Consider the following 72,089-nt stretch of genomic DNA (forward strand, 5'->3'; position numbering starts at 1 on the left):
TTGTATGTATATTCATACACCATGTACATTTTAAAAAACGAGTTCCGTATGTTTGTCCGAAAGTTTATTTGAGTAACAGGTGTATAGCCTATGTCTGTTGGAATACTTATTACTGTATCGTGTAGAAGTTTGAAGGAATTCGGGCAAGAATTTTTTGAGGTTTTTGGTGACAGCGTTAAACAATGTCTTATCTTTAGGTAGTAGTATGGATTGCCTGCAAGAGTATTTCTCTTACACGGTCCTTCTACACACACCTTCCGCCTTTCAGCATTCCCTTCTTTGCTTAATAACGGTTTTTGCCCTGTAAAGCTAGTTAAAAGACTGGTGTGATGCTGTATCTCTTAGTATGTGTGTTTTCTGCATGTCTCATAGTTTTGTTACAGTCGTCTCCTTAATCACCGGAGGTACTTACGAATAACCCTGTAGCACAGCGTACTTCCTTTTGGGGGGCAACTGTGCAGGCCTTGCCGCTGCCGTCAGTACAGAGTCGTCTCGACACGTTCATTCTTTGGTCTTTGGTCGTCCGTTACGAACAACAGTACAAGCCTCCCAGCACTGTGGTGTATGAAGGACGTGGACAAAGGATCACTTGGACTGGAACCTGTATCAATGGCGGCGATTTCTTTTCGCCGAGGAGTGCCATGTTTATCTGATGCCTGATGATCGTCAATGAGGAGTGTGGTGGCAGACATATGGAAATGCACGTCCCAAGCATGCTGTCCCGCAGGTTCAGCTGGAAGTTGAGTCAATCATTTTTCGCGAAAATTTCGACCACCCTCAACAACTAAAGACGATAGTTTGAGGGTGTGCATTATCAGGACTGGGTAATCCACACTATTGTTCAGTTCTGTCACCATAATCTCAAAAACAGGAACCCGTTGCAAGATGATAACGATCGCGCATGCTGTGCACATCTACTGGATATTTTCCTCCAGGTGGAAGGAATCAAACGAATGGAATTGCCTAGTGTGTCTACTGTGATTAACCCGACTGAGCATTTTTGGGAGCCATATGTCGACTAGCTTGAGGATCCAAAGATATTATATTGTGTGGAATAAAGCAACAATGAGCTGGATTTTAAACGTTGCAACAGAGTTTAAATTTACAGACGTGTAAACATGTGCACTTTCGATCAGTCTGCCGTTGCTTTGGCAACTGTTCTTGTTCTTATTTCACAGCAAAATTAATGTTTAGTTTCACAAAGCTCATTTTTTTCATTCCATGCTTATCTTCAAAACAAGCACAGACACGTTCGCAGATATGCAGGTGATGCTAATATTCGATTGAGATAAATCGTTGATTAAAATTTCGTGAAAATATTTCGCTGCAATGAGAAAGCCTTTGTTTCAATCATTGGCACCCCACATCCCTTATAATATCCCTGACACTCTCTAGTTCAAAATAATACAAAAATTTCAGGATCTCAAGTGTCAAGTATATACTGAGTTATTTTTTGAACCCCTCTATATCTTCTATAACATGCATTTTCTGTTGGAAATGTTAGATACATAATTTTAAATAATTACTATTAAAAACAGTCTTGATCACAATTTATTTTGCAAGGTGACCGGTTTCGACCACTGCTGTGGTCATCTTCAGACCTACAAGATGTATACAAAGCATTAATTAGAGGGCTACATGCATTAATGAAAATACATAGAGTTATACGGCTATAAAACGTTGAATTACCATTGAGTGGAAACCCCTTTCTGTTGGAGAATCACAACTGGAGAAACCAGTGCACGTCTTACTTTATATAATGGAGGCTCCACCCACTTCTGACTGCATGATGTCATTATTAACCAATGAGTTATAAGTCGAATTACAATTTAAAATTTCTAAGTTAAAAGAACATTGTCAAGAATTAGAAATAAATATACATTAAACTTTGCTTATTTAACAGCTATTGTCAATTAAAAAGCGTTAAAAATATTTAAAAATGTAGGAAAATGAACTTCAGTTTGGCAGTACATGGGTTGCCCTCTCGTGGCCTGTCAGTGAACCATTTGAAACCACTGGTTGCTATGGTGAAGTTAGACGCCGTTACAAAGATGAAGGAGCAAGCTTTTTCCACTGAAGTTGTTGTAGAGTCGATAGTTGAACTAGTGGTTGCCATGGTGAGGACAAACGCCAATGCAAAGATGTGGCAGCAGGCTTCTTTCCAATGAAGTTGTGGCGTCAGACGATGTATTATTGAGCAGCAACTTGTCTTTATTGAAACGAAAAGAGTAAGCTACAATAATCTGTAGCTGATATATATAACTCATGCTGCACAAATACGCTATGAAGTAGTTGACTGTATATATAAATATTATCTATGAAGTTAGTATGTAGATTACCAGTGCCATTTTTTTATAAGGCATTGCTATTTTTCAAGTTACATACCAGTCATATAAGCAAATAAAATTGAAAGAATTTAAAATTATAAAATTATTAAATTATGAGCCATTGTCAATAATAAAATAAAACGATGTGAATTAGCAGTCTGAAAGCATAAAAGCAATAATTCTAAAACAGGTAGTCAATCATAAAATAATGTTTGGTAAAATACAATTACAATGTAAAGATAAAAGTATTTGCTAAAAGTCTTAATAATTAGAAAAAAAAAAGGTCTTTCTAATTATGTTCTTTTAACTTAGAAATTTTAAATTGTAATTCGACTTATAACTCATTGGTTAATAATGACATCATGCAGTCAGAAGTGGGTGGAGCCTCCATTATATAAAGTAAGACGTGCACTGGTTTCTCCAGTTGTGATTCTCCAACAGAAAGGGGTTTCCACTCAATGGTAATTCAACGTTTTATAGCCGTATAACTCTATGTATTTTCATTAATGCATGTAGCCCTCTAATTAATGCTTTGTATACATCTTGTAGGTCTGAAGATGACCACAGCAGTGGTCGAAACCGGTCACCTTGCAAAATAAATTGTGATCAAGACTGTTTTTAATAGTAATTATTTACAATTTTATTGATCACTGCTGTTCCCATAATGCATTCAAAAGTAATACATAATTTTGTTGTAGCAGAAATGCTTTATAGTTTCAGCCCAATTTTCTTAACCACACTGATTTAATCTAGAATAACCATAGCCATACAGAATTATTTACGAGAGTCAAAGGACGAAAGTGTTGAGTACTGCAGTTCTGTATGTTAATTGATTACCTTCTTACAGTCTGACGTCAATAAAAAAGTCGTGGTAATAATGTCGCAGAAAGATTTTATTTACGGAAGATAACAGAGCTTGAAGGAAAATAAATAGACAGAAGAAGAGCTGAGGTTGAAGTGCTGCCTCAGTGGTTAGTGGTAGTACGCGGGGGCGGCGTAGGCCAGTGCGGGGGCGGCGACGTGTGCGATGGCGTCGTTGCTGACGCGGACGTCGGACTTGGTGACGCTGGAGTAGGGCGTGTCGACGGTCTTGGTGTAGGTGGACACCTGTCCCAGGTTGCCGAAGCTCCTCAGGATGTTGGAGCTCTGGGAGGTGATGGCCGCCGGGGCGACGGCCGCGGGGGCGGCGTAGGCGACGGCGGGGGCGGCGTAGGCGACGGCGGGGGCGGCGTAGGACACAGCGGGGGCGGACAGGTAGCCGGCGCGGGCCACGGCCAGCACGGCGGCGAAGGCAAAGATCTGTCGAAAGACGGCAGAAAATGCAATGACCCACACCTCACTTTAAGGCTTTTTGTTTCTTAGTAAGGTACGAATAAGCCACATGTTCTGTCTGTGATGAGAGATTCACATGTCAAAGCTCTACACACTGGACTCAGATTGAATTGGTGCTGCGTATTTTTCTGCCAAGGTTTTTCCATCATGCTATAACTTAAATATACATGCAGCTCATGTGAACAACTGAGGAGCAGAAATCGTATTCAGAAGAGTGGTAGTTCATATTAGGGATGTGAAATGCTGACAGATCATCCATACTGAAGTCGATTCAATTATTGACGTCTGATCATTCTTGGTTGATAGTAATCGACACTAAATTATTTATACTTCTAACATCGAAGTCAATTGATGAAATAGTAAAATGGCGTAAAACCCAATGTTATTAATCAATAAATATGTCCAGGATCTTCGTCTACAGATTGTTAACATAATATTCATGACCGAAGTTGTTCGTCGATCTACTGTGTGGTTGATAGAACGTATCTTGCTTTTGAGAACAGTCTTTGTAGGGCTCAAACATCTAAGTACGATTTTTTATATTGCAGTAGGAAGTACTGATGAAGTACTTTTAACACTCTTATCGAATCTTGTTTAATATCTAGAAGGCGCTCTTTCAGATAATAGCTGAGCTCTGTGGAAGGTCCATATCTGTTCCTGCCTGCAAATGATTCTTTGCTTGTGCTATTTTATATTTCCCACTCCATAAAGCACATTTAGTTTCTTTGTTTTGTGGCAATGTATCGAAATATTTCCCACACTACTCGACCACAGGAAAGCGAAACACAATAACCAATGTTTCTGCCTTAGTCCGTTTAAAAATATTGCTTCCTCTCCTCCGACACTTCCACGCCCCTTGGCCAAGTTTGAAAAGTCGTAGTTGTGTTGTACTTGTGTCGTTTTGAGAAATTTTTAGAAAGAGTTTCTTTTAAATGACGAAAAACTTATCGCCAGTGTTAACGAGCCCGTTTCTTTTTTTTTGTTCTTACATCGAATGTTAATATATTGTCTTTAACATCAATGTTACGATGTTTCAAAAGAGTTCATTATCATTAGCAGATGATCAATGCACAGAGTGGGTAAAATAAAAATGGGGCAGAAGATAAACGACATAACTTTAAAACAAATGTTCAAATGTGTGTGAAATCTTATGGGACTGAACTGCTAAGGTCATCAGTCCCTAAGGTTACACACTACTTAACGTAAATTATCCTAAGGACAGACACACACACCCATGCCCGAGGGAGGACTCGAACCTCCGCCGGGACCAGCCGCAAAGTCCATGACTGCAGCGCCCGAGACCGATCGGCTAATCCCGCGGGGCGACACAACTTACATGATCAGCACTTATGGCAGGCGATGTAATTTGGTTTGCTTGTCTTGATGTGAATGAAATATTTTCCATCCCACTTTCGTTTTACCAAACCTGTATAAACTCCTGAGGGATCATTGAAGATTCCTAGTACAGTTACCAGTACGGATTAAGACAAATGCCGAGTTAATTATTTTAGAAACGACATGGCTGATTTTCCTCACGGTCATTCCTACATTCAGAGCTTTCACTCTGGCCTTAATGACCTCATTGTGTACGGACTTAAAACCTCAGTTTCCATTCCCCCACTTTCGAGCATAGGTACTGACGGCCACGAATCCTGCATACCGATGTGTAAATACACCGAAGGAAGACGGCAACACAGTCGGTGACTTGCGACTCCCGACACTGATCACATATTTCTTATGTTTTATTTGAAGAACGGCGTCTTGGAACTACTAAAAACTGCTGTAAATAATACGTATCTACAGACAAGTAATTTGGACAAGCGACCATGTTGAAGTCATGGATTAACATTACATCACATTAAAGGAATCCATCACTTGAAGATGGTCACATTATCGAAACCAGTTTCGTCTCAGTAAGTGCTATTCACAACAGCTTTTGGTGGTTTCATGATGCTGCTGCTCAACTACACTTAAGTTGTGCGAAACTGTACACAAAAAATTTTCTTTAATAGGAACCTAATGAAAATATTGTGACACCTTGCTGAATTTGACACAGTGAGTTGAAGCCAGTATAAACTTTAAACAGTTTATGTGACGATCGACTAAAATAAACTTTAAAGTTAGCACACTGTACTATACTTAACTATTGATCCATGCAGACCTTCAAATAAGTAATTCAAAGTGCCTCATTTACCTAGATCTTCTTGTCGCTACGAACGTTATATCTTGATTGCAATGACGCTGAATAATTTCTGCGTCTCTTGCTCTGTTGGTATCACGTAGTGTACAGAATTAACTGATGAGTAGGACAACAATAAAATGAATTAATACTTTCCATTCTTTTGAAATATTTTATGTCTTATGAATTAGTGGAATTCTTTCACGAAACTGACATAGTTCATAACAATGGAGGGTGCTGTTGTAGCAGGAAGATGAAACCGGGGAGTTCTGTACTGTGCAGTGCACGAAGTGCACGTTTCTTTTCTCTTTCATTAATTACGGTATCAGTGTATTAGGAACACACTTACAGAAAAGGAATGCACAGTCCAAAACAGGTCGTCGTGTAAACAACATTGCAGTGCATGTTCGTAGGTTGCACGACCAGTGCCAGTCTGAATAAAATCAGTTTGGTTATTAGGCCGCTTCGCTATCAAACATTTAAACTGTTGCAACATCCTTGCACGCTGTGTGGTTCTTTAGTGGATACAGGAGCGAGGAACAGATGCTGTTCATATACAGAGAATTCAGATATTAGTTTAATATACGTATAATATCAAATAGTAAAAAATAATTCAGAACTTTGTTGCTGTAGTTGCAGCCTCAGTTGCTACCGGTAGCTTTGAATGGTGGATACACAGATACCGCAGATTTACAAATCAATCACTCTTCAGTACAATAACTATACAGTAGATCGCGAGCCCTAGCCACTATATACGTCGGTAAATGTTATTCAGCTAGCAAACACACAAAATAAGAGCAGTGCATGAGTTTTAGAACTTAAGTACACCCGTCGCTGGAGCTTCGGAGAGGGGATGCTTGCTTCTCATTGGCAGCAGCGTAATCGTTCGTGCTAGCGCCCTCGTGCCGCGGTGGCGGCTGTGGGAAACATCTACGTCTACTTCTACGTGGATAGTCCGCAAATCACACTTAAGTGCCAGGCAGAGGGCTCATGGAACCGGCGGTGGCCGAACTGGAGGCGCGCGTATTTGAAAGTACGGCCGTCGAGGCAGCGACCGATATTGGTAAAACAACTAAAATGACGACGTTTCGACCTTCTTTGCAGCGATCTTCTCAAGGCGACCATCTGCTCGATTGTGGTGAATGTCTTCCCCTATATACCGTCAGTTTGGGTTTAAGATGGCTACCGACGTCACACTCTGGGATGCCAATGGACAATTCGAAGTAAAGATTGCTATGGAGGAGTAGCTATACGGTAGGTTATTGTATTGGCTGTGCTCCCGTGATACGTGACTGATAGGCAATAGCGGATCGGTAGCTTGTGCGCAGGGGTATTTTCCTGCGGCAAGACGTCGATGCCGCATGGCAGATCTCTCGTGGCCGCTTGTTTATACTGAGCCTCTGGCTGGCGAACTCATGGGACCAGCTCCATTGGAATCGCTGGCAGTTAGGCACTCGGTAACTTGCAGCCGTTATCCCTGTTCTTGCTGTTAGGGCGTTTGATTATTTCGACAGCGTTTCTGATGACGTCCTAACAGCATGAACACATGCATGAATGGATATTGGCTACAAGTTGCTCTTTGGCTGCCAGCTACTCCAGTTCAGCAGGTCCGCGTGTGTTGTTCTCCGGCCAGCACTTACATATGACGTAGGTTCAAAAGTATAAAAAAAACGGCCACCAGAGGAATGCCGTGGGATATCTACATCTCGCTGCAGGAAAACACTCCCTCCGATGCAAGCTGCCGATTCGCCATTGTGTACCGGTATCCTGCCAGAAGAACGTAGACTATCCAATGGCGTTCAGACAACCAAAATTGTCAGTATATAGAGGAAGACATTCACTAAAGTCCAGTAGCTAACCGCCCTGAAGAGGACCGCTGGAAAGTTGGTCGAAACGTCGATAGTATAGTTGTTCCAATTTTTCGTAATTACCGGGCCTAATACCCAAATTGAGTTCATTCAAAATTTATAGCAACTGCGTAGCCTAAACCTATGTAGGAATATTGAGAATACATCTTTAACAGACTGAAACGGTCTCTGTGTCTTATTTATTAGTTAGGCTTCCGAAGACCTAGTTAAAATCAAGTACGGCTAGTAATACTACTCAGGGACTGTCGGTGCTGCGGCAAATTATGTTTGAATAAGCATTACGTAATGGTATTCCATCAACTGCCACGCTAAAGGTCTCAGCTTCAGATGGTCAGATGGTCAGAAACGAGAGTATTTACAGACGGCATTGCTTGTAGAGAATACTAGCTACTGTAGACCCATACCTTGAGGGCGACCATGTTGCTTGGTGTACAGGTGGTTGACTGTGGACCTGTGCCGGCCGCTGGCCGTTATATAGCTGCCCGACCGCGGCAGGGTTTCGCTGCCAGGACCTTGGTGCAAGGTGTCCGTGACGACGGCCAGTTTGGCGAGGAACTCGTTCAGAATGACACACTGCCCCAGTATTAGTCATGCAGGCACATTAAAAATGAGACTGCGAGCGTAACTGCATAGCTGATCTCAAATTTTGCTATTGCTATATGACCGCGTTATACCGGATTTCATTGTCATTAGCACTGTTCCCCTGATCAGTGTGACGGATGGTATCTGAAGGATCTCCACCTTAAAGTATCAGGAGGTTGTACAGTGGCTCATCGGACTGTCTCATTTTTCGGCCTACTAAATCCCACCGAACTTTGTCCACTTCTTTTGTATGTCGATCCTTTTATCGGGACGTCACTGGGACGACGGCCGTTTACTATCGTGACAAAAGTAAAAAACACCTACAATCGTCGTTACGATATCATTTTATTTTATTATATAAAATAAAATCGTAAGGACGGTGTTTTTTATTTTTTGTCACGTTTGTCCACTTCCTCCTGACGGCAGTGCTAGATAACAGACCGAAATGTATCTATGTGAATGGCCAACGCTTAATTCCCCATTATCCTGACGCTGAAGTACCTCAATTTGCGATTCTCTCTCTACAACTATGCAACCCGTACACAGCAAGTGGCTGTAACAGAGCGAGGTATGTTGTTAAAACCACTCCTGATGTCAATATTACTTTTTTTTCTTTTAGGATTTCTTTTCATTGACAGTTTATATACGATAGTTACATGAAATAACTAATTTTTAATTCAAACTGTATTACATCGACTTCTATTTTGCACAATACAAATTTTGTTTGAACCACTAAGAACATTTTATGCAAATGAAAACGATAAGAAGACCAAGAAATTCTTCGAAAAGGAATAAGGAAAGCTGTAAACGTAATGCATAAAGGCAAAGCAAGTGCGTTATGATGGTCTGATGATGGAAATACTTCAGCTTACCGGTAAAGAAATAGAACAGTATCTGGCTAAGATCTTTACTATTTGTGTACAAAAATGCAGCATCCCCGCCTTGTGGAACAAAGCAAATGTTATCTTTCTATACCAAGAAGGTAGTATTCAGGATTTGAAGAATTACTTCCTCTTATCTAGCAAGTTTTCACTAAAGTCTTGGGAAATTCTTTCAGTGGTGTTTCTCGCAACCCACAGAACAAACTGTATTGCACCCTGTGTGTATTACAACTGACCATACATACACCATGCGTGAAATAATTAGTCGATTCGACGAATGTGAAATGCCGCTATGCATAGCTTTTTACTTCAAAAAGGCTTTTGATTTTTTCGTCTACGCTGCAGTTATATTGACACGGACCACACAAGCTGTGGAAACAAAGTGCGTAAACATAATATGGCTTCTGTCACCATACGAAAACACACGATGGAATTTTCCATTGGACGAGTAGTAAAGCAGGATGACCCTATACCCCCAAAAGTATTTATATGTCATAGAGATGGTTACGTCCAACATAAGTGGCAAACAAAGGTTGATTAGAAAAAATAAAAACAAACTCAGATTTATAGATGATATAAGCTAACCGGACAAAAGATGTCGCTCCAGTGTGCATGCGCAAATAATCCTTAAGCCTTTACAGATGGCGCAGCGATCAAGTGACGTTCTCAACCGTGCGTGCATTACCTCTATGCAAGCATATGGCAGTGGTGACCGCTGTGACATTTACATTTCAAGCAGATATTGTACCTAAACATGGATAAATGTAAGGACGAGGCATAGAGGCAAATAAAGGGCAATCTTGTTTGGCTGAATTTCTTGGTGTTTTGCGGTGAACTATGCAACGTGTGTACAAGCTGTGACGTACACATGTGATCACGAAACACGACAACAGTATTTTGGTCGGAAAAAGACGCTGACCAAGGGGGACCATACGCGCGTTTCGTGGCTTACCAATCAAAATCACTTCCAAATTCGAGAAGAATTGCTGCAGGCAGTGAATGATGGTCATCCCATCCTGTTAGCGGTAGACTATTGCAACGGGAACTGCATATAATGAGCATTAGTAGTCGATCAACTCGCAAGTGGCCACTGCTCACACAAGCACGTAAGGGGGACAACGGCAAAGTTCACTGGGCTACAAGAATACATGAATGGTTTTCTGAACACTTCCTCTTCCCCCTTCCTTCCCTCCTATTACGTGTCTATTGGCCTGCAAACTCACTTGACTTGGACCCCACTGAAACGTGAAAAGCATGTTGGAACAGCAGGTAAAATGCCATCAGCGTCTCGGCAACTTGGTGGAATTGTGCGATCAAATCCTCTACGAGTGGCCTTATCTGGATGCGACGTAACTACAGACAATGTGGTCTCACTTCCCAACCAGATCATGTCTATGGGCGGAATAGCAAGGTATTAAAGGATGCTTGTAATTGACTTTTCTAGAGGTGACTATTTTTTTGTTCAATGAGCTTACTTGTCCTAGCCAACAATATGACACACCTGTAATCCCGTACAAAGGATCTATCAGAGAATTGCGAAAAAGTAAGCCTCAAACATAGATCTGTCCAAATCAAATGCTTTGCACAACATCTGTCTAACAAAAAGAAAACAATATCGAATTACCGCTCTCTAAAAAGTGTCAGTTAATTAACCAAGGAGCTTCAAAAACCTGAAATCTTTCGCGCCATCAAGCTAGACTGGAGGGCTTATTGAAGGAACGCAACTGTTTTTAAATCTATTATGCTAGCAAACTAAAAAAGTTTGAGTTCGAACAGTATGTCCTTTCCATACCAGCATATGGTTGTGAAATTCTGATTTACAACGGGTTTTTCAAAAGAAAGTTTCGAGCAGCTCAGAGTTATGGAAAGGTCACTCTTAGGGCTCATTAAGAAAGACCGGAAAACAAGTGAAGACGTAAGAGCAATAACAGCCGTTGTGAAAAGTGTAAAGAGTCTAAAACTGGAATGGGAAGCACATGAGATGAGGAATGACGGAAGATGGACAAAAGCAGTACTAGTGTGGACTCCTAGACCACAAAACAGATCACTCGAGTTCTGGAATAAAGAACTGAAGAAAGTCGCAGGCTTCAACTGGTAGAGGACGAAGGATACGCGGTGGCGAGGAAACAGCAATCGAAACTGTATTTCTTAGCTTAAAATTAAAGAGGCTACTTGAAAGGTTGAAGTAGCTGAACAATAAATAAACAGTGTTGATGACATAAATCAGTTTTTATATGGAAATATTTTATTAAAGAAATAAAATTTAAAATACCAGAGTGTACGTCATAATTCAATACTACTAAAACTTGTTTGTTTTAAAACTGACGTGGCTTGATTGAAAATCATCGTTCTCTTTTTTCTGACAATTTTTTAGCTTTTCGAGAACTCAGTATTCAAAAATTATTCATAGGAAAAAATTTCCGTTTTGCATCATGTTACAGTATTAAAGTGTAATTGTATTCAAAGTTCAATGCCATAATTTTGCATTTTTGTATTTCCGAAAACGTATACTTTTACTTTTTACTTTTTTTCGTTAATTAATGAAGTAAGAAAATTTCAATCACCTGAAAGTTCTTTTTCTAATAACATAGATTTTGTGTGAAGAAAAACTACTTCACCCTCTATTGTACCTTTGCATCTTTCAATTTTCCTTTCTTTATGCAAAATCATATGCAAGATATAATAACTCTCTATTTTACCGTTTTCGAATTATGTGATATAAACGTCAATATATAGGCATTGTGAACAAAGCGACAGTCGGTAAAAGGTAAGAATTCAAATATTTCAGACACTACGCTATTCGTTGTGTGCAATCTGTAATGAGCAGCCAAGGTATAAGCTTCTGTAGTCAGTCGGAGGCGAATAGGCATTACGTAAACATCTATGTTAGTGAGTAGGTATCGAGCCTCGGTTCACCAGCTATTGCTTAGGTCGGCAATAAGCATCCAACATGTAAAGTTATTTTCTTGATCATTACCACTTGTGGAATGTGGGAAACTTCTTGGATTTGGTGCAGCTTACTGCCAATGTGTTAAAAAGTTAACTCTCATATATTCTGAAAAAAACTGTCAATCGAAATAAACTGTGTGCTAATGGATATTGTGCTGCGAATACATAGGAAGAAAGACCCTTTCTCATTTAGCTACAAGATAGGTCAGCAAGTGGAAGCAGTTAATTCCATAAATTATCTGGGAATAGGTATTAGGAGTGATTTGAAATGGAATGACTATATAAAATTAATCGTCAGTAAAGCAGTTGCCAGACTGAGATTCATTGGAAGAATTCTAAGGAAATGCAGTCCGAAAATAAAGGAAGTAGACTTAGTACACTTGTTCGCCCACTGCTTGACTACTGCTACCGGTGTGGGATCCGTACCAGATTGGGTTGACAGAAGAGATAGAGAATATCCAACGGAGAGCAGCGCGCTTCGTTACAGGATCATTTAGTAATCGCGAAAGCGATACGGAGATGATAGATAAACTCCAGTGGAAGACTCTGCAAGAGAAACGCTCAGTAGCTGGGTACGGGCTTTTGTTGAAGTTTCGAGAACATACCTTCACCGAGGAGTCAAGCAGTATATTGCTCCCCCCAACGTATATCTCGCGAAGAGACCATGAGGATAAAATCAGAGAGATTAGAGCCCACACAGAGGCATACCGACAATCCTTCTTTCCACGAACAATACGAGCCTGGAATGGAAGGGAGAACCGATAGAGGTACTCAAGGTACCCTCCGCCACACACCGGCAGGTGGCTTGCGGAGTGTGGATGTAGATGTAGATATAGTGTGAAATAAAAAACAAATTCTGCAGTGCTCTATACATCATGTAATAACGGTTCAGAGTAATTAGTACCGACATGAAGTTTAAAGAAGAAATTCTACGAGACAGAAGCATACGAAATAGGTCGGTAAGTTACATGTTCTGCTACTAGATATCTTTAGAAAGGGTCTAGCGGTGACGACAATGAATGCCCATTTAGCCATGAAAAACGACGTGCACGTTGCAAAACTTGGGAAATCAAAACGCATGCACGCAAGAGCCAGTTCACAACCTCCCTACACCGTCATATCAAATTTCAGGCATTGTCTCTCACTAAGTACAGTGCAGTGGCCTACTGCCTTCACTTGACGACCGAGAGCAGCGGCGTTCACATAGAGTTGTCAGTCCTAGCAGACAAGCAACACTGCGTGCAATAACTGTAGAAATCAAAGTGGGACGTACGACGAACGTATCCGTTAGGATAATGCGGCGAAATATGGTGTTGATGGGCAATAGCACCAGACGACCGGCGTGTGTATCTTCGCTAGCAACACGACATCGCCTGCAGCGCCTCTGCTGGGGTCGTGACCATGTGGGTTGGTCAGATGAGATCCGATTTCAGCTGATAAGAGCTGGATGGTAAGCTTCGAGTGTGGCGTACATCCTACGAAGCCATGGACCCAAGTTGTCAACAAGACGCTGTGCAAGCTGGTGGTGGTTCCACAATGGTTTGGGATGTGTTTACATGGATTCACTGGGTCCCCTGGTCCAACTGAACCGATCATTGAAGGAAGTGGCTACGTTCGGCTGCTTCAAGGCCATTTGCAGCCATTCAATATCTTCATGTTCCTAAACAACGATAGAAATGTAATGGATGACAATGCGGCAAGTCTTTGGGGCACAATTGTTCGCGATTGGTTTGAAGAACATTCTAGACAGTTCGAGTGAATGATTTGGCTGCCCAGATCGACCGACATGAAACCCATCGGACTTTCATGGGACACAATCGAGATGTCAGTTCGTGCACAAACCGAGCATCGGCAACACTTTCCGCAATTATGGTTGGCTATAGAGCCATCATGGCTGAGTTTAGTCCATGACACGTCGAGTTGCTGCACTATGCCGGGAACAAGGAGGTCCGAGCCGATGTTAGGGAATATATCACGGCTTTTGTCAGCTCAGCGTATCTGCTGCTAGTGGGGGACTGTGATGGGTGCACGCCTGGTATGGTGCTATGCCATCTTCTTCTCAATGGGTTGCTCACCCACTAGTATTTATGTTCCTATTGCTGATTCTGCGGCCTTGAGTCGTAGGACGTGTTTGGTGCAGGTCTTCAAGGTAGTCTCTACTGTGTATGCATTTCTGCATAACTGCTGCAACTGAAGTCCATTTTAACCTTCCTACTGTATACAGACCTTGGTCTCTCTCTGCAGGTTTTACCGCGCCTACTCATTCCCCCTCTCTTCCACACACACACACTCCCACACACATACTCGTATGCACACAGTACTCTGCTTTGCCACACTTATGTATCTCCGTGCCTCAAAATGTTTCCTGTCAACCGATACCTACTTTAATAAAGTTGTGACATAAATCCATTTTACAAATCGAGCGAAAATCAGAGTCAGAAATCAATAAAAGAATTAATAGGGGACGGAAGGTCATTAGGATGCTTAACTCAGTCTTATGGAGCAGGAATGTAATGAGCAGAAATAAAAAATTAATATACAAATCCATAGTAGAGACTGTGGTTCTGTATGGAACGGAGACCTGGACAATTAACCTGAAGCACATTAAAAAATTATAAGCGCTAGAGATCGACTTCTGGAGAAGATCGGCAAGAATCTCCAGGAAAGAAAAGATAAGGAACACCGACATAATAAGGGGAATGGAAATAAAAGAAAGAATATATGACATAATGGATAGGAAGAAATTACAGTGGTACGGGCATGTACAACGAGACAATACCAAAATTGATACTGGAGTGGGAACCGGAGGAGAGAAGAAGAAGAGGACGTCCTACGACCACCTGGCTCGAAAATGTGCAACACACAATGAGGAGAATGGGCGCAGAGGATGAGGACACACGAAATCGAAACACCTCTAGGAATATTTTAAAAATATAGTTTAAGAATGTTTATTCTTTGTATTGTAATTTCCGAGTAAATTATTATGTTGGAGATAAGCCTCTGTAATGAGGAAAAGCTCAAAATATACATACATAAATTCCAATTTCTTCGCAAATCGATTCAGTATTTCTTCATTATTTATTTGATCGACTTAACTAATGTGCAGCATTCTTCCCCCGTTTCAAAAGTTCTGTTCTGTTCTCTTCTGATCTGTACTGCTTATCATGTGTGTTTCACTCCATACAAATATTTTCAGATAATAATAACGTTGATCATGTTGAACACCAGAGCTGACAAATTTTAATGATTAATGAGAACCATGTCAACTGTAGAACTACACATTTGTTGTTAAATGACCAATTTCATTCTTGCACAACTCGGCAAAATGAAGATGTTCTAGGCGAAACCGCTCGTAGCATAAAACAAATGTGTAAGTATACAGTTGAGGTGGTTTCCCTTAATCATTAAAACTTCCAGGTAAGTTTTCGTAAAATTTAAATGTTTATTAGCTGAAATTATTCTCTTTTTTATAAATAGTTCTCTTGTTATTGCGAACCGGTGTCTTGTATTCTCTTTATTTCAGGCATCGTCAGTTACTACACTGGAAAAATACCAAAAAGCATCTCCTACTCTTAATATCTCATTGTCTAATACAATTCTCCGAGTATCGCCTAATTCGAATATACGATGCACCAACTGTGGTCATTGGAAAAAAAGTTTGGTGGTTTGAAGCGTTGTTCCATACAATCAGTTTGTAATGGGGAAGACAGAAAGAGGCAAGCTTATAAAATAATATTACACTAGTTTTTAAAGTATAAATCTAATTAAAAATTAATCAAAAATATTCACTACTTATTGACAGACTATTCAAATACTTTTCACCTTTTCATTTCAGAGCAGCAACTAAAATACACGTACTCGATTATTTGCTGGATGTATTCCAATCTGTGCCTTGCTCAACAGCTATTTCCCTCTACAGCTCCAGCTAGTACCATTGGGGTTATTACGGGACGACTTTACACATGTCCTATCATTCTACCCCTTCTCCTTGTCAGTGTGTACCATTTGTTACTTTCTTCTACGGCTGTTTGGAGAATTTCCTCATTCCTTACATTATCAGTCCACCTAATTTTCGACATTCGTCTGTAGCACCACATCTCAAATGCTGAAAGGTGGCTACACTGAGCCACAGCGCCAGAGATTGCGCCAAAGAGTTTTATTCCGCCGCCTCCACTGGCAGTTCTTGTCGAGAAGTCGTGGTGGAGAGTGCTTGTGAAGTAGTAGTAGTGAGTCGGTGTTGAGATGTTGTAGTAGGGAGTGCTTGCTCCATGTTTTATGCAGTTGTTTGATGGGCTAGACAGCAGATGTTGTTCGAATGGAGATATTGTAATGATCAGAGTGCTTTTCGTCAATATATATGAAGGTAAAAAAATTCCCTTTTCTTTTTATTATTTCAATGTCTTAAATAATGCGTCATTACAGGTTCAGTCAACAAAGCATCTGGCTTGTGTTCTTGTATTAGAGTGTAATTCTGGTTTTCTTGCGCAATTATAGTATTTCTATTTTTTTAAATTACTTCAGTATAAATGGTATTTAAAATTTCTTGTCTTATTGACGAAGAACCGTGCCAGATGTGTACGTTGAATCACACTTCCACACACAGAACAATGACACTTGTGTTTTGGTTTCGTAGGTTTTATAGTTGCTGTGGACTTAATTAATTAATTGTGTTAACGGAAATTTTCTTTCATTCTAGTCAGGGCCAACCGTTTACGAGACTTCGTAATCGGACATACAGCGATGAAAATTAAAAAGTATTTGCATTTCATATTTATATAATTAAGCCCCCATGCACGTGGCGACCGCTGCTTCGGATCGTCCCTTGGAATTCTTCTGATTGTAAAAATAGCAGACAGTAGTATTGTTGTAGTAATTTGTAGTTTAGTAATTGTAGTCTATATTGCATGTGTAGATTTGGTGATTGTCATTCATCTAATGGTATTTTTTGCAGAATTTAATTTTTTTTGTCTTGTGCACGGGTTTGACAATTTTGTGCAGTTAGGAAGATTTCAATTGTTCGTTAATCGTGTTTGAGGGAAGCATTTCGTGTGAATGATATTGTTGATGATAAAGTGTCATTGTGTGTAATTTTCATATAGTGACGAGTTTTGTATATTTTGTAAATGATTACGCGATCGATGAAAAAGGCAAAAATGATGGATAGCCAGAATGACGAAATTGTTGACATGGCGAACTCGCCAACACAGGACAACAGTATGATGAATAATGAAGTTGAAAACAATTTAATAAGTCGGGACAATAGTCCGGAATAATTTCAAAATTTTTCACAATCAAAAAATTTTCAGAATACGAGATTGATGACAGAAGATTCTGGAGTAGTATCGAACACAGATAGCTTTACAGCTATGACGAAGGAAACTGGTTTTGCGGGAAATGTTAGGGGCGAAAAGACTTTCGAACAAGTTAATATGGAGCAGTTGATGAGTGCAATATTAAATTTTCGATCTGAATTTAAAACAGAGATAGGAATAATTAAAACTGAGATAGGAACAATTAAAACTGAGATGGGGACAATGGAAACACGGTTAGACTCACAAATAGGAACAATTAGATGGGAACAATGGAAACACGGTTAGACTCACGAATAGGGACATGTTTCAAAAATATGAAAGATGAATTAAAGAAAGAAATCAGAGAAGAAGTACAACCGATTTTGAATGCTCACAATGATAGATTAATTGCAGTAGAGATTAGACAAAAGGAACAGGATAGAGAACAGGAAGAAAGAGATCGCGTGATAGTACAAAAATTTTCAGAGTTAAATTTACAACGTGCACACGATAAGGAAGAAATATTTGAGAGAATCGAGGAATTCGTACCAAATGACTGATTAAATAACCTAACACAACAATATGAACAGTTAACTACCAAATGTGTCAATACTGAAACCTGAGTCGCGACACTTTCGGAAGACGTAAATAAACAGAAAGAACAATTAGGTGACTTATCGGAAAGAGTTGAGGAGATTTCAGATAAACTGACAAGTCTTAGTTTAAATGGGGACAGAGATTCAGATGATACAGCACCATTGCCATTTGCAGAAACCGAAGAGTATCAGAACATAAATAAACATGTTGAAAATCAGGGAAAATTTAATGAACACGTTAAAAGGGAAGTTGGGGCATTAGAAAGCAAGTCAAACAAATTGAAGGCGAAATCGTAGGAAAAGACAGCAAAAGAAATTTGGAATCACAGATAGCAGAAGGGTTTGAAGAAAGTAATGTGTTTCATTTACGGGATGCAACAAGAGAGCGCCAGGCGCGCGAACTTGACAATAATCGTCATTCGGACTGGGACAGACGAGGTAGGTCTTTGTCGCCACGAGGAGAAAACTTTGACTATAAACACTTTTTAACTGTTCGGAAATTTAAGATCTTTCGCAATTCTAAGAATGACATACATCCATGTTCATGGTTAGATCAATTTATGTACGCACTTCCACCTAATTGGCCACTAAGTCACAAACTGGAATTTATGTGTGGATATTTAGAAAACGAACCGGCGACGCGGATGCGCGCACTTCCTAGAGATTGTAATAATCTGAATGATTTTTATCATGCATTTCTATCGGCATATTGGTCCGAAAACACGCAAGACAGAGTCAAACACAGTCTTATTATGCAGCGTAATTTCAAACAGTCTGAGTTCCGCACGCCAGCAGAATACTTTGAAGACATGATTCGAAAGAATCAGTTCCTTTCCAACCCTTATAACCCGACTGAATTAATTCGCATTTGTTTAACTAAGCTGCCACAATCCATAAGACAAATTGCTTTAGCCGGAAGATGTAAAGACGACATTGAGACTTTTAAGACTTTGCTACAAGAACTTGAGTATGACAACGATGACGGTACTTCTTGTAATTTTTTCAGTAACAGTAATTACAATAGATTTTCAGAGAAAAGGGGTAGTGATCGGAACGGGCGTTATATGGGTAATTTTAAGAATGACAGACGAAACAGACAGGACAATAGATACCAGCCTTATGACAATAGCAGACGTTCTAACAGAAATTACACAGACAATTATAATAACGGTAATACCTACCGGAATGATCAATCATACGGAAACAGTAATCGGTATCATCAAGACAGAAATGATTCATACAGTAATAGAAATTCTTACTACAGAAATAATCAGGGTAGTAGATACAACAATATTTTCAGAAGTGACAGTCGAAATTACACAAGAAGTAGTCATGCAGACAGACAGGAAAATAGAAATTTTAATAACAGACACAACCAAGAATTTGCATCTAACAGACAGGAGGGACCTAATTGGCATCCTCCACGTGACAGAACTTCAGAGAGACAAGTGCAAATCGTAGAAATTGATCCGCGAAATTACGCGAATAATCAAAGACGTGACGCAAGCAATCGACAATGACTTGTAGCTTCGGCTTCTGGCAGCAATATAGACGGTTCAGAACGTAATGTCACTACGACTTTACACTACGTACGCCTGGAAGACATGAGAGACATTTTGCTAGACGAAAAGGAAAATAATGTAGACGCATTTTTACATCCTGTTGTTGAAGTATGTGTGGGTAAGAATAAGTTCACTGCGGTTTTAGATTCTGGGAGCCCATTGAATGTTATTAGTGAATCAGTTTTTCGTATATGTGTAAGAACCATTGCTTGTCCTGTGTTACCTGTTTCTAAAACTACAATTCGAGGCGCTATTTCTGGAAAAAGTGTGGAAGTTAAACAACAGACCAACCTAAATTTCATTTGTCAAGGATACGAATTTTCTGCTAATTTTATTATTGTTCCATTACTCAGCACACAAATTATATTAGGTATGGAGTTTCTTAACGCACATAAGGCAATTTTGAACTTTAAAGAAGGAAGTGTGAATTTGACTGTTGCCGCAATGCCGAAATGTCTGAAATTTTTCGAGTGTTTAGCAAGATCTGAATCAGATACAAAATGTTTAAGGTTTCTTACTTCTCATGTTTTCGTTGAGCATTATGACGACAATGTGTTCATTCATGACAACGACAATAGATACAGAGACGCGATGGATGATATAATTAATAGCGAAGAATTAATGAATGAAAAGGTTAAGAAAGCTGAATTGCCAGATGACGATGCAAGAGAAGAACTGCACCAAATTTTGACTTCACATGCTACAGTATTTAGCCATCACACAGGAACTATACAAGGGTTACAATATATATTTAAAGTAAAAGAACACACACCATTTCGGGGGAAAACGTACGCTATTCCTTTGGCTTACAGAGACAAGGTTAAGAGTGAACTTCAATACATGTTAGATCAAGGCATTATTGAGCCAGCAGTCAGTCCTTATACCAGCCCATTACACGTCGTTCTTAAAAAGGATGGGTCAATTCGTTTGGTTCTGGATTCCAGACAGATAAATAATATCATCATTCCTGAAACTGACCGCCCACAAAATTTAGATGAACTTCTTCAACATTTCCATGGAATTAAAGTTTTATCCATGATTGATATGCGCGCAAGTTTTTGGCAAATATAACTCCACCCTGATTGTAGAAAATATACTGCCTTTTCAGCCTTTGGTAACTGTTACCAGTTTCGGAAATTACCGTTTGGACTTACTGTATCTTCAGCAGCATTCATTCGTAGTTTAAACGAAATTTTACCTGTTTATCTTCGTGACAATATTACTTCATATGTTGACGATATTCTTATTGCTAAACATTCTTGGAGTGAGCATAACAAAATTTTGAATTCATTATTACGTATTTTTGCAAGAGTTGGCATTACAGTGAACTTGGAAAAATCTGAATTTGGTCGTTCTCAGGTGAAATTTCTCGGTTACATTATTTCTACAGAAGGTATTCTTCCTGATCCAGAAAAATTAGATGCTATTCGTAATTATGCTGTTCCTACTACAAAACGTGATGTTCGTAGTTTCCTTGGTGTCTGTAATTTTCTTAGACGCTTTGTTAGATTGGACAATTTGGCCACACCTCGTTTATGTGAACTATCTGGAAAGAGATCTAATTGATGTTGGGATGAGGAAGCTCAGTCAGAATTTGAACAACTTCGTGATGCTTTAGTTGCTGCTCCACTTCTTTCACATCCGAATTTATCTAAAGAATTTTGTTTGGCGACGGACTCATCATACAAAGGCCTAGGTGCACATTTATTTCAAGAGATAGAAGAAAACGGCGTTGTAGTACAGAAGACTATTGCATTTGGAAGTCGTGTTCTCTCTCAATCAGAAAAGAATTATTCGATTACGGAACTTGAAGCCTTGGCTGTTGTTTGGGCTTTCACAAAATTTCGCACATTTTTGTTTGGCAGACATACTAAGGTTTACACCGATCATTGAGCTCTGGAATTTCTAATGTCAACAAAATTAACTCATGGAAGATTGTCACGATGGGCGCTGTACTTACAGGAATTTGATTTTAGTATTGTTTACATACAGGGTTCTTCAAATATTATTGCTGATGCTTTATCACGTGCACCTATGGGTTTGAAACAAAGTGCTGAAGAGGACTGCAAAGAAAACAATTATTGTTTGATGTATATTCAAGGTGTTGCGTTTGAGAATTTTATTTCGTCTTCACTCCAGGACATCGCTAAGGAGCAAAATAAGGATCGAATCTGGGAGGACATTAAGGAGAAGTGGAGGAGAAAGGAAAGCGTAGCGATCAGACAGTATTATTTAGTTCGCAATGATATTCTTTTTAAACGAAAATCAGACGATAACTCTGTTTGGTTAGTTTGTGTTCCTGATGAGTGGGTTAATAAACTGATCTGGTATATACGTTTCAGTTATGCACACTTTGGTCCCAGAAAATGCTTTCACAAATTACGAGAAAATTGCTACTTCAGTAATATGGAAAAACGTATTCGATTTGTTCTTGCCAAATGCAAATTATGTCAAAAGGCTAAGCCGCCAACTATTTCTCACAGAGCACCGTTGTTTCCTATCATTCCAGCGAAATTAAAGGACATGGCTGCAGTCGATTTGTTCGGTCTTGACATGATGACTATGACGTTGACTAACTATTACTGACTGTTATACATTGCTGCCACTACTACTTGATACACATGTCGAACATCAAATTTTTGACAGAATTGCATTTACACAGTTAACACTATTCAATTACACAGTAGTAATTAATGTGGATGAAAGATGAGTGAGTGTGTTTTGTGTGTTTTCCTTTCCTAATCCCAGATAGTTGGTACCAACCTATCTCCTAAATACACTCCTGGAAATTGAAATAAGAACACCGTGAATTCATTGTCCCAGGAAGGGGAAACTTTATTGACACATTCCTGGGGTCAGATACATCACATGATCACACTGACAGAACCACAGGCACATACACACAGGCAACAGAGCATGCACAATGTCGGCACTAGTACAGTGTATATCCACCTCTCGCAGCAATGCAGGCTGCTATTCTCCCATGGAGACGATCGTAGAGATGCTGGATGTAGTCCTGTGGAACGGCTTGCCATGCCATTTCCACCTGGCGCCTCAGTTGGACCAGCGTTCGTGCTGGACGTGCAGACCGCGTGAGACGACGCTTCATCCAGTCCCAAACATGCTCAATGGGGGACAGATCCGGAGATCTTGCTGGCCAGGGTAGTTGACTTACACTTTCTAGAGCACGTTGGATAGCACGGGATACATGCGGACGTGCATTGTCCTCTTGGAACAGCAAGTTCCCTTGCCGGTCTAGGAATGGTAGAACGATGGGTTCGATGACGGTTTGGATGTACCGTGCACTATTCAGTGTCCCCTCGACGATCACCAGTGGTGTACGGCCAGTGTAGGAGATCGCTCCCCACACCATGATGCCGGGTGTTGGCCCTGTGTGCCTCGGTCGTATGCAGTCCTGATTGTGGCGCTCACCTGCACGGCGCCAAACACGCATACGACCATCATTGGCACCAAGGCAGAAGCGACTCTCATCGCTGAAGACGACACGTCTCCATTCGTCCCTCCATTCACGCCTGTCGCGACACCACTGGAGGCGGGCTGCACGATGTTGGGGCGTGAGCGGAAGACGGCCTAACGGTGTGCGGGACCGTAGCCCAGCTTCATGGAGACGGTTGCGAATGGTCCTCGCCGATACCCCAGGAGCAACAGTGTCCCTAATTTGCTGGGAAGTGGCGGTGCAGTCCCCTACGGCACTGCGTAGGATCCTACGGTCTTGGTGTGCATCCGTGCGTCGCTGCGGTCCGGTCCCAGGTCGACGGGCACGTGCACCTTCCGCCGACCACTGGCGACAACATCGATGTACTGTGGAGACCTCACGCCCCACGTGTTGAGCAATTCGGCGGTACGTCCACCCGGCCTTCCGCATGCCCACTAAACGCCCTCGCTCAAAGTCTGTCAACTGCACATACGGTTCACGTCCACGCTGTCGCGGCATGCTACCAGTGTTAAAGACTGCGATGGAGCTCCGTATGCCACGGCAAACTGGCTGACACTGACGGCGGCGGTGCACAAATGCTGCGCAGCTAGCGCCATTCGACGGCCAACGCCGCGGTTCCTGGTGTGTCCGCTGTGCCGTGCGTGTGATCATTGCTTGTACAGCCCTCTCGCAGTGTCCGGAGCAAGTATGGTGGGTCTGACACACCGGTGTCAATGTGTTCTTTTTTCCATTTCCAGGAGTGTATTATTTTTCTTGTTTGTTGTGGCTTGCACTGACACCCATAAATATTATAGGTTTACTGATATTTGTGCATTTGTAATAGTTAATATGACAATTATCTGATATCATTTGTGTGTTTATTATAATTTGTATGTTTAGTGTAAGAGAATAATTTTGTAAAAGCAATTGTGTGTGCATTCAAACTGTTGTTCGTGCTTGCACCTGTTCAACATTGATGTGTGCCACTTAGAAATGTTTAATTTCTGCTGATGAAATGTGTGATTAGTGATAGTGAATATTATGGACTGTTACTTGCACTTTTTCTACATGATTGGTGCCACTAGGACATGTTTAATTTCTGCTGATAAACTCTGATGAACAGTGTGATTAGTGATAGTGAATATTATGGACTGTTGCTTGCACTTTTTCTACATGATTGGTGCCACTAGGACATGTTTAATTTCTGCTGATAAACTCTGATGAACAGTGTGATTAGTGATAGTGAATATTATGGACTGCTGTCTGGACCTGTTCAACTTTTCTGGGTGCCACTGATGGAACTGTTTCTACTGAAATAATGTCACTTGTTGGTGTCTGCACCTGTTCAACATTGCTGGGTGCCACTAAGGGAACTGCTTGTACTGAAATGTTGTCACTTGTTGCTGTCTGCACCTGTTCAACATTGCTGGGTGCCACTAATGGAACTGCTTATACTGAAAATGTCACTTGTTGGTGTCTGCACCTGCTCCACATTGCTGGGTGCCACTGATGGCCTGCTTCTACTGAAAAGATGTCACCTGTTGGTGTGTGCACTTACTCAACATTGCTGGGTGCCACTAATGGAACTGTTTATGCTGAATGATGTCACTTGTTGCTGTCTGCACCTGTTCAACATTGCTGGGTGCCACAGATGGAACTGCTTCTACTGAAATAATGTCACTTGTTGGTGTCTGTACCTGTTCAACATTGCTGGGTGCAACTGATGGAACTGATTCTACTGAATGATGTCACTTGTTGGTGTCTGCACCTACTCAACATTGCTGGGTGCCACTAATGGAACTGTTTCTGCTGAATGAAGTCACTTGTTGGTGTCTGCACCTACTCAACATTGCTGGGTGCCACTAATGGAACTGTTTCTGCTGAATGATGTCACTTGTTGGTGTCTGCACCTGTTCAACATTGCTGGGTGCCACTAATGAAACTGCTTCTACTGACATAATGTCACTTGTTGGTGTCTGCACTTGTTCAACATTGCTGGGTGCCACTAATGGAACTGCTTCTGCTGAATGATGTCACTTGTTGGTGTCTGCACCTGTTCAACATTGCTGGGTGTCACTAATGGAACTGCTTCTACTGACATAATGTCACTTGTTGGTGTCTGCATCTGTTCAACATTGCTGGGTGCAACTGATGGAACTGCTTCTATTGAAATGATATCACTTGTCGGTGTCTGCACCTACTCAACATTGCTGGGTGCCACTGTTGGAACTGTTTCTACTGAAATGATGTTACTTCTTGCTGTTTGCACCTGTTGACCATTGCTGGGTGCTACTGCTGGAACTATCAACTACTTGTTTTTTGAATCATTGGAAGCATTTTATGTGAACATTTGTATAAACTCATTTTTTGTGTATTGTGTAAACTATTATGTAAAGTCACATGTATGAAGGAATTTGTATTGCTTACTGTATTTTATATATTAGGTTATTGAAAGGTCAGTGCAAAGCCAAAATTTTATCTAATTATGTGATATTTACGTATTAATATTATCTTTTATTTTTGTCTGTATTTTTGTGGACGAATTTGGTGGTATTTTCACCACCAATGCTGGCAAAAATACCATCAAATTCTGGCCCGTGGAGGAAGGGCATATGAAAGGTGGCTACACTGAGCCACAGCGCCAGAGATTGCGCCAAAGGGTTTTATTCCGCCGCCTCCACTGGCAGTTCTTGTCGAGAAGTCGTGGTGGAGAGTGCTTGTGAAGTAGTAGTAGTGAGTCGGTGTTGAGATGTTGTAGTAGGGAGTGCTTGCTCCATGTTTTATGCAGTTGTTTGATGGGCTAGACAGCAGATGTTGTTCAAATGGAGATATTGTAATGATCAGAGTGCTTTTCGTCAATATATATGAAGGTAAAAAAATTCCCTTTTCTTTTTATTATTTCAATGTCTTAAATAATGCGTCATTACAGGTTCAGTCAACAAAGCATCTGGCTTGTGTTCTTGTATTAGAGTGTAATTCTGGTTTTCTTGCGCAATTATAGTATTTCTACTTTTTTAAATTACTTTAGTGTAAATGGTATTTAAAATTTCTTGTCTTATTGACAAAGAACCGTGCCAGATGTGTACGTTGAATCGCACTTCCACACACAGAACAATGACACTTGTGTTTTGGTTTCGTAGGTTTTATAGTTGCTGTGGACTTAATTAATTAATTGTGTTAACGGAAATTTTCTTTCATTCTTTGTTGTTATTCTATGCAGTCAAATTGCGTACTAAAACTAGTCAGGGCCAACCGTTTACGAGATTTCGTAATCGGACATACAGCGACGAAAATTAAAAAGTATTTGCATTTCATATTTATATAATTAAGCCCCCATGCAATGCTTAGATTCTTTTCACGTTTCACTGTATTACAAAAAAAATTCAGTATTGGCAAACATGTCAAGCAGATGAAGATTGTATCAACAGTTTCATTAAATCACTCACGCATATTAACTACAAAAAAAGTATTTCAATTTCTGAATGTTTGCACTTGAGGAAAAAATCTGTTTCCTAAATTTGCATTATACGTCAAAACTGTAATTTTCTACAGAAATTAGTTTCAGACTTTATCTGCTCCACATCTAACCAAAAAGAGACGGTGAATTGAATGTCTGAAGCACTTTTTCATGTTTCCACAGATAAAACTATACATCATATAACCAAATTTATAAGACATTGTTCATTTATCAGGTGCCACACAATCAAACTAGTGCCTTAAATTCTCTGGTTGGCATATGACTGCTCCCCGTACTTTAAAGGCTTTGAGACGTTCAGGCAGTTACTGTTAGAATAGCTTGCTTTGTTAGATAAGTAGTGACCAGATGTGGTCGAGTCTAAATGAAAACATGTACATAAGCTGGCATTTTTTTCTCTTTCCTCAAATTCTATCCAGCATAAGGCATGGAACGTTTTTTTTCCAAATTCTCAAGTCTAAGAAAATATCTATCTGTACAGAATTGAAGTATACAAAAATTTGAATCGAATTTACGAAATCCTTCCAAAAGTATCAGAAAAAGTTTTTACCTCTGAGGCATGCATGGAGGGAATGAAGCTGATTCTGTATGTTAAACTTTCGAAAAGGCTTTGATGCTCGGCCACATCGACGCCATGTATTTACGAGGTTTGGAACTTTAATAGTGGCTACTCGTACAAAATAGATACATGTTTCAAAGTTTTACTGACCTTCAAAGTATCCATCAGAAACTTTTCAGAATACGACTCGCACTGGAATCCTCCAACAAACGCCACTGGCCTAATTACCCTAATTTTAGTTTGTTAATGTCCTAGTCACTGCTCCATTAAAAACGTATTTTCGTACAGAAAATACACTTTCTCAGTATTATTACAATCTGTTGATTGGCTAACAATACGAGCCCCTGAGTACAAATCCATTTTGTGACAATCGCTTATCAATAGCACTTCCCATTTCCACAATATTCGCTGTGCAAGCTACAAGTGATTCATCTCGTATAGTAGGGGAACGTGTAGCCTATGCCAGTTTGCAAGTTTATCAGAGTATCGTATAAAAATTTGAAGGAAATCGGTCAAAAACTTTTAGAGATTCTTCGTAACAACGTTAAATAACTTGGCTTTATATAGTAATATTAACGTTTTGTATGTATATTCGCATACCATGCACATTTAAAAAACGAGTAGCGTATGTTTGTCCTAAAGTTTATTAGAGTAAGAGATGTGTAGCCTATGTCTGCTAGAATACTTATTATTGTATCATGTAGAAGTTTGAAGAAAATCGGGCAAGAATATTTTGCGGTTTTTGTTGACAGTGTTAAACAACGTCTTGTCTTTAGATAGTAGTATGGATTGCCTGCAAGTGTATTTCTCTTATACGGTTCTTCTATACACACATTCCGCCTGTCAGCGTTCCCTTTTTTGCTTAATACCGGTTTTCCCCCTGTAAGGTAGTTAAAAGCTTGGAGTGATGCTACATCTCTTCTTATGTGTGTTTTCTGCATGTCTCGTAGTTTTGTCACAGTAGTCCTGTCATTAATCACCGAAGGTACTTATGAATAACCCTGTAGCACAGCGAACTTCACTTTGAGGAGCAACTGCGCAGGCCTTGTCGCCCCCGTCAGTACTGAGTCGTCTCCACACGTTCAGTTTGGTCTTTGGTCATCCATTACGAACAACAGTACAAACCTCCAAGCACTGTGGTGTATGAAGAACAAAGGAACACGTGGACTGGAATATGTATCAATGGCGGTGATTTATTTTCGCCGAGGAGTGCCGCATTTATCTGATGCCTGCTGATCATCATTGAGGAGTGTGGTGGCAGACATATGGAAATGCACGTCCAAAGCATGCTGTCCCGCAGGTTCAGCTGGGAGCTGAGTCAATCATTCTTCGCGAAAATTTCGACCACCCTCAACAACTAAAGACGATAGTTTGAGGGTGTGCATTATCAGGACTGGATAATCCACACTATTGTTCAGTTCTGTCACCATAATCTCAAAGACAGGAACCCGTTGCAAGACGATAACGCTCGCGCATGCTGTGCACATCTACTGGATATTTTCCTCCAGGTGGAAGGAATCAGACGAATGGAATTGCCTAGTGTGTCTACTGTGATTAACCCGACTGAGCATTTTTGAAGCAGTTAAAACTTGCAGTGCATTGTAGTACGAATCCTTTCCGCACATTCGTGACTAAGGAGGGATGCCTATGAAGTGATGGGTAAGAATAAGCTGCAATATCTCGACTACCTCTAGGATCCAATATTGTGTGGAATAAAGCAACAATGAGCTGGATTTTACGCTGCAACAGAGTTTAATTTCACAGACGTACGAAGATGTGTACCTTCGGTCAGTCTGCCGTTGTTTTGGCTACTGTTTTTGTTCTTATTTCACAGCAAAATTAACTTTCAGTTTCACAAAGTTCATTTTTTCATTCCATGCTCATCTTCAAAACAAGCATAGACACGTTCGCAGATATGCAGGTGATGCAAATATTCGTCTGATATAAATCATTGATTGAAAATTCGTGAAAATTTTTCGCTGCAATGAGAAAGCCTTTGTTCCAATCATTGGCACCCCACATCGATTATAATATCCCTGACACTCTCTACTCTAGTTAAAGATAATACAAAAATTTCAGGGTCTCATATGTCAAGTTTATACTGAGCGTTATTTTTCGGATCCCTCTATATCTTCTGTAACATGCATTTCCTGTTGGAAATGTTACCTACGCCGGCCGCTGTGGCCGAGAGGTTCTAGGCGCTCCAGTCCGGAACCACGCTGCTGCCACGTCGCAGGTTCGAATCCTGCCTCGGGCATGGATGTGTGTGATGTCCTTAAGTTAGTTAGGTTTACGTAGTTCTAAGTTCTAGGGGACTGATGACCTCAGATATTAAGTCCCACAGTGCTTAGAGCCATTTGAGCCATTTTTGTTAGGTACATAATTCTGTTGTAGCAGAAATGCTTTATAGTTTCAGCCCGATCTCCTTAACATCACGATGATTTAATCTAGAATAGCCATAGCTATACAGAATTACTTACGGGAGTCAAAGGACGAAATGATTGAGTACTGCACTTCTGTATATTAATTATGACCTTCTTACAGTCTGATGTCAATAAAAAAGTCGTGGTAATAATGTCGCAGAAAGTTTTTATTTACAGAAGACATAAAACGGAAAATAAATAATCAGCAGAAGAGCTGAGGTTGAAGTGCAACCTCAGTGGTCAGTGGTAGTACGCGGGGGCGGCGTAGGCCAGTGCGGGGGCGGCGACGTGTGCGATGGCGTCGTTGCTGACGCGGACGTCGGACTTGGTGACGCTGGAGTAGGGCGTGTCGACGGTCTTGGTGTAGGTGGACACCTGTCCCAGGTTGCCGAAGCTCCTCAGGATGTTGGAGCTCTGGGAGGTGATGGCCGCGGGGGCGACGGCCGCGGGGGCGGCGTAGGCGACGGCGGGGGCGGCGTAGGCGACGGCTGGGGCGGCGTAGGAGACGGCGGGGGCGGACAAGTAGCCGGCGCGGGCCACGGCCAGCACGGCGGCCAAGGCAAAGACCTGTCGGAAGACGGCACAAAACACAGTGACCCACACTTCACTTGAAGGGTTCTTGTTTCTTAGTAAGGTAAGAATAAGCCACATTTTCTGTCTGTGATGAGAGATTCACATGTCAAAGCTCTACACACTGGACTGAGATTGAACTGGTGCTGTGTATTTTTCTGCCAACGTTTTTCCATCATGCGAGAACTTAAACGTACATGGAGCTCATGTGGACAACTGAGGAGTAGAATTCGTATTCAGAAGAGTGGTAGTTCATACTAGGGATGTGAAATACTGACAGATCATCCATACTGAAATCGATTCAATTATTGACGTCTGAACACCCTTGGTTATAGTAATCGGGACTAAATTAATTATACTTCTAACATCGATGTCAAGTGATGAAATAGTAAAATGGTGTAAAACCTAATGTTATTAATCAATAGATATGTCCAGCATATTTGTCTACGGACTGTAAACATAATATTTTTGACCGAAGTTGTTCGGCGATCTACTGTGTTGTTGATAGAGCGTATCTTACTTTTGAGAACAGTCTTTGTAGAGCTCAAACATCTAAGTGCAGTTTTTTAGCTTGCAGTAGGAAGTACCGATGAAGTACTTTTAACACGAATCTTGTTTAAGAGCTATAAGGCGCTCTTTGAGACAATAGCTGAGCGGCGGTGGAAGGTCCATATCTGTTCCTGCCTGCAAATGATTCTTTGCTTGTGCTATTTTATAATGCCCACTCCATAAACCACATTTAGTTTCGCCAGTACCTCGTCTCCTACCTTTCAGACTTCACGGAAGTTCTCCTGCGAAACTTGCAGGACTAGCACTGCTGGAAGAAAAGATATTGCGGAAACATGGCTTAGCCACAGCCTGGGGGATGTTTCCAGAATGAAATTTTCCCTCTGCAGCGGAGTGGGCGCTGATTTTGAAACTTCCTGGCAGATTAAAACTGTGTGACCGAAACTCGAACTAGGGACCTTTTCTTTTTCGCGGGAAAGCGTAACGAAAGGAAAAGGTCCCTAGTTCGAGTCTCGGCCACACAGTTTTAATCTGCCAGGAAGTTTCAAAATCAGCGCACACTCCGCTGCAGAGTGAAAATTTCATTGTGGCACATTCAGTTTCTTCGTTTTATGGTAATGTATCGCAATATTTCCTACACGAAAGCAGAACACAATAGCCGATGTTTCTGCCTTAGTTCGTTAAAAAATATTGCTTCTCTCCTGCGACACTCCCACGCCCCTTGGCCAAGCTTGAAAAGTCGTAGTTGTGTTGCACTAGTGTCGTTTTGAGAAATTTTGAGAAGAAGTTTCTTTTAAATGACGTAAGATTTTTCGCCAGTGTTAACGAGCCCGTTTCTCTTCCTTCCTTCCTGCATCGAATGTTAATATATTGTCTTTAACATCAATGTTACGATGTTTCAAAAGAGTTCATTATCGTTAGCAGATGATCGATGCACAGAGTGGGTAAAATAAAAATGAGGCAGAAATCATTTCCTGTCCTGAAGATAAACGACACAACTTACATGATCAGCACTTATGGTAGGCGATGTAATTTGGTTTACTTATCTTAAGGTGGGAGAAATATTTTCCATCGCACTTTCATTTTAACCAACCTGTGTAAACTCCTGAGGGATCATTGAAGATTCCTAGTACAATTACCAGTACGGGTTAAGACAAATGCCGAGATAATTACTTTAAAAACGACATTCAGAGCTTGCACTTTGTCCCTAATGACTTCATTGTGTATCGACTTTAAACCCCAGTTTCCATTTCCCCACCTTGGAGGATAGGTACTGACGACCACGAGTCCTTCATATTGATGTAGAAATACACCGTAGGAAGACGACAACACAGTCGATGACTTGTGACTCCCGACACTGATAGCATATTATTTATGTTTTATTTGAAGAACGGAGTCTTGGAACTACTAAAAACTACTGTAAATGATATGTATCCACAGATAAGTACACTACTGGCCATTAAAATTGCTATACCACGAAGATGACGTGCTACAGACGCGAAATTTAACCGACAGGAAGAAGATACTGTGATATGCAAACGATTAGCTTTTCAGAGCATTCACGCAAGGTTGGCGCTGGTGGCGACACCGTAACGTGCTCACATGAGGAAAGTTTCCAACCGATTTCTCATACATAAACAGCAGTTGACCGGCGTTGCCTGGTGAAACGTTATTGTGGTGCCTCGTGTATGGAGGAGAAATGCGTACCATCACGTTTCCGAGTTTGATAAAGGTCGGATTGTAGCCTATCGCGATTGCGGGTTATCGTATCGCGACACTGTTGCTCGCGTTGGTCGAGATCCAACGACTGTTAGCAGAATATGGAATCAGTGGGTTCAGGAGGGTAGTACAGAACGCCGTGCTGGATCCCAACGGCCTCAAATCACTAGCAGTCGAGATGACAGGCATCTTATCCGCATGGCTGTAACGGATCCCTGGGTCAACAGATGGGGACGTTTGCAAGACAACAACCGTCTGCACGAACAGTTCGGCGACGTTTGCAGCAGCATGGACTAGCAGCTCGGAGACCATGACTGCGGTTACCCTTGATACTACATCACAGACAGGAGTGCCTGCGATGGTGTACTCAAAGACGAACCTGGGTGCACGAATGGCAAAACGTCATTTTTTCGGATGAATCCAGATTCTGGTTACATCATCATGATGGTCGCATCCGTGTTTGGCGTCATCGCGGTGAACACACATTGGAAGCGCATAATCGTCATCGCCATACTGACGTATTACGCGGCGTGATGGTATGGGGTACCATTGGTTACACCTCTCGGTCACCTCTTGTTCGCACTGACGGCACTTTGAACAGTGGACGTTACATTTCAGATGTGTTACAACCCGTGGCTCTACTCCTTGTTCGCTGTCCGTCTTCGTCCCTTAACCGCATGTGTTACTGTTTCTATGCGTTTGGGCGCTGAAGACCACGCTGTTTAGCGCCCGAAAACCTCAAACCACACACACACACACACACACACACACACACACACACATACACCTTCATTCGATCCCTGCGAAACCCTACATTTCACCAGGATAATGCACGACCGCATGTTGCAGGTCATGTACGGGCGTTTCTGGATACAGAAAATGTTCGACTGCTGCCCTGGTCAGCACATTCTTCAGATCTCTCACCAATTGAAAACGTCTGGTCAGTGGTGGCCGAGCAACTTTAACTGGCTCGTCACAATACGCCAGTCAGTACTCTTGATGAACTGTGGTATCGTGTTGAAGCTGCATGGGCAGCTGTACACGCCATCCAAGCTCTGTTTCACTCAATGCCCAGGCGTATCAAGGCCGTTATTACGGCCAGAGGTGGTTGTTCTGGGTACTGATTTCTCAGGATCTATGCACACAAATTGCGTGAAAATGTAATCACATGTCAGTTCTAGTTTAATATATTTGTCCAATGAACACCCGTTTATCATCTGCATTTCTTCTTGGTGTAGCAATTTTAATTGCCAGTAGTGTAGTTTGATCAAGCGACCATGTTGAAGTCATAGATTAATATTACGTCACATTTAAGGAACCCATCACTTGAAAATGGTCGCTTTATCGAAACCAGTTTCGTCTCAGTGTTATTCACAACAGCTTTTGATGGTTCCATGATGCTGCCGCTCAACTATACTTAAGTTGTGCAGAACTGTACACAAAAAATATCCTTTAATAGGAACCTAATGAAAATATTTACACCTTGTAGAGTTTGACACAGTCAGTTCAAACCAGTATAAACTTTAAACAATTTATATGACGATCGACTGAAATAAACTTTAAAGTTAGCACACTTAAATAATTCAAAGTGCCACGTTTAGCAAGATCTTCCTGTCACTACGAACGTGATATCTTAATGGCAGCAATGCTGAATACGTTCTACGCCTCTTGCTCTGTTGGTATCACGTAGTGTACAAAATTAACTGCTGAGTAGGACAACAATAAAATGAATTAATATTTTCCATTCTTTTGAAATATTTTCGATCTTTTGAATTAGTGGAATTCTTTGACGAAAGTGAAATAGTTAATAACAATGGAGGTTGCTGTTGTAGCACGAAGATGAGATCGGGGAGTTCTGTACTGTACAGTGAAGAAAATGCACGTTTCTTTTCTCTTTCATTAATTACAATATCAGTGTATTAGGAACACACTTACAGAAAAGGAATGTACAGTCCAAAACAGGTCGTCATGTAAACAAAATTATAGTGCATGGTCGTAGGCTTCCACGATCATTATTAGTCTGAATAAAATCAGTTTGGTTATTAGGCCGCTTCGCTATCAAACATTTAAACTGTTGCAACATCCTTCCACGCTGTGTGGTTCTTTAATGGTTACAGGAACGAGGAACAGATGCTGTTCATATAAAGAGAATTCAGATATTAGTTTATTGTAAGTCTAATATAAAATAGTAAAAAATAATTCATAACTTTGTTGCTATAGTTGCAGCGTCAGTTGCTACCGGTAGCTTTGATTGTTGGATATACGGCTACTGCAGATTTACAAATCAGTCACTCTTCAGTACAATAACTATTCAGTAGATCGCGAGCGCTAGCCACTATGAAAAACTATAAATGTTATTCAACTGGCAAACACACAAAATGAGCTGAGTGCATGTGTGTTTGAACTTAAATACACCCGTCGCTGGAGTCTCGGCGAGGGGATGCTTGCATCTCATTGGCAGCAACGTAATCGTTCGTGGCAGCGCCCTCATGCCGCGGTGGCGGCTGTGGGAAACATCTACATCTACTTCACATGGATACTCCGCAAATCACACTCACGTACCAGGCAGAGGGTTCATCGAACCGGCGGTGGCCTAACTGGTGGCGCGCGTATTTGAAAGTACGGCCCTCGGGACAGCGACCGATATTGCAAAAACAACTAATATGCCGACGCTTCGACATGATTTTCAGCGATCTTTTCAGGGCGACCAACTGCTCGATTGTAGTGAATGTCTTTCCCTACATATTGTCTGTTTTGGGTTGTAGTATGTCTACCAACATCACACTCTGGAATGCCATTGGACAATTCGATGTAAAAATTGCTATGGAGGAGAGTTAACGGTAGGTTACTGGATGTGCTCCTGTGACACGTGACTGGTAGGCAAGCGGCAGCCTGTACGCAGGGGTATTTTCCTGCGGCCAGACGTCGATGCCGCACGGCAGATCTCTCGTGGCCGCTTGTTTATACTGAGCTGCTGGCTGGCTAACCCATGCGGCCAGCTGGATTGGGATCGCTGGCAGTTAGGCACTCGGCAACTTGTAGCCGTTCTTCCTGTTGTTGCTGTTAGGACGTTTAATTATATCGACAGCGTCTCTGATGACGTCCTAACAGCATGATAACATGCATTAATGGATGTTGGCTACAAGTTACTCTTTGGCTGCGAGCTATCCCAGTTCATCAGGACAGCGTGTGTTGTTCTCCGGCCAGCACCTACACGTGACCCAGGTTCAACTTTATATAAAAAAGGCCGCAGGAGGAATGCCGTGGGATATCAACATCTCTCTGCTGGAAAACACTCCCTCCGATGCAACCTGCCGATTCGCCATTGCCTACCAGTAACTTGCCAGAGGAGCGCAGACAACAGCCTACCGTACGGCCATCCCTCCACAGCGAAATTTGCTTCAGACTGTCCAATGGCGTTCAGACAACCGAAATTGTCAGTATACTGGGGAAGACTTTCACTGGAAAGTTGGTCGAAACATCGACAGTTTAGTTGTTAGAATTTTTCGTTAATTACCGGACCCAATACCCAGATTGATGTTCAAAATTTATAGCAACTCCGTAGCCTAAATCTATGTTAATATATTGAGTATATATCTTTAGCAGTCTGAAATGGTCTCTGTGTCTTATTTATTACTATTAGGCTTCGGGAGACCTAGTTAAAATCAAGTACTTCTAGTAATATTACTCTGGGACTGTTGGTGCTGCGGCAAATTATGTTTCAATAAGCATTACGTAATGGTTGTGGATCAACTGCCGCGCTATAGGTCCCAGCTTCAGATGGTCAGAAACGGGAGTGTTTACAGACAGCATTGCTTGTAGAGAATACTAGCTACTGTAGACCCGTACCTTGAGGGCGACCATGTTGCTTGATGTACAGGTGGTTGACTGTGGACCTGTGCCGGCCGCTGGCCGTTATATAGCTGCCCGACCGCGGCAGGGTTTCGCTGCCAGGACCTTGGTGCAAGGTGTCCGTGACGACGGCCAGTTTGGCGAGGAACTCGTTCAGAATGACACACTGCCCCAGTATTAGTCATGCAGGCACATTAAAAATGAGACTGCGAGCGTAACTACATTGCTGGTCTCAAATTTTACTATCGCTGTACTGGCCGCGCTATCCTGGATTTCATTGCCGTTAGCACTGTTCCCGTAAGGTCTGTGTGACGGATTGTATCTGAATGATCTCCACCACTAAGTAACAGGAGGTTGTACAACGTCTCACCGGACTGTCTCATTTTTTGGCCTATTAAATCCCACCGATCTTTGTCCACTTCTCTTGTATGTCCATCCTTTTTTACGACGTCACTGGGACGATGGGCGTTTACTATCGTCACAAAAAATAAAAGACACCTACAGCCGTCCTTATGATTTTATTCTATATAATAAAATAAAATAAAATCATAATAAAATAAAATAAAATCATATACAGAGAATAATTACAGAGAATAATTGAGAATGTATAGAGAATAATTAAGAATGTACATTAATTGTAATCTACGTCCCAAACCATTCGGAATAAGGTATGTTCACATGAGGTTTTTTATTTCAAATGATCTTTCCCGCTATATCTCTGATTACTGAACATTCCTCCTGACACAGCCTCATAGAGCTGCAAGTCAGTACCTGAATAAGGCAGCTCTTTTGACTTGGATGTCCGGATGTGTATTTGAATCATGATCCTCCAGATTTCTAGTCCAGCGCTTAGAAAACTGCGCCATTTTTCTCAAAAAATACTGTCAGCAGGGAAGCCAAGACAGGAACAAAATACCGTACTCCTTATTCAACATGATTAGACTTTTGTTTTCTTTACCGTAAAAGAAACGCCATTGTCAGTTCTACTGGATACCATTCGTCTACCATACACAACTACTTTTCGATAGCTAAACCATTAAACAAATTACAAATTACCATTATTATACAATATTTTATTGTTTCAAACGAGTCTTATAAAACGAACCACATGCCGTTAACAATCCAGAAGTATCATTTAATAGTAGAAAAATCGGTAAAGATAATAGCGAAAATAAGAAGATATGCTATATATTGTACAAATTACTTCTTTAATACAATTCTTTGGTACACGTCTAGCGATATTCAGACTATGAAGCTGTAACCCATTTCTTTATAAACTACCCTCATATTACAGTATTTGGATGGAAAAGCTTACATGAATATCTATCGGCTATCAGTGTTATGTAATTTAGGTAGGAGAATTTCATACGTTTCACCATTTTTATGAATTAATAACATTGCTTCTTGGTAGACTCTCTTAAGAGAGCAGCAGTTTTTCTTGGTCCGAAGAAGTACGACTATTTTACGATTTTTCTTGTTTCTGAAAGGGATGGCATAGCAGACAACAATTACGGTGTTACTTGAGTGCCACAATATTCTGTAAAGCAACGTAACGAATATTTAATTATTTTGGCAATCTCCTGTTTATAGAGTCAGCTATCACATATGTTAAATTGGTTGTTTGTAAATATGTCCACAGTAACAAAAGTAAAATGCGCTCAAGACAGAGAAGAAGAATTATTTAAAACATGCTATCTGGTCAGGAGGGTTTCAAGCTATGTTTCATTCTAAGGAATGTAAATTTCGAAAAAATTATAATATCTGGCATTAGGAATTTCACTATTCCCGTTATATTACGATTAGTTCTCTTCATAACTACTCTTTGGATATAATTAGTCTTCCTTTACCGTCACAGTGTAGACATATGAACGGATTTATCACCACAGAACAGGATTTTGTCCCCAACATAGATCGCCTCCCAGGTCTCGTGACTTTGTGGTAATCACCAGTGAAAAGCAAATGTCCCTCCTTTTACGTATTTCGATTTGCATCCGTAGCACTACAGTCGCTGTTACTAATGTATGTAAAAAATAGACAAATGAGTGCAACATTTATGTTTTGGTCTCTGGGCAAAATGCAAGCAATTTCATTACATTGAACGTCACTTTGCGTTTCCCAGTTGATATTGGTTACATACTACAGAGACACAATAGTCCACAATAGTATTTTTATTTATTTTCTAGTTTAAGTGAAATTATTTTCTCTTATTATAAGAACATATGTAATAATCTGCCTACGAAAAGTGGTATTTAAAATGACAAACAAGAAAAAAAATGGCTAACGTATGTACAACATAAAATGCTAGAAGTGGAATTTTAGAATTTCGGAGGAATGTGTGGAATGACAGGGATGTCACTGTGAATTAATACTCTTATTTTGTTGTCTGACATCCTTCACCTGTTATTTCACTCTTCACCTTTCCTCATCCTGGCCTTGTACTGTTTATACTGTTAAGACGTGTGTGTTATTGTAAGTGTGTTTGAACAATAATAACAACAAATTTAATTTCACGCATTGTGTACTATTTTTTTAATTCGTATTGTGTTATTAACGTTTCTTTAGCGCAAAGGCGTGTGTGTCTTGTGTTGTATGAACGAGAATAACCGTCTTAGACGAACTATCCTTGGACGCCTTTCCACCCGTCTCATTGAGATAGCTACGAATTGTAGTACTTATTCAGAAGCTATTTGTCATTTAGTTTGCGAAGTCTGATTTGCTAGTCCGATCAGTACTGATGAACTCGAGGTATTCAAAAGTTCTCACGATCGCGAATATATGAAACCAAGCCGTCATTCCACTAACACAAGCTTATAATTTTCAATTGCTCATCAATTTAAGTCTCTGACTTTGGAGAGTTGAAATTCGCGATACTGTATGATCACTAAAGAGATATTCCGATTCTGTGTTTATTGTCTGGTCTCCACGTCCTAATCCCTTACAGTAGTCACAGGTCAGACGAGGACTCTGTTTCGGAGAAAACTGTCTTAACTTCGATAGTTTCGATTTTTTCCCCTTGGATCCATTCGATGGATCAGTTCTGACTCTGTGTTTTAGTCGTGAGGTGTCATATCATGGAACAGTTGAAATATCAGAGTATGATGTTAATGGAAAGAGTTTCAAACGATTGAGGAGAAGATTGGCAAGATGTACCCTTTGTGCAAAAGAATTAAAGGTAACTTTTTTTGGAGCACCGTCATTTTCCCCCTTTGCAACGCATATGTGTGTAATTTGGCTGACAGATACCTACAACCAATCTCTGTAACGGTGAAAAAGCGTGGCGTCCGCAGCTCGTGCTCTCGCGGTCGCGTTCTCGCTTCCCGAGAACGGAGTCCCGGGTTTGATTCCTGGCGGGGTCAGGGATTTTCACCTGCCTCGAAATGACTGGGTGTTTGTGTTGTCCTCATCATTTCATCATCATTTATGAAAGTGGCGAGATTGGGCTGAGCAAAGGTTGGTATTTGTATTGGCGCTGAGAACCGCGCAGTTGAGGGCCCCACAAACCAAAACCAAAAGCGTGGCGCCCTGAGACGTCAGCCTCAGACTCAGCGATGCTCCAGTGCAAGCTGCTGACACGCGTGGAAAAAAGGCCACAGCTCAGAAGTTCATGTGAGATGTAAAGTGGGTTAATAATGTCACGTCGGCATCACATTTGACCACAATTCTGCCCAACGTTAGACGTGTCACATGATGGGATGGACCTCAACTAAGCCCTCCCCCTTTAAGTAAATCTCACCCCTTCTCTTGACGCCTCTGCGATGGAGGTCAGAACCGCCAAGTTCGAAGTTGAAATCAAGCGGTTTTCTTGTGGGAAGAAACCGTTTGAGACACGCCGCTGCTCAAGGTCTTACACATGACTCTTGAAAGTGTCGTATTCGACAGCGAAATATGTCTAAATGGTGCAAATGAACGACTTAAGGGAGGAGGTAGTCTAATTGAGACTTTTTATGCCACATCCTGATGCCTTTTCAAGTTCCTTCTAAGCGACGGTTTGTCTAGAATATTCTCCTCGGGCACCGATAAGAAAACTACGTGATTTTAATGCTGGGGGCCGCTGTTTTGGTTCAAAATGGTTCAAATGGCTCTGAGCACTATGGGACTTAACATCTGAGGTCATCAGTCCCATAGACTTAGGACTACTTAAACCTAACTAACGTAAGAATTGTGATGGCTTCTTAGTTTTGGTTATTGATAACTTGATACCAGTGTCTGAGTTTAATGTGTACAGCACCGAAGATGATCACTATGTGATGGAAAATCGATTCTGTTATCAATAGCCGGCCGGAGTGCCGTGCGCTACAGTCTGGAGCTCCGGTCGCAGGTTCGAATCCTGCCTCGGGCATGGATGTGTGTGATGTCCTTAGGTTAGTTAGGTTTAAGTAGTTCTAAGTTCTAGGCGACTGATGACCTCAGAAGTTAAGTCGCATAGTGCTCAGAGCCATTTGAACCATTTGTTATCAATAAAACATCAATATTACGACCAACGGTGACCTTCCTTTTAATTTAACGTAAGGACGTCACACACATCCATGCCCGAGGCAGGATTCGAACCAGCGACCGTAGCAGCAGTGCGGTTCAGGACTGAAGCGCCTAGAACCCTTCGGCCACAGCAACTTGCCGTTGTTTTGCCAGAGGCGTCAAGAAAAGGGGTGAGATATGGGTAAGAGGAGGGGGCGGGTGGTTGTGACATGTGACATGTCCACAGTGGCGTTTGGCAGAACTGTGATGAAGTTTGTGCCCAAATGACATCATTAACTCACCCTGTACCTCATATGAACTCTTGACTTCTGGCGTTCTTCTCGCCTGTGTCGACAGTTTGAATCGTCGCCGAGCCCGAGTGTGACGTCACAGAGCGCAGCGATTTTACAGCATTACAAAAAATGGCTCTGAGCACTATGCGACTTAACTTCTGAGGTCATCAGTCGCCTACAACTTAGAACTAATTAAATCTAAATAACCTAAGGACATCACACACATTCATGCCCGAGGCAGGATTCGAACCTGCGACCGTAGCGGTCGCTTGGTTCCAGATTGTAGCGCCTAGAACCGCACGGCCACTGCGGCCGGCGCACCATTACACGGGTAGGTTGTAGGCACTTTTGAGACAAATTTCGCATATCTGAGTCGCAGTGGGGAAAAATGACGAGGTTTCAAAAACGAGACCCATTAATCCTTTTTGCAGCAAATATTTTTAGCTGTGATCTGAAGACTAGTTTGATGCAGTTCTTCACAATAGACCATCATGTCCAAGCCTCTTCTTCGCTTCATAACTACTGCAAACTACTTCCATCCATTATCAAATTTAGTATTGGGGGTTGGGGTTGTTTTTGGGGAAGGAGACCAAACAGCGAGGTCATCGGTCTCATTGGATTAGGGAAGGACGGGGATGGAAATCGGCCGTGCCCTTTCAAAGGAACCATCCCGGCATTTGCCTGGAGCGATTTAGGGAAATCAGTAAATTTAGTATTTCTTGATGACTAGCCGGCCGCGGTGCGCGAGCGGTTCTATGCGCTTCAGTCCGGAACCGCGCGACTGCTACGGTGGCAGGTTCGAATCCTGCCTCGGGCATGAATGTGTGTGATGTCCTTAGGTTAGTTAGGTTTAAGTAGTTCTAAGTTCTAGGGGACTGATGATAATAATGTGTGTGAAATCTTATGGGACTTAACTGCTAAGGTCATCAGTCCCTAAGTTTATACAATACTTACCCTAAATTATCCTAAGGACAAATACACACACCCATGTCCGAGGGAGGACTTAAACGTCCGCCGGGACCAGCCGCATAGTCCATGACTGCAGCGCCTGAGACCGCTCGGCTAATTCCGCGCGGCGGGACTGATGACCTCAGATGTTAAGTCCCATAGTGCTAGAGCCATTTAAACATCTTGACGTCTCAGGACATGTTCCATCACCCGATCCCTCGAGTAACTTGAGTTTCTCCCGTTGTATAAAATTACGCGAAGCAGCTGTGTTGCGTCTTCGACAGCCGCCCCAGCGGCGGTTCATTAATTATTCGATCTACCCATCCAGTCTTCGTCGATCTTTTATATTATCACATTTCAGAAGTTTCTGCACTCTGAAATCTGGAGGGATTGATTTTGTGTCTCCTAATTAGGAATTTATTTGGCAGGACTTGTGAGAATTGCTCTGGCATTCGCCTTGCGACCAGGTCAACCTGCAAAAATATCGATTGGAGCTGCTGGTGGCTCCTCCGTTTCAACAGAGCGTCGTATATTGTGGCACCGTGGTAGGTGCTCCTTATGTCGTGAGCAGACTGCGGGTCACGTCGGCGTGTGCAGTCATGCTAGCCGCCGGACGAATAGGCGCTGTCTCGTTCGCGCCCCGGGAAGACGCCGCTTGGCTTGGTTGTGACTCCCCCCCTCCCTCCTAACACTGCCACTCGCTCAGGTGAGTGCGAACGTGCCGGCGGTGCGTGCACTTCCCGACGGTCGGGCGGTGACTGCTGCTGCCTCTGTTTCTGGCTTCTCCCACCACTGTCACTGAAGGGTTTCTTGATGTTGCTGGTCTGCATTTTATATCGTCTCTGCCTCGGCCGTCGTCAGTTTACTTACCCGCTGTAATAGCAAAACTGTGCTGCTACTTTTAACATCTAATTTATGCATCTAATTCCCACGGTATCCATTACCCTTGTTTTACCTTCTTCTTCTTTCGTTTCACCCTCTTTGGGGTACGCTGTATCAATCATTTATTTATGTGTTGTTCTTTTGTTAGAGCCCAGTATTTTTTCATTCTTTCTGATCTCCTTTTCCTCTCTTCTTCCGAGGTGAGGGATTTGGACTTTTGTGTAGATTTGTCTTGGAACCTTATGTTTTCATCTTTAGTAATTACTTTAGCTGTTCGATCGATAAGTGAATTTTCTCAAATCTTTAATTCTTCTAGGTCTTTTCAGTTTCTTTAAACCAGTTGGGTTTCGTTTTGCGGTTACGGAAGAAGTCAAAGATTTGTTTAGTTAATCTGTTGTAATTCATTCTGAGAAGATGACCATAAAAAATTATGCTCCTTTTTCGCATAGTATCTGAAAGCTTTTCAATTTTCTTGTAGAGAGTTTCATTTTTGATGTATATAATTTATTGTCTTGAAATTTTGGTCCTATGATTTTTCTTAAAATTTTTCTTTCTTTAGCTCAAGTTTCTTCATTTGGCCTTTGAAATTCGTGTTTAGTGTTTCTGCTGCATACAGTGCTTCTTGCTTAATCACTGTCTTGTAATGTGTGATTCTGGACCCACATGAAAGGGATTTTTTGTTGTATGTATTTTTTGTTAGTTGGAAGGCCAGTACAAGATTATTTTTTCTGGATTCCATTGCTTTGCTTTCCCCAGAATTCCAACTAATGCTTTCTCCGAGATATTTGAATTCCTTTACTATTTCAATCTTTTGTTCTCGAACTTTGAGGAATTTATTTGTTCTCCCTCAATTTTAAATCCCTTTCCACATTTACCTTAGTTTCCTTAATCCTTCCTCAATGCACAGCTTGCTTGTTGGGGAAATGCCACAACCTTGTTTTACTTTCATTGATCTTCATTTTATAATTTTTCAGTACTCTAGCCACTCGGTTCACCTGATCTTCCAATTCCTTTGCCGTCTCTGACAGAATTACAATGCCACTGGCAAATTGCAGTGTTTTTATTTCTTGTCCCTCAATTTCAAATCAATTTCACATTTACCTTAGTTTCCTTAATCCTTCCTCAACGCACAGCTTGATAGTTGGGGAAATGCCACAAACTCCCTTCGCAACTACTGTCTCCTTTCATGGCCCTCCATCCTTTATAATTTCAGTCTGCTTTCTCTATAGTTTCTAAATAATCAAACGCTTCCTGTATTTTCTCCCTCTTTCTCCATATTTCAAGGAGTGTAGTCCAGTCAGTATTATCAAAAGTTTACTCTAAATCTATACATGCTGAAAACGTAGGTTTTGCCTTTTTCAACCTTCTAACATAATTCGAAGGGCCAGTATTTCCTCGCTTGTTCCTACATTTCTCCAGAACACAAACTGATCTTTCCTGGGCGCACTTCGGAAGTTCGGAAGAAAAGATACCAAGACTGGGGTGGACGACGAGATCATCAGGGACACAGCACAAAATAGCATACGGGAAGGAAATGGACTATGATCTTTTAAAGGAATCGTCCTGGCATTCGCCTTGGCGAGTTATGGAAATCACAGAAAATCTATAGTTGGATGATTGGACGCGGATTTGAAATGCTGTCCTTGTCCTTCCGATTTTGAAGAATTTATACTTTTCTTGAAGCGGTGCAATCACAGCCATTTCAGATCATATCAAGAGTTCTATGAAGTCAAACTGCATGTCATCTTAAAGTACCCACTGTCTGTTGTGTTACGAGTTACTCCACTTCAGAAGTATCTTGTTTGAATAGAAAATGGTTAGTAAGGATGAAATTGGGTAGCTTGGTCATTCCTGTTTACTTTGTCAGTCGTAATAACCTTTGATCTTCTGAATACTGTACATACACTTTTCTGCAATGTCGTTATCTGCTTCAGTTTAACGGAACTGAGTTGAAATAGTTAATCCGTCCTGCCCCCGGCTTATGCGTTGGTTTAAACCTTGACTGTTACTCTGCGTTTGGTTTCCTGCTGTTATTGCGGTTATGCCGTGGTTCTTCCTCTTTTTACGTGTGGCAGCAGAGGTGTGTATCGATATTCGCATATTGTACTATCTTTGGTCTAGTGTTTATAGTTTCCGGCTAGCTGGTGTGTGGCAGTCGGTCGGTTGGTGTGAATCTATTCATGGTTGGCTGTTGGGGATATTCCCGTGAGCAACAGCGAATGTTCGAGTTGGCGAAGGTTTGGCCACCATCCGGTGGAGTTTTACTGTATTTTGGTTATTTGAAGTCCAACTGCACCAGCGGAATTTTCTGCCTTGTGGCCGTTAGCGTTCCGGCTACCTGCCATGGCCGATGACGTAAAATTCAGGCAGTGTCCTTCCGTCACCGTGTTGTCGCTGTCCAACACGTGTGTAGTTTTGACAGCTTATGCATACTTGGTTTTTTTACGTTTTTGTTTTGGAGTTCCTTTTGCGCTGGCCGGGTGGAAAGCAAGTCGTCTTGTCGGTGGGTCCGTTGACTGTCTCCGGGTTGGGTTGCTGGCGGATCGGATATAGTTGGGCCGACTACCTGTCTCCCCTAAGCGAACGTTAATATTTAAAGTGCAAACTGATCCCCGGAAACTTCTGAGCGCCTCTGGCTATACTGCCTTTTCTTATTGGTGTTTGATTGTGTATTTTAATGACTCATAGCAGATGGTTTGAATTTGTATGTTTTTAGTTGGGCTTTAAATAATGGGCCTTCAGCCGTTTTAAAATTGGAAGTTCCTTACCTGTCAAGTCTTGCATTGTTGGGGCCTTCAGCCTCATTTAAAATATTTTTTGGATGAAGTTTTCGGCCTTCTGCCTTTTGAAAATTCGTTGTAGTTGTGTTTTTAAATCATGGGCCTTCAGCAGTTTTAAAAATCAAAGAGGTTGTGCCCTTAAGCCATAAGATTGTGTGACATATTCAGTCGATAGTTAAGCTCGGAAATTCGCGCTGTAATGTTTTGGCAACTAAATAAAGTTATAGGTGTTTGAATGTAACTGACAGCCGCTCATTTTTGGCCCTTTTCCAAAATTCCAACTACGTGTTCTGTCCTGCGGATTTAACCAGGCGTTTCAATAGTACTTCCTAAACGTTTGCTTGGATGTTGTCTACGTTCTATGGTTCAAATGGCTCTGAGCACTATGGGACTTAACATCTGAGGTCATCAGTCTCCTAGAACTTAGAACTACTTAAACCTAACTAACCTAAGGACACCACACACATCCATGCCCGAGGCAGGATTCGAACCTGCGACCGTGGCGGTCGCGCGGTTCCAGACTGAAGCGCCTAGAACCGCTCGGCCACTCCGGCCGGTCTACGTTCTAGAGTGGTTACGTTATTTTCGTACCTGGTGTGTAAGTTTTGGTAAGTCTGTTTGAATGTTGGAACCCGCCATCACCCAATACAGAATAAAGTACCACAATTAGTGTTTCAGTTGTCATTACACAACCTCTCACTTTTCTATTAATACTGTCAGACATTTTATTTCATTTGCATCCTTCAAGCGTCATCTTGGCTAAAACTAGCCTATTAAAAACGATATACCTTTCTTCACTAAAATGCCTGTTTGGAGTAACATTATAGAAAAGAAATGCAAAGTGATTCTTTTCAAATAGACACAGGAATATTTCATTTGCTAACGTGTTTTATAAACTGAGACTGATATCTATCGCCTGTTCACTGTGTTATGTATAACCAAGACCTCGGACTAATACTGGTTAGAAAATGGAAGGAGTGTGTAATAAGATGGAGACTACAACGGTACAATGATACAACAACAATAGTATAATTGTCAATGAAGTATTTTATTTACAGAAGACATAAAACGGAAAATAAATAAGCAACAGAAAAGCTGAAGTGGAACTGCAGCCTCGGTGGTTAGTGGTAGTACGCGGGGGCGGCGTAGGCCAGTGCGGGGGCGGCGACGTGTGCGATGGCGTCGTTGCTGACGCGGACGTCAGACTTGGTGACGCTGGAGTAGGGCGTGTCGACGGTCTTGGTGTAGGTGGACACCTGTCCCAGGTTGCCGAAGCTCCTCAGGATGTTGGAGCTCTGGGAGGTGATGGCCGCGGGGGCGACGGCCGCGGGGGCGGCGTAGGCGACGGCGGGGGCGGCGTAGGCGACGGCTGGGGCGGCGTAGGAGACAGCGGGGGCGGACAGGTAGCCGGCGCGGGCCACGGCCAGCACGGCGGCGAAGGCGAACAGCTGTCAAAGGACGTCCGTAAATTTAAGTACTGTGCATTAAAACTATATTAGAGTTGTGACATATTCTGCCTGCAGGGGATGTACCTTGCTGTTGTTGTTGTTGCCTTTTACCTACACACACACACACACACACACACACACACACACACAAATGTTCCAAATGGCTCTGAGCACTATGGGACTTAACATCTGAGGTCATCAGTCCGCTAGAACTTAGGACTACTTAAACCTAACTAACCTAAGGACATCACACACATCCATGCCCGAGGCAGGATTCGAACCTGCGACCGTAGCGGTCGCGCGGTTCCAGACTGAAGCGCCTAGAACCGCTCGGCCACAACGGCCGGCCACACACACACACACACACACACACACACACACACACACACACACACACACACACACACACACATTGTAACTATATACTACTAGGACAGCTTTTATTTCCCTTTCTCTTGACAATATACACTCCTGGAAATTGAAATAAGAACACCGTGAATTCATTGTCCCAGGAAGGGGAAACTTTATTGACACATTCCTGGGGTCAGATACATCACATGATCACACTGACAGAACCACAGGCACATAGACACAGGCAACAGAGCATGCACAATGTCGGCACTAGTACAGTGTATATCCACCTTTCGCAGCAATGCAGGCTGCTATTCTCCCATGGAGACGATCGTAGAGATGCTGGATGTAGTCCTGTGGAACGGCTTGCCATGCCATTTCCACCTGGCGCCTCAGTTGGACCAGCGTTCGTGCTGGACGTGCAGACCGCGTGAGACGACGCTTCATCCAGTCCCAAACATGCTCAATGGGGGACAGATCCGGAGATCTTGCTGGCCAGGGTAGTTGACTTACACCTTCTAGAGCACGTTGGGTGGCACGGGCTACATGCGGACGTGCCTTTTCCTGTTGGAACAGCAAGTTCCCTTGCCGGTCTAGGAATGGTAGAACGATGGGTTCGATGACGGTTTGGATGTACCGTGCACTATTCAGTGTCCCCTCGACGATCACCAGTGGTGTACGGCCAGTGTAGGAGATCGCTCCCCACGCCATGATGCCGGGTGTTGGCCCTGTGTGCCTCGGTCGTATGCAGTCCTGATTGTGGCGCTCACCTGCACGGCGCCAAACACGCATACGACCATCATTGGCACCAAGGCAGAAGCGACTCTCATCGCTGAAGACGACACGTCTCCATTCGTCCCTCCATTCACGCCTGTCGCGACACCACTGGAGGCGGGCTGCACGATGTTGGGGCGTGAGCGGAAGACGGCCTAACGGTGTGCGGGACCGTAGCCCAGCTTCATGGAGACGGTTGCGAATGGTCCTCGCCGATACCCCAGGAGCAACAGTGTCCCTAATTTTCTGGGAAGTGGCGGTGCGGTCCCCTACGGCACTGCGTAGGATCCTACGGTCTTGGCGTGCATCCGTGCGTCGCTGCGGTCCGGTCCCAGGTCGACGGGCACGTGCACCTTCCGCCGACCACTGGCGACAACATCGATGTACTGTGGAGACCTCACGCCCCACGTGTTGAGCAATTCGGCGGTACGTCCACCCGGCCTCCCGCATGCCCACTATACGCCCTCGCTCAAAGTCCGTCAACTGCACATACGGTTCACGTCCACGCTGTCGCGGCATGCTACCAGTGTTAAAGACTGCGATGGAGCTCCGTATGCCACGGCAAACTGGCTGACACTGACGGCGGCAGTGCACAAATGCTGCGCAGCTAGCGCCATGCGACGGCCAACACCGCGGTTCCTGGTGTGTCCGCTGTGCTGTGCGTGTGATCATTGCTTGTACAGCCCTCTCGCAGTGTCCGGAGCAAGTATGGTGGGTCTGACACACCGGTGTCAATGTGTTCTTTTTTCCATTTCCAGGAGTGTATTTATGGTCAATCCGAAAGGGTACTTAAAATACTTGCTGTAATACGATATGTTGTAGAGTGACTCAGCTACTCCTACCTTTGGGCTTTATACAACCCACCCTACCTTCAAATACATGCAAGATTTTCATATCCTCCCGCTCACTACGTGCAAACTATTAGTCCTACAGAAGAAAATGAACAGTACCGTTTTGTAGTTAATTTAATGTAGTGAAATTTTGTATTGTGATACGTTTTCGCTAGAGGCTGTCGTTTTAGAATCATCCAAGAAAAACGTGCAAAAGTAACCCTGAAAAGCGTTTTTCTTGGATAACTCGAAAATCTTGGGCTCTAGCAAAACCTTATCTCGGTACAAAAATTAACTACATTAAATTTCCTACAAACAGTTCCGGTTCATTTTTACTGTAGGACTTATTGTTTGCCTGTAGTGAGCGAAAGAATTTGAAAATCTTGCACGTGGTTTTTGAAGGCATTGCGGCCTACGTAAAACGAATAGATAGATGCAGCTTACAACATCTTGCATACGGGGTGTCCCACAAGGAGTGGTCAATATTCAGAGATATGACAGGGAAGCTCGTTTGAAGCAAAAACTTCAGAATGACGTATCCCTATTCCGAATGGTTTTCCTAGATAAAACACATTTAAAGTAACTTTTGTGCATTTTCTTCAACAGTTCAAAAACCGCATTATTTAGCCAAAACGTATCACAATAAAGAATTAAACTACATTACATTTACTACAAAAAAGGTCCTACTAATTTTTCCTTCAGGACTCATAGAGTACTGAAAGTCTCATGCGATGTGCAAGTGGTGTGACTTAGGTGGTTTTTGTAGGCCAATTTGAGGTAGTTTTCCATTTGATAGACGACCAGTGTCTCATGTGAAGTTGTTGATCTCGAATTCCTCTACTCTGCTGTAGCACATCGTAAATAATAACACTGTACAGAATAATACAAAAAATAAATAATAATATACATTATTACTCGGAAACCATTCGGAATAGAGTACATGTCCATACGAAGCTTTATGCTTCAAATGATCTTTCGTGTCATAGCCCTGGATACTGACCATTCCTTTAGAGACACCTTTGATAATTAAGAAATGCCTGTAAGCTGTTCACTAAATACTTCGAAATTAATTCGATTACAGAGAATTACTTGACATAAGTACCGGCTGGTCCGCCACAAATTTGCATATATCACTATTGGGTAGTTGATACCTAATACAGCTGACGTCAAGGAATTCTCAGTCAGCGAATTAATTTGGAAACATTTCGTACAGTTATGGCTGTTCTTTCAGACATGCACGTAGCTCTACGGTAAAAGTAGTAATTCCAAGTTCACGTCCAGTTTCTTAAACGAATATTCAGATGTCACAAATGATACGTGTTTATAAATGTTGGTTAAACTATGTACCAGACAAGAAAAATTAATATCAAGTTTTTAAAATAAAAATATTTCTATGGGAAGTCAATAATAATTGAGTACCAAGGTCGACGATTAATGTACCAATTAGTAAATAATCAGAAATAGTCAGTTAAGCGTATATGTAGCAAAACATGAAAAATGATTTTTTGAGTAATAAGTGACAATTGGTTGAGTTGGAGATGGGGAGAGAGATTTGGGACAGGGGGGCGGGCAGAATTTATGCCACAGGAGACGTCGATATGCAGGCGTTTGCTGAAGCAGCTCATTCCCGTTTTCAAAATGGGTCGTCAAAATGGTTCAAATGGCTCTGAGCACTATGGGACTCAACTGCTGAGGTCATTAGTCCCCTAGAACTTAGAACTAGTTAAACCTAACTAACCTAAGGACGTCACAAACATCCATGCCCGAGGCAGGATTCGAACCTGCGACCGTAGCGGTCTTGCGGTTGCAGACTGCAACGCCTTTAACCGCACGGCCACTTCGGCCGGCAAATGGGTCGTCGAAAAGACGTACAAAATTATGAGCATATATCTTTGACGTCTGTCAGTTGTAGAATATTGGAACATGTTTTACGCTCTCGTGTTATGACACTGAAAGTCTGGTTTGCAGGAATCAACATGGGTTCCGAAAACAACGACCATGTGTAACCCAGCTCGCTTTGTTGGCCCACGAGACCCAGGAAGCAGTAATACCATAATTGATGCTGTGTTCCTTGAGTTGCAGAAGGCGTCCGTTTCGCACTACAATCTAATTAAAAGAATAAGAGCGTATGGAATATCAGGCCAGTTATATGACTGAAGCGAAAAGTTTTTAGTAAACAGTATACAGTATGTCATTCTCAACAGAGGAATGTCTTCAGAGGCAACAGCATTTTCGGGCATAGCCCAAGGAAGTCTTAGAGGATCATTACGTTTCACAATATGTGTAAATAACCAGTAGATAACGTTGGAAGTTCCGTGAGACTTTCCGTTCATGATGTTCTCATATACAGAGGAGCCGGAACGCCTGAAAATAATACCGAAATGCAGGAACACCTGCAAAGGATCGCTTATTGAAAGGATTGGCATTGACTTCCGACATAGAAAAATGTAATTTATTGCACGTAAATAGAAAGAACCGTTACTGTATAATTACACGATTGCAGCACAACCAATGGTAGCAGTCACATCCATAAAAAACTAGGAGTGTGGGTACGGCGTGATTTAAAGTGGAAGGACCACATGAAGCTAACTGTAGGTAAGGTACATGCCAGATTCATTGGAAGAAGTGTAATACATACCAAAAAAGGACGAAGCTTACAAAACCCGTGTTGACGAATACTTGAATATTGGTTGTGAGTCTGGGATCGATACAAGAGAGACTTGTTAGACGTAGCAGAGAAGATCCTAAGAGGACCAGCACTCTTCGCGACAGATTCGTTTAGTATCTTCGAAAGCGTCATGGAGGTGCTCAACCAACATCAGAGGCAGACGCTACAAGAAAGGCGTTCTCCGTCACGGTGTGGTTTAATGTTAAAATTCCTTGAGCGCACGTATAAGAGCGAACTAATATATTGCTTCCCCCTACGTATATCTCACCAAATGACCACGAATGTAATATTTACGAGATTGGAGCTCACACGGTGGCAACAAACGTTCTTACCGCGAAACATTTGTGATTGGAAAAGAAAAAGTGGGAAGCGACAGTGGTAAACAAAGTACACACAGTTAAGTGGCTTGCGGAGTATAGCTGTAGCTACATGGGAATGAGACTTGAACGACGATCAGTACAGGTAGGAAGAATGTGGTGTCACCGCCAGACACCACACTTGCTAGGTGGTAGCTTTAAATCGGCCGCGGTCCATTAGTACATGTCGGACCCGCGTGTCACCACTGTCAGTGATCGCAGACCGAGCGCCATCACACGGCAGGTCTCGAGAGACTTACTAGCACTCGCCCCAGTTGTACGGACGACTTTGCTAGCGACTACACTGACGAAGCCTCTTTCTCATTTGCCGAGAGATAGTTAGAATAGCCTTCAGCTAAGTCACTGGCTACGACCTAGCAAGGCGCCATAGCAATTGATAGTTATCGTATGAAGCATGTCTCATCAAGAACGATGTATACAGATGATGGATTAAAGTTAAGTATTCCAGAAGCTACGTACTTTTCTTTATAGCATTCATTACGTATCTTGTTTCCGACCTCACGCCATCCTGCGTGAGCTTATAGCGTGCATTTCGGTCTCCTCAAACCACACTGTGTCGGCACTTCTGTCGACACATCAAGGAAAGCTTTTGAAATGTGTTGCCACAGTCGACTGCCCAAAATCGGAGTGGTGGATCGTGTAGCTAAGAAGAAGTACTGAATCATGTCGGGGATAAAAGAAATATAAGGCATTGACTTGCTTAAAGAGGGTATGGTACGACACGACATATACTGAAGCACCAAGGAATAGTTAATTCCGCAATGATAGAAAATGTTTGGGGAACGTTGTAGTAATTGGATAGTAGACTGTAGTAAATAGGTGCAAGTGTATGCAGTTGTCATGCAGAGATTAGGAGACTTGCACGGGAGAAATCTGCGTGGAGAGATACATCAAACTTGTCTTCCGACTGAAGATCACAGCTGTGGTATCGATAGCTACGATGCCACGGCGTAGGTGCAAGTTCGTAGGTTGGCACTACGACACCGACGACAGCGCCCTCTGTGCAGATCTACGAGCTCCGCACCAGATTCAACCCATTTGATTCGGAGGAGACGAGCTAGCAACATTGTTTCTACTTCATAGGGGGCCATTACTGACCTTGTTAATTCAATGATAGTTTGTCCTACTACTAGTGGCTATTAACGTGGATGCCTATCTAGTTTAGCACCTACGGCTCTTCAGTGCAAAGTTACGTATGTCATTGATTCTCTATTAAATGTACTTTCACCTAAAAAGTTTTACCGAGAAACTTACCTCGCCTGCTCCTATTCACTTCCTACATTCGGCCTATTCATTCAGTTTAGGAGCAGACCCATGCGCCGCCTTCCAGGCGGGATACAAAAACAACAATAGCAACATGTTTTGAAGAAAGGGTGTCCATTATACCCTAGTAAGTTTTGTCATAAAGCAACAGTGACGATTACAAAGAATGCCTGAAGGGGGAAGAAATGTAATAATTGTATTGACTGTGCAATGCACTACTTTCAGCAACAAATCTGTTAGATGTTTCACCTGCTGACGTTGATAAACAAAAAGCGTTTTAGGCGTAACCTAGCTGCATTCTAACATACACCTCATTCCAAAGACTCGTTTAAAATCTTGTCTGCTAAAGGTAGCAGTAATATCAGTCAGTGACTGTTGCTATTGCACAAATAAGGTTTGTAACTGGCTTACGTAACAGCTGCCGGTGTAGTGCAAATAAAATTTACGTGAAGAGATTAGAAAACCGAATTACTCTAAGTCTACTACTGAGTATCGATTCGTACCTTGAGGGCGACCATGTTGCTTGGTGTGTCGAGGTTGACTGTGGACTGCCGCCGGCCGCTGGCTGTTATATATACCTGCACGGCGACGGCAGGGTTTCGCTGTCAGGACCTTGGCGCAAGGTGTCTGTGGCGGCGCGGTTACCAGTTTAGCAGGGTTCTAACTCAGGTGCGGCTAGAATGACACACTGCCCCAGAACTAATCACACTTTTGCCTTGATTACAGTTTCTAGTGACTTTGTTCCATCTTAAGTGTTTCGTTGTTACGCCGTTTTCAAAGGATCAAATGTACGACCACAATGTCTGACGGACCAACAAATATAAAAAATGAACGCGTCCAACAGGTATAGTACAGAGTAATCCGTCAGTCTTCATGTCGTGAGAGTGAAGGCAAAAATACAAAGATCCACATGTACATCTAATCTACGTGATTACTCTGCTATTCACAATAAAGTGCCTGGCAGAGGGTTCAATGAACCACCTTTAAACTGTCTCTCTACCGTTCCACTCTCAAACGGCGCGCGGGAGAATCGAGCACCTAAATTTTTCTGTGCAAGCCCTGATTTTTCTTATTTTATCGTGATGACCATTTCTCCCTATGTAGGTGGGTGCCAACAGAAAGTTTTCGCAATAGGAGGAGAAAATTGGTGATTGAAATTTCATGAGAAGATCCCGTCGCAACGAAAAACGCCTTTGTTTTAAGATTTGGCAATCCAATTCACGCATCATGTCTGTGGCACTATCTCCCCTATTTCGCGATGATACAAAACGAGCCGCCCTTCTTTGAACTTTTCCGATGTCATCTGTCAGTCCCACCTGATGCTGATCCCGCAGAGCAATACTCCAGAACAGGGCGGACAAGCCAGGTGCAGGCAGTCTCTTTAATAGACGTGTTGCACCTTCTAAGAGTTCTGCCAATGAATCGCAGTCTTTGGTTTGCTCTAGCCACAGCGTTATCTTTCTGATCGTTCCAATTTAGGTTATTTGTAATTGTAATCCTTAAGTATTTAGCAGAATTTACAGCCTTAAGATTTGTGTGAGTTACCGCGCAATCGAAATTTAGCGTATTTCTTTTAATATTCATGTGAATAACTTCACACTTTTCTTTATTCAGGATTAATATCCACTTTTCGCACTATACACATACCTTCCCTAAATCAGTTTGCATTTCGTTTTGGTCATCTGATGACTTTACAACACGGTAAATGACATCATCGTCTGCAAACAATATAAGAGGGCTACTCAGATTGTAACGTCAAAAATGTGACAAAGTCAATAAAAACTGTGATCAAGGCAAAAGTGTCATTATAATGCAGCTAAACGACGGCGACATCTCACAAAGCATATGTAACATATCTCACACTAGAAACTAAATGTAACTCCTGCACTGTTTTGATGAACCCTCTGAGTTCGATAACATATCGTAAGCAATGGCACTCGACCGAGATGGACTAACTTCCAACTATTTTGTTTAAAAGCGAATATGTTTTCGAATATTCTCGGTTTCTACTAAATACCGGCATACAGATAATATTATTTAAGTATCTATGTAAAAAAGGAAATTATCATGGCGTTTGAAGGAATTTTTTTGACGAATACTTGACAGTGAAGGTGATCTCTATTATTTTATCTATCTGTTGATAGCCCGCCCGGCTAGCCGTGCGGTGTAACGCATTGCTTCCCGAGCGGGAAGGCGTGCCGGTCCCCGGCGCGAATCCGCCCGGCGGATTAGTGTCGAGGTCCGGTGTGCCGGCCAGCCTGTGGATGGTTTTTAAGGCGGTTTTCCATCTGCCTCGGCGAATGCGGACTGGTTCCCCTTATTCCGCCTCAGTTACACTATGTCGGCGATTGCTGCGTGGACACTGTCTCCACGCGTACCCGTACACCATAATTATTCTACCACGCAAACGTTGGGGTTACACTTGTCTGTAATGAGACGTTCCCGGGGGGAGGGGGGGGGGGGGGAGTGGCCTGGGGTCCACTGCAGGCCCGAACCACACAGTAACCCTGGGTTCGGTGTGGGGCGGCGGTGGTGTGAGTGGACTGCTGTAGCCCGTTGTGGGGTTGTGAACCACTGAGGGATACGGCGGGGACGGAACCTCTCCTTCGTTTCTAGGTCCCCAGTTCGATACAATACAATACAATACATACATCTATTAAAAAAATGTTCAAAGAAAAAAAACGTCGCATGTAAAGGAAATTTTCTAATGAGAAAAATTTTTCTTATTGTTTCTTTCCGGGTAACACAAATGGTATTAGAATGTAGTAGAAATCCATCATGAGGTCAGTCAGATTATCTATTTAAAATTAAAGTCAATAGGGGAATAAAAAATACTACGAAACTAAATTTTTTACTCGGGCTTGTATAGATTCCAACCTACATAATGTTATGCACTGGTAGCATGTATTTGCCTGTGCAGTAGTACTGGAGTGTTGTGCACATCCACATCAAGAGTTTCTAGGTACAAAACGTATTCGAGTGTGTATTATCTGTATATTCAGTAGTGAATTTTTTTTCTAGAGGAAGAAAAATGTTTCGTCATGCTCTAACGCTCTCAGGTGAATTCTTAAATGATTTTAGAGCCAAGATTTATACAAATTTATGTACCGATTCCCGAGATATACTTTGTACCCTTGGCTTCTTTCTATGGACTAGAATAATTATTTTTTTAAATATTCACTGTTGTAATACTAATCTCATCATTCATTATACATCATGCAAAATAACAATAGTAACCAACAGCTCGCAATACTTCTGCATGATGGAAAGATTGAAAATTTACAAATGTGTACGTGACTTATCCAGTAAGCAAAAGTATTTCTGTTGCAGCTATTACATAGTAAAAATTAATGTACACAGTTGTCTACAAAGTATACAGAAGTTGGTCTGAGTTACTCAGAATTTTACTATTCACCTTTTTTCTTTACTTTTAAACCTGATGATGACATGATAAAAACATTTGATTTAGGTTCGCAGGCTCTTCGAATTTTTCCTCTATTGACGAAAAATATTTTTTTAAATATCGTATGATTTACAACGTTTATATGCTGTCCAAGGCGAAAGTGTTGCCGTTAGAAAAAACTTTCTAAGAAGTCGAACTGTCATTTGTTTGAAGTGAGTCTCAGAAGGGAAAGTACTGTAAATTTGTTTAGACAACATTCAGTGTGTTCCCCTTAGGCAGTGTGTCTAATTTGTGTACGATGTCATTGTTGTCAATGCTGTCATTCTCGGGCAAGTAGCCACGTTTCAGTATTTAGGCTGTAAAATATCCAGTTTCAGGAATTACGATGTTTACAATAACAAATTACAAAGAGTTTGATAGACCAGGCGACTATCTGCAAAAAAAGGAAAGCAAGTATGCAAAACTTGAGTTCCACAGAACTGTTGCAGTACGTACCTCAGTGTAAGAGAGAGGAGGAAGTGGGATGCAAACGAAAGAAATGCGTTTTCTTAGGTATGTAGACTGTTCACTAAGATTGTTAAAAAGTTAAAACTTCGCCCACTAACCCTATCGGGACATTCAGTACCGACCGACTGTCGTGTCGTCCTCTGCCAACTGCGCCACTCACATGTATGGAGCGGTATGGTGTCAGCACAACACTCTCTCGGCCGTTGTCAGTTTCCTAGATCTTGGAGCCGCTGCTTATTATTCCAGTAGTTACGCATTTGGCATAACGAGGCTGAGTGTATCCTGTTACAGTCCTCCTACCAAGGAAAGGAGGCAGACAACTGAGATTTCACAGGAGGAATTTATAAACATATAATTAATGAACCCGGTACTGAAGTGCGTTAATGAGTATAAGGAAAAATGGAAACCGGGCGGAGTGGCCGAGTGGTTCTAGGCGCTTCAGTCTGGAACCGCGTGACCGCTACGGTCGCAGGTTCGAATCCTGCCTCGGGAATGGTTGTGTGTGATGTCCTTAGGTTAGTTAAGTTTAAGTAGTTCTAAGTTCTAGGGGACTAGTGCACATCTAGCTTATTTTACATTGTGAATATTCTTAATACTGTGGAAAGGATATCGTAAATGAAAATGAGACTAGTAAATGTACGCAATGCATTGAATTTGGAAATTTTGATTGGGTTCTCCCCCCATAATTCTAGACCTGGGGTTAATTTTTTTTTGTTTGGTCATCAGTCTACTGACTGGTTTGATGCGGCCCGCCACGAATTCCTTTCCTGTGCTAACCTCTTCATCTCAGAGTAGCACTTGCAACCTACGTCCTCAATTATTTGCTTGACGTATTCCAATCTCTGTCTTCCTCTACAGTTTTTGCCCTCTACAGCTCCCTCTAGTACCGTGGAAGTCATTCCCTCATGTCTTAGCAGATGTCCTATCATCCTGTCCCTTCTCCTTGTCAGTGTTTTCCACATATTCCTTTCCTCTCCAATTCTGCGTAGAACCTCCTCATTCCTTACCTTATCAGTCCACCTAATTTTCAACATTCTTCTATAGCATCACATCTCAAATGCTTCGATTCTCATCTGTTCCGGTTTTCCCACAGTCCATGTTTCACTACCATACAATGCTGTACTCCAGACGTACATCCTCAGAAATTTCTTCCTCAAATTAAGGCCGGTATTTGATATTAGTAGACTTCTCTTGGCCAGAAATGCCTTTTTTGCCATAGTGAGTCTGCTTTTGATGTCCTCCTTGCTCCGTCCGTCATTGGTTATTTTACTGCCTAGGTAGCAGAATTCCTTAACTTCATTGACTTCGTGACCATCAATCCTGATGTTAAGTTTCTCGCTGTTCTCATTTTTACTACTTCTTATTACCTTCGTCTTTCTCCGATTTACTCTCAAACCATACTGTGTACTCATTAGACTGTTCATTCCGTTCAGCAGATCATTTAATTCACTTAGGATAGCAATGTCATCAGCGAATCGTATCATTGATATCCTTTCACCTTGTATTTTAATTCCACTCCGGAACCTTTCTCTTATTTCCATCATTGCTTCCTCGATGTACAGATTGAAGAGTAGGGGCGAAAGGCTACAGCCTTGTCTTACACCCTTCTTAATACGAGCACTTCGTTCTTGATCGTCCACTCTTATTGTTCCCTCTTGGTTGTTGTACATATTGTATATGACCCGTCTCTCCCTATAGCTTACCCCTACTTTTTTCAGAATCTCGAACAGCTTGCACCATTTTATATTGTCGAAGGCTTTTTCCAGGTCGACAAATCCTATGAAAGTGTCTTGATTTTTCTTTAGCCTTGCTTCCATTATTAGCCGTAACGTCAGAATTGCCTCTCTCGTCCCTTTACTTTTCCTAAAGCCAAACTGATCGTCACCTAGCGCATTCTTAATTTTCTTTTCCATTCTTCTGTATATTATTCTTGTAAGCAGCTTCGATGCATGAGCTGTTAAGCTGATTGTGCGATAATTCTCGCACTTCTCAGCTCTTGCCGTCTTCGGAATTGTATGGATGATGCTTTTCCGAAAGTCAGATTGTATGTCGCCAGACTCATATATTCTACACACCAACGCGAATAGTCGTTTTGTTGCCACTTCCCCCAATGATTTTAGAAATTCTGATGGAATGTTATCTATCCCTTCTGCCTTATTTGGCCGTAAGTCCTCCAAAGCTCTTTTAAATTCCGATTCTAATACTGGAGCCCCTATCTCTTCTAAATCGACTCTTCTTCTATCACATCAGACAACTCTTCACCCTCATAGAGGCTTTCAATGTATTCTTTCCACCTATCTGCTCTCTCCTCTGCATTTAACCGTGGAATTCCCGTTGCACTCTTAATGTTACCACCGTTGCTTTTAATGTCACCAAAGGTTGTTTTGACTTTCCTGTCCTTCCGACAATCATATCTTTTTCGATGTCTTCACATTTTTCCAGCAGCCATTTCGTCTTAGCTTCCCTGCACTTCCTATTTATTTCATTCCTCAGCGAGTTGTATTTCTGTATTCCTGATTTTCCCGGAACATGTTTGTACTTCCTCCTTTCATCAATCAACTGAAGTATTTCTTCTGTTACCCATGGTTTCTTCGCAGCTACCTTCTTTGTACCTATGTTTTCCTTCCCAACTTCTGTGATGGCCCTTTTTAGAGATGTCCATTCCTCTTCAACTGTACTGCCTACTGCGCTATTCCTTATTGCTGTATCTATAGCGTTAGAGAACTTCAAACGTATCTCGTCATTCCTTAGTACTTCTGTATCCCACTTCTTTGCGTATTGATTCTTCCTGACTAATGTCTTGAACTTCAGCCTACTCTTCATCACTACTATATTGTGATCTGAGTCTATATCTGCTCCTGGGTACGCCTTACAATCCCGTATCTGATTTCGGAATCTCTGTCTGACCATGATGTAATCTAATTGAAATCTTACCGTATCTCCCGGCCTTTTCCAAGTATACCTCCTCCTCTTGTGATTCTTGAACAGGGTAGTCGCTATTACTAGCTGAAACTTGTTACAGAACTCAATTAGTCTTTCTCCTCTTTCATTCCTTGTCCCAAGCCCATATTCTCCTGTAACCTTTTCTTCTACTCCTTCCCCTACAACTGCATTCCAGTCGCCCATGACTATTAGATTTTCGTCCCCCTTTACATACTGCATACTTGGGGTATAAAGAGGCCCAGAATGTGGCTCTGACATCCTCATTCGAGGATTGTCTTCCCACCCAGGGGGAAAAGGGTACTTCAGGTACTCCTATAAAATTCTGGACTCTGTTAAATATAGGCTAATGTACATCCAACTGAGCCAGCCAACCAGAGCTGAAAGTGTTAATTTCTATTATAGACTGAGGCTAGCTACCAAGCTGGTAGGTTTGGATGGAGGAGGAAAAGCTGAAAGAAAAACTCTAATTTAAAAGACGCTTTCTTGAGGCAGCGTATTAACTGCTAGGTCAAGGAAACGACGAAAGAAAACAAAGCCCAGAGTGGTGGACGGAGAACATTGAGGAAAAGATGAAAGTGAAGACGAAAATATGAAACAATTTGCTGAGGAAGAGAGACCCGGAGGACAGAAGAAAGTTTGTGGAAATAAACAGGAAGTTTAAGAAAGAAATTATTGATAGGAAAAACGAGACGTGGAAAAAGAAGTGTGAGGAGACAGATGTATGGCAAGTACAAAGATTACTGGAACACAGTGAAGAATTTAAGATGAGACGTCAAAGAAGAGATCAATGTAACAGTCATTGGCACTAGAGAATAGGAAAATAATTTCAAAACACTGTTTGTGGAACAGAGAACCGGCTATAAGGAAACAGAACTCGATTTTGAGAATGGATTATCTATGGGAAATGAAAAACTAGTAACTTAAGCAAAGGTAGGAAGACCTGCGAAAGAAATGGGAAATATCCCGGAGCAGGAAACATACCAACAGAATTGGTGAAATTTGGGCGGAGTGTAAGTGCTTAATGCATGCCTGTTAGAGGGAGAAGAAGCGCCCAAGTAATGAAATTTGGCCTATCTAAGTCCAATTTATAAGGAACGTAGTAAGAAAGTATGTGGAAATCATTGTGGGTTCAGTGTTACAAACTCTACTGGTATGTTGTACGGTTAGGTCCTAAAAAACAGAATAGAGGGAATGTTGATGGACAATGAACAGCAAACTGGATACCAGATGGGAAGACGCCGTAATGAAAACATTTTTACCTTAAGACAGTTAATGATAATGTGACTGGGAAGGAATCTCAGTAGCCATTTAGTGTCCATAGATCTCGAAAACGCGTATGACACAATGCCGATGAAGAAACGGAAGTGCCGATGGAGAGTAAGATTGAACAGACGTATGTTAGAAGTATATGCCACCTACACAAGTTTACAGAATATGTAATCAAAGTGGGAAATAAAATTCCCTCACATCCTTCCAAAATTACAAAAGGATAGAAGCACGGTGCTATTCTGCTACTACGCTTTTTGAAATATACATTCAGAAAACCTTAACTGTGGAGCAGTAAATATGCAAGAATGGTTATTCAGATAACAAAGCATCACTGTATGTAGACTTCGTTCTTCAAAGGTAGCGGTGGTTAGTGAAGAGGATGATATCTGCTTTCACAAAAATGGTTCAAATGGCTCTGAGCACTATGGGACTTAACATCGATGGTCATCAGTCCCTTAGAACTTAGAACTACTTAAACCTAACTAACCTAAGGACAGCACACAACACCCAGCCATCACGAGGCAGAGAAAATCCCTGACCCCGCCGGGAATCGAACCCGGGAACCCGGGCGTGGGAAGTGTGAACGCTACCGCATGACCACGAGATGCAGGCTATCTGCTTTCAAATGGTTCAAATGGCTCTGAGCACTATGGGAGTTAACATCTGAGGTCATCAGTCCCCTAGAACTTAGACCTACTTAAACCTAACCTAAGGGCATCACACACATGCATGCCCGAGGCAGGATTCGAACCTGCGACCGTAGCGGTCGCGCGGTTCCAGACTGAAGTGCCTAGAACCGCTCGGCCACAAAGGCCGGCTGATATCTGCTTTATGCTAAGAAAATTGTTAGGAGAATACGGTGAGGGTAGATTGAAGCCAAATTTTCAAAAGATTCAGTACGTGTGCCGTGGATAAAATATAGTAACTGTAATAGTCGATGGCCAGCACATTAAGGTACGTAAATTGTTTGAATTTTTGGGTTGCATCCTATCGGAAGATTGAACAAGTACTTGGGAAATAGAGTAATGAGTAGCCCGTGGGAAAATAACAATCTAGAAGCTAAGCCATCTGTTATGCTCTTCTAAGCTGGCAAATAAAGAAGATGAAATGATAATTAAATCTACACCCTAGCTGCAAAAAGACGTTGATATACATCAATTGGGACATGCTGGAACCGGGACTCGAAGCCGGGATCTCCTGCTTACTTGGCAGACGCTCTATCCATCTGAGCCACCGAGGGCACAGAGGGTAGTGCGCCTGCAGGGACTTATCCTTTGCACGCTTCCCGTGAGACAAACATTCCCAACATGTCCACACCACTACATTCGTAGTGCGCCTAATAGATGTTTGCCCAGGAGATCCCGGGTTCGAGTCCCGGTCGGGGCACACGTTTTCAACATGTCCCCAATGATGTATACCAACGCCTATTTGCAGCTAGGGCGTCGATTTAATTATCATTTCATTCTAGAGAAGCTGCACGGTCATCAATGGTATCTGTTCTTTCGGGAACAGATACTACCGTCATGTATAACTAAAGAAGATGGTCCGTAGAAGTATTGTAGGGCTTATAGCAACTTACTAGCTGGGAGCTCGCTGAAAAAAAACGGAAAATATTGACTGTTGTAAAAATGAACAAGAATATCTCGGCGAGACCACGTAAGTATACAGGGAAATTTCCCAGACTCAAGAAAGAAACACAAATGGAATAGAAGAACGACATCTCACCTGTTCTGGACATGTAACGTGAATGACAGATCGCAGATTGCCAAAGTAGACCTCAATGTACCATCCTCAGGGTAGATAGGTAAGAGGGAGACCGAGAACAATAAGGTATAGTTGCAGGAGCTGTTGGCATTGGAAAAGCGTTCGAGAATGTAAAATAGCGCTAGATGTTCGAAATTCTGAGAAAACTAAGAGTAAGCTGCAGGGAAAGACGGATACTATACAACATGTACAAGGACCAATAGGCAACAACAAGAATGTAAGACCAGGAAAAAATTGCTCGAATGAAAAAGAATATAATCTGTATGATGATGAGGCAGTCATTCGCACCTGCTCTTCAACGTATGCATCGAAGAAGCAACAACGAAAATAAAAGTTGGAGATTGGGACTAAAATCCAGGTGAAAGTATATCAGTGATAACATTTCCTGATAACATTGCTATCATCAGTGAAAGTGATAAAGAATTGCAGGATGGGGTAAATGGAATGAAGAGTCTAATGAGTACGGAATACGAAATGACAGTAAAACGAAGAAACCTGAAAGTAATGAGGAGTCGCAGAAATGAGATTAACGATAAACTTAACATCAAAACTGGGACCACGCAGTAGACGAAGTTAAGCAATTCTGCTACCTTTAAAGCAAATTAAGATTATGATGGAAGAAGTAAGGAGGGCATAAAAAGCAGAGTAATGCAGGAAAAGAGGGCATTACTTGCCCAAAAAAAGTCTACTGGTATGAAACATAAGTCTTAATTTGAGAAAGAAATTCTAGATAATGTACACCTGGAACACAGCATTCTACGGAAGTCAAAAATCGACTGTGAGAAAACCTGAACAGAAGAGAATCGAACATTTGTGCTGCAAAAGGGTGCTGAGCGGTAGAGAGAGAAGTAAAGGAATGAGAAGGTTCTCTACAGAATTAACGAAGAAAGGAACATGTGGAAAACACTGCCAAGACGAAGTTATTTACATGTTTCGTAGATCATTTGAACGATTCTTTTATCGAAATGATGTAGAACGAATCACTTTAAAGAATATGTATACACGTCAAAATTAATGAACACACAATTTGTTTATCCCACTTATGGAACTATACTTAAAAAAAGTTTTTTAATGCAAGGAGTTGTCTAGGAGAAATGATTTCACGTCAGATTTAAAACTTATTTTGCTATCTGGCAGACAGTTTATGTTATTGGGCAAATGATCGAAAATTTTTGTCCCTGCATAATAAACTACTTTCTGAGTAACTGACAGCTTTAATAATGAGTAATAAAGGGCATTCTTCCTTCTAGTGTTGTAGGTACGGAAATAACTGTTTTTCTCAAATTGTGGTGGATTATTTAAGACGAATTTCATTAGCGAATATATGTACTGTGACGGCACAATTAAAACGCCTAGCTTCTTGAAGAGGATATGACGTCCGTGGATGTACACCTCATATTATTCTTACTGTTCACTTTTGACAATCAATACTTTCTAAGTGATGCGATATGCCAGAGAATCATTCTACAAGACATTGTTGAGTGGAAATATGAAAATATATCATGAGGTTAATTCGTTTGTTTCCAGTATTAGCAATCATACGAAGAGCAAAAATAGCCGAACTTAATTATTTGAGAAGCTCAGGAATATACCTCTTCCAATACAAGGTTTCACCAATACGTACACACAAAAATTTCGAGCATTCTAATCTATTCATTGGCTCCTCCTCATATGCTACATCCGTTGTTGGTATGACCTATTCGATGTACAGACCTGAAGATAGTGTGTTTTTCAAAGATTAGGTTGAATCAGTTTACTGAGAACCATTTAATAATTCTTTGGGAAATATCATTTATAGTCTCTTCTGATGCTTTCTCTCTAACAGGATTTATTATAACACTAGTAGCATCTGAAATATCAATGTTGCTGTTTAATATTCACATATATAAGGAATAGGAGTGGACCAAAAATTGAATCCTGTGGGATTCCCTTTGTAATTTATCCCCAGTCACTAAAATTTTGTACTCTTATAAAATTGTTTGAACTATCCAGCACAACTATGTGCATCCTGTTTGTTAAGTATGGTTCAAACCAGCTGTCAGTTCCACAAAACTTGAGTTTTTCTAAGAGAGTACTATTACCTACACAATGTAACGCCTTGGAAAGATCACAAAGGGCACCAGCTGGTGGTATTTTATTATGTAAGACCTGTAGTATTTGATGAGTGAATATATAAATAGCATTCTCAGTCGAGGAACCCTTCCGGAATTCAGACTGTAATATGTGAAGGAACAGGATGACACGACATGTGTTAAGACATCAAATAATAACTTTCGCGGTTCTAGAGGGAACTGTAGAGGATAGAAACTGTAGTGGAAGACCGAGATTTAAATAGATCCAATAAACACTCGTTATTAAGGATGGATGCGAGTGGCGGTCTGAGCTTGACACAAGAGAGCAATTTGTGGCAGGTTGCATCAAACCAGTGAGAACACCGATGACTAAAAAAAAAGTGAATAATTCAACATAATTGTACCAGTTTTGCTCATAAACCACATAACAAACAGTAAGTGGACGAAGTTAGCTTGAAGAGTGCGAATAATGTGAGTAAAGCATGTAAAAGTCAAAACAGTGGCAACGCATTATGTAGTATATGTGTTTGTAGTGAGGAAATGTGACAGTAGTAACACTCCTGAGATGGCGCTGCAAAACAAATCAACTATATATCTTTTTTGTGAACGACCAATTTCATACCCAGCAGGAGCGTTCATGTCGTGCGCGCAGATTCCGTGTCATCGTGTGCTTACTATTTGGGCCAGCCTAGTCATCTGGCCGCCGCCACTAGAATCAGGACGAGGACTTCAGGCCGTGCTCACGTATCACCGACGAGTTCTGTTCAGCAGTCCCACCACCGTATATAAGCGGGCGAGCAGCTGCCCTGGCGGTCCCGTTACTAGCTCCAATTGGCCAGCTGTCTATATTTACCGCCATACTTTGCAAAACCATTCTGAAATGTGCGACAACGTCTCCTACCATTTCAATCACAATTGGAGCCAGCCAGGAGCAGTGATTGCATAAATACCTTTGAGCATATTATAGTTCATCATGTCTGTACGATTCTATGCTGGCTATACCTAGGGGATTGAAGAGTAATTCTATATTTTTCACTCAACACTCGTTCTTGTAATGTGAGTAGGCTTTCATGGGATAATTGGCGTCCATCTTGAGCAGCCTGCCAATTCAGGTTTCTCAATACTTCCTGATGCTCTCCCATGGGTTAAGCAAACCTGTGACGATTCGTGACTCCTACCTTTGTATACATTCAGTGTCCCCTGTTAGTCGTCCTTGGTTTAGGTTCCAAACACTGTATTCTAGAGGGGACACACATATGATTTTCCATTTTCCCAGTATTTTGCGAGTGAATCAAAGTCTGCCATTTGTCTTACGTACCACTGAGCCTGTGTGGTCGTTCCATTTCATATCCATAAAAATTGTTACAGCAAATATCTGTATAATATCTGATAAATTCCTATGGTGACTTATTGATGTCGCAGTCATAGCATAGCTCTTTGTTGCCTTTTGTGAAGATCACGATTTTATGTGTCTCGACATTTGAAAAGCCTTGCACCACTTTCAAGTCGTATAAAAATTTGACTGGATTTCAGTACTTTAGCTAGTACGCAGTTATAAATACACTCCTGGAAATGGAAAAAAGAACACATTGACACCGGTGTGTCAGACCCACCATACTTGCTCCGGACACTGCGAGAGGGCTGTACAAGCAATGATCACACGCACGGCGCAGCGGACACACCAGGAACCGCGGTGTTGGCCGTCGAATGGCGCTAGCTGCGCAACATTTGTGCACCGCCGCCGTCAGTGTCAGCCAGTTTGCCGTGGCATACGGAGCTCCATCACATTCTTTAACACTGGTAGCATGCCGCGACAGCGTGGACGTGAACCGTATGTGCAGTTGACGGACTTTGAGCGAGGGCGTTTAGTGGGCATGCGGGAGGCCGGGTGGACGTACCGCCGAATTGCTCAACACGTGGGGCGTGAGGTCTCCACAGTACATCGATGTTGTCGCCAGTGGTCGGCGGAAGGTGCACGTGCCCGTCGACCTGGGACCGGACCGCAGCGACGCACGGATGCACGCCAACACCGTAGGATCCTACGCAGTGCCATAGGGGACCGCACCGCCACTTCCCAGCAAATTAGGGACACTGTTGCTCCTGGGGTATCGGCGAGGACCATTCGCAACCGTCTCCATGAAGCTGGGCTACGGTCCCGCACACCGTTAGGCCGTCTTCCGCTCACGCCCCAACATCGTGCAGCCCGCCTCCAGTGGTGTCGCGACAGGCGTGAATGGAGGGACGAATGGAGACGTGTCGTCTTCAGCCATGAGAGTCGCTTCTGCCTTGGTGCCAATGATGGTCGTATGCGTGTTTGGCGCCGTGCAGGTGAGCGCCACAATCAGGACTGCATACGACCGAGGCACACAGGGCCAACACCCGGCATCATGGCGTGAGGAGCGATCTCCTATACTGGCCGTACACCACTGTTGATCGCCGAGGGGACACTGAATAGTGCACGGTACATCCAAACCGTCATCGAACCCATCGTTCTACCATTCCTACACCGGCAAGGGAACTTGCTGTTCCAACGGGACAATGCACGTCCGCATGTATCCCGTGCCACCCAACGTGCTCTAGAAGGTGTAAGTCAACTACCCTGGCCAGCAAGATCTCCGGATCTGTCCCCCATTGAGCATGTTTGGGACTGGATGAAGCGTCGTCTCACGCGGTCTGCACGTCCAACACGAACGCTGGTCCAACTGAGGCGCCAGGTGGAAATGGCATGGCAAGCCGTTCCACAGGACTACATCCAGCATCTCTACGATCGTCTCCATGGGAGAATAGCAGCCTGCATTGCTACGAAAGGTGGATATACACTGTACTAGTGCCGACATTGTGCATACTCTGTTGCCTGTGTCTATGTGCCTGTGGTTCTGTCAGTGTGATCATGTGATGTATCTGACCCCAGGAATGTGTCAATAAAGTTTCCCCTTCCTGGGACAATGAATTCACGGTGTTCTTATTTCAATTTCCAGGAGTGTAACTGCATCAACTGCGACAGGTCTGAGATTACTACTGAAAAGAGGGCAACTACATTCATTTCATAAATGTGAGACATATGTCACGTAGAAGAATTGTATGCTTTCTGTATCAAGTTCACAGTGCAGAGACTCCTATTGTTGTAGAATGGTGACGTATGGTGTACAGTGGCAAAGGCCAGTTGGTATTCTGTGCACTAATGAAGTAACATCAGCAGGACATACATTTATTCAGTTTAAGTATTGCAACTGAATCATCTTCTCCATGGCTGTGGCGAGGGCAGTGGTTGAACGTGCAGCTGTAGTAGTGCACTAACTCGTTCAACTCAACATGTGTTCGAGGCTATTGTCTCTGTCGTGGCTTCTCTCATAACACAATGGTGCCATGCGGAGGAGCAGGTGGCCTTCGTAGCTCGTACAGTGGCGTCGACCACCAGTTTGTCGACTGCTTTGTAATAGGGCACGCTCATGGATATCGAAGTGGTGCGCCTGAGTAAACTCTGGCAGCTCTGCATGGAATGTAGACTGTCATAGTTTGAGCATGGCTTCTCCACCAGAGGTAGGTGTGGACACTCACGCCTCTGAGTTGCAGTGACATGTTGATGGTGCACCAAACACATCCAGTTCAGCTTCCAGCAAGTTGGAGATAGACGCCACCAAGATTTCACATTAGTGGATACGATGTTGGCAGCTGTCAGTGACCAGGTTCACAGACCAGGCAGGATGCAATCTCGAAGGTAGATGTCATCTGGCGACTGGCCTCCATAGTAGCTGGCTCACTGTAACTAAATCAAATTTGGGCTTGGAGGCCAGAGTATTTATTGTTGTCTGTCTGAGGAAATGATATTATGTTTTATTGAGGATGACCACATGTGTCCTCGTTTTCTGGGCTCATCAGCATTCTTCACCACAACCTTGGTGTCACATCAGTGGCTTTCAATGCTTCAGCTTGGTGTTTCTGTGCCATGTCATTGGGCTGACAGGTCTTCTTGTGGATCATTTACTCGTTCTCGCAGCAATGTGCTGTGGAGTCAGAGAGACGTTAAGATCATCCTCAGTGGGATCGTGTTGCTGAGTTAACGATTCAGTCTTCTCGCTCGATTGAGCTGAAGCAGTAGCTTCCAGGATGTGCCACATTATTTGCAGTAGAGGCTGTCTAACTGTTTGTCATTCAGTCTTGTTTAACTTGGTTTAGCTCTGGTGGGAAAAAACCTTTAAGAGTATTTTGCATTTGCAGAAGCAGTAATGAGAAGTTCATTCTTGCCGGCCGGCCGCTGTGGCCGAGCGGTTCCAGGCGCTTCAGTCCGGAACCGCGCTGCTGCTACGGTCGCAGATTCGAATCCTGCCTCGGGCTTGGATATGTGTGATGTCCTTAGGTTTAAGTAGTTCTAAGTCTAGGGGACTGATGACCTCAGATGTTGAGTCCCATAGTGCTCAGAGCCATTTGAACCATTTTTTTTTTTTTCGTTCTTGCCAACCTGGTGAAGGGAGACAGCAGTGGGTGGGGGCAGTTGTCAGTGTTAAAGACAGTGGTTGCTTCCACATTGAATATGGGCCACACTGCTTGAAGGATCTCTCCCTATCAGGTGTCTGAGTGCAGACATGCAGTTTTCGTATTAGTCTTGTTCCGGCAGTGAAGTTTTAACTATGCAGATGTGCTCTAATGGCGGATCTGTTTAGGTTATGAAGGTATCAGTACGAGCTATAGTTGACCGTAATTATGTTTAATCGATATTAGCTATGATATGTTATGGAAGTCTTGTTGTAATTCATTTCTCTGAATTTCACATGTTGAGTGTAATCTGATAGGATGCATTTTGTTGATTTCGGACGAGTGCTATGAGAATTTTACTCAAAGTGCGAAGTTTCCACTAGCCGATTACTCATTCATTTAATTCCGTAATTCCGTATTGAATCGTGTGTTGAGTTTTCATTCTTTCAACCGGATAACCTCTGTGTACGATGTCTCAACCATTGTTCACCAACTCACCACATTTCACGGGTACTGGCCACAGAAATGTTATGTGTGGTGTATAAATGCCTTCGGTAGTTGTCAGTTGCACAGTCGCAGTACACGTTTTCGCAAATCTACTGTGAATTTTGTTTAGTGGATAGTTGGTTTCTCAGGACTTAGTCATGGTCTGTCAGCATGATTCATGTCTCATGTCCCTGATTTGGCAGCTGCCATTCAGTACTGCTGTGCGCGTTGCAGAACGCAAGATTTCGCTCCTAATGAATGCCGATATGCTGGAGGAGTGTTCTCTCCTTCTCTGATTTCCCAATTTTAGCGGTATTCTTGCAGATATGAGTCTTAATAATGATGCTCACTTCCTACTCTCTCTCTCTGTTATTTGATTGTCCCCATGAGATTTGTTAGTAAGTAGAGGAAGCTACTCGCTACCCCTGCTTGTGTGTGAGTCGATCAAACGAATGTTACTCTATCTGCTTTGTTGTTGCGCCTTCTTGAGCACGAGACTGGCTTCACTCCCAGTAGAGCCAACAACTTTCCTATACCGCAAATCGATACATGTTAAACGATCGACGTATATTTAATTAGTTGTTCAGTAACGGAGCCCGCTGAAAAAAGTGATGTGCTTTTCCTCATTTTTTGTATCAGGTGTTGATATTGCAATATTTGTGGTCTGAAAACCTTTCTCTCTCTTAGATATTTCCTTTATGCCATATGACTTCGATCTTTTGTGAAATCCAGCATGTGTATATCAAGAATATTAGTGCAAGATTAACAGATGTGTGTGCATCAAAAATAGGCACGTTCCATGGAAAGAATAATTAAATAAATGATCGTTGACAGCGACCCCGCAATGTCGCCTTCTTTTGCATGTTTGCTGACATCATAATTATACAGTTATAAACTTTAATCACGGGCCCTAACAGATATGGACATTACCTCCTTTTCTCCCCCTGTCATCTGGCGAGCTTGTCCAGAATACCACTGCATCAACACTACAGTATAAATGTGTCCTTTCCTTCCCGTTTCATTTTTAATAGTGACAACCACGTTATTAACATACTACAATCAAATTAAGGATATTAGCACACTTTCCTATCGCACGCTTGAAGTTACTTCTACATCTGTCCGTGACTTTCCACCTAACACAACATGCTGTGTCCTTCCTACCAAGAAATTCTCATTGCAGCCAAGAAATCCTCATTCCAGTCACAAATCCCATATGATAGAGCTGCTTCATCGTAGATTATGAATGCTACCGAGTCAAATGGTTTTTGGAAGTGAATAAATACAGTATCCTCCAGAGTATTATCTAGAAAAGGATACTGTAACAGGGGAACTTACTGTTCAAAAGTGAATATTAGGAAATACGTTATCTTGGGATATTTTGAATGTGCTGGATCCTTATGGAAAATACAAATGTGGTTGCTTGAACACTGAAAATAACAATCGAGTGTGTGCGCTTGGGCACAGGTTATCTGTTGCGAACTTCGTGTGTTGCAAATAATCTTGTCAGATATCAACATATTTAAAAAGCATGATACGACGTCTTAGAAATGTCAGTTAACTTTTAACCTAACAGAATGAAATATGCGATAGCAGTCCAAGAGGTAAGTAACGTAGCGTTTCTATTTTGCTACAAATAGAAGAAGATCATATGTGGCTTTCTAATGCAGAAAGATTACAACCCCCCCCCCCCCCCCTCTCTCTTGACACACACACACACACACACACACACACACACACACACATATATATATATATATATATATATATATATATATATATATATATATATATATATATATATACACTCCTGGAAATTGAAATAACAACACCGTGAATTCATTGTCCCAGGAAGGGGAAACTTTATTGACACATTCCTGGGGTCAGATACATCACATGATCACACTGACAGAACCACAGGCACATAGACACAGGCAACAGAGCATGCACAATGTCGGCACTAGTACAGTGTATATCCACCTTTCGCAGCAATGCAGG

The 72,089-nt window shown here is 42.1% G+C and overlaps 3 protein-coding genes across 4 annotated transcripts; all 3 read right to left on the reverse strand.

Moving 5' to 3' along the window:
* Nucleotides 1–3,202: 3,202 nt before the first annotated feature.
* On the reverse strand, nt 3,203–8,136 carry LOC126457098 (cuticle protein 67-like). The gene is made up of 2 exons (XM_050093130.1): nt 8,111–8,136; nt 3,203–3,626 (listed from the first exon to the last, which is right to left on the reverse strand). The coding sequence occupies exons 1-2, from the start codon at nt 8,123–8,125 to the stop codon at nt 3,300–3,302; spliced, it is 342 nt and encodes a 113-aa protein (XP_049949087.1). The 5' UTR covers nt 8,126–8,136; the 3' UTR covers nt 3,203–3,299.
* LOC126457103 (cuticle protein 67-like) lies at nt 3,203–53,708 on the reverse strand. Of its 2 annotated transcripts, XM_050093153.1 has the most exons (3): nt 53,681–53,708; nt 46,580–46,914; nt 3,203–3,291 (listed from the first exon to the last, which is right to left on the reverse strand). In XM_050093153.1, exons 1-2 carry the CDS (start codon nt 53,693–53,695, stop codon nt 46,588–46,590), a joined length of 342 nt encoding a protein of 113 aa, XP_049949110.1. In that variant the 5' UTR covers nt 53,696–53,708; the 3' UTR covers nt 3,203–3,291; nt 46,580–46,587. The 2 variants fall into 2 exon arrangements, with proteins under 2 accessions (XP_049949110.1, XP_049949101.1); XM_050093144.1 differs by lacking the exon at nt 3,203–3,291 and having other exon boundaries at nt 46,494–46,914.
* On the reverse strand, nt 29,620–36,131 carry LOC126457112 (cuticle protein 67-like). The gene is made up of 2 exons (XM_050093165.1): nt 36,106–36,131; nt 29,620–30,027 (listed from the first exon to the last, which is right to left on the reverse strand). The coding sequence occupies exons 1-2, from the start codon at nt 36,118–36,120 to the stop codon at nt 29,701–29,703; spliced, it is 342 nt and encodes a 113-aa protein (XP_049949122.1). The 5' UTR covers nt 36,121–36,131; the 3' UTR covers nt 29,620–29,700.
* Nucleotides 53,709–72,089: the final 18,381 nt, after the last annotated feature.

The sequence above is a fragment of the Schistocerca serialis genome, chromosome 1 (assembly GCF_023864345.2).
Source record: "Schistocerca serialis cubense isolate TAMUIC-IGC-003099 chromosome 1, iqSchSeri2.2, whole genome shotgun sequence".
NCBI lineage: Eukaryota > Metazoa > Arthropoda > Insecta > Orthoptera > Acrididae > Schistocerca > Schistocerca serialis.